The sequence below is a fragment of the Pseudorasbora parva genome, chromosome 2, assembly GCF_024679245.1.
Source record: "Pseudorasbora parva isolate DD20220531a chromosome 2, ASM2467924v1, whole genome shotgun sequence".
NCBI classification, from domain to species: domain Eukaryota; kingdom Metazoa; phylum Chordata; class Actinopteri; order Cypriniformes; family Gobionidae; genus Pseudorasbora; species Pseudorasbora parva.
This window is the reverse complement of record NC_090173.1, coordinates 42,554,912-42,618,480: the sequence shown is the minus strand read 5'-3', so window position 1 is coordinate 42,618,480 and position 63,569 is coordinate 42,554,912. Positions and strand designations below refer to the sequence as shown.

The 63,569-nt window shown below is 38.0% G+C and overlaps 3 protein-coding genes across 4 annotated transcripts in view; all 3 read left to right on the top strand.

Moving 5' to 3' along the window:
- The first annotated feature begins 10,399 nt into the window (after nucleotides 1-10,399).
- Nucleotides 10,400-18,405, top strand: pdpk1a (3-phosphoinositide dependent protein kinase 1a). The gene is given in 14 exon segments (XM_067420580.1): nucleotides 10,400-10,452; nucleotides 10,454-10,691; nucleotides 10,871-10,913; nucleotides 11,007-11,144; nucleotides 11,260-11,404; nucleotides 11,486-11,583; nucleotides 11,862-11,937; nucleotides 12,040-12,108; nucleotides 12,533-12,629; nucleotides 12,718-12,891; nucleotides 13,506-13,702; nucleotides 14,032-14,089; nucleotides 14,242-14,394; nucleotides 15,628-18,405. Coding segments are annotated over 14 exon segments (1,617 nt in total). The 5' UTR covers nucleotides 10,400-10,414; the 3' UTR covers nucleotides 15,721-18,405.
- Nucleotides 18,406-23,387: 4,982 nt separating this feature from the next.
- On the top strand, nucleotides 23,388-37,621 carry kctd5a (potassium channel tetramerization domain containing 5a). Its single transcript, XM_067420578.1, has 6 exons — nucleotides 23,388-23,746; nucleotides 26,738-26,846; nucleotides 27,021-27,112; nucleotides 27,896-27,991; nucleotides 32,899-33,024; nucleotides 37,215-37,621. Exons 1-6 carry the CDS (start codon nucleotides 23,525-23,527, stop codon nucleotides 37,242-37,244), a joined length of 675 nt encoding a protein of 224 aa, XP_067276679.1. The 5' UTR covers nucleotides 23,388-23,524; the 3' UTR covers nucleotides 37,245-37,621.
- An 8,836-nt stretch (nucleotides 37,622-46,457) lies between these two features.
- usp31 (ubiquitin specific peptidase 31) overlaps nucleotides 46,458-63,569 on the top strand; it is a 44,776-nt gene continuing 27,664 nt past the window's right edge. Inside the window, exons 1-2 of one of the 2 annotated variants that reach the window (XM_067420576.1) lie at nucleotides 46,458-48,050; nucleotides 58,447-58,584. In XM_067420576.1, coding sequence (XP_067276677.1) covers nucleotides 47,520-48,050; nucleotides 58,447-58,584 — 669 coding nt within the window. In that variant the 5' untranslated portion in view covers nucleotides 46,458-47,519. The remainder of the gene's footprint in view (nucleotides 48,051-58,446; nucleotides 58,585-63,569) is intronic. The other variant, XM_067420577.1, reaches the window with a different exon arrangement.

Here is a 63,569-nt window from a genome sequence, read left to right as displayed (position 1 = left end):
CAAACGGCCGGTCTGAGTATTTCACAATCTGCTCAGTTACTGGGATTTTCACGCACAACCATTTCTAGGGTTTATGGTGTGAAAAGGGAAAAACATCCAGTATGCAGCAGTCCTGTGGGCGAAAATGCCTTGTTGATGCTAGAGATCAGAGGAGAATGAGCCGACTGATTCAAGCTGATAGAAGAGCAACTTTGACTGAAATAACCACTCGTTACAACTGAGGTAATTTGGCTCACCTCTTTCGTTCGACATACATGTTATGCTGCGAGGTAACATTTAATTGCAGACTTATTTTTTAAAAAAAATTGTAAATAAAGTGATGTGCTTCACTCGTGTCATAATATCCACTTCTCATACAAAATTTGCAAAAAAAATTCTTGGCCGACCAACGATGGTGCTACTCAGCCACCGCGGTGGCACTCACTTTCACCGGCACAGCCCTAGACCTAGACGGTGGTAAAAAAACGGCGTCGATGTGCTTTTCAGGTGTCTCGATAAAGGAACAGATAGCTTCTCTCTCAGGACACCTGTTGAACCAGCTGTGCAAAAGTTACAACTAGCCTAGTTTTGGCGTTACAAAGTTAAGTTACAGCCTTGATACACTATGCACTCCTAAATATTTTTGTGTTGCACCATTAAACTTAGTTGAAGCCTAAATCTACTTTTGTTTAGTTTCAGTATTTATTTATTGATCCTTAGTTTATTATCAAACAGCCTTTCTTGATTAGCCTAGAAATCTAGACGCACCCTAGCGGCAGCAAATCTAATCTGCCGCGAATGTCGTCTAGCAACTCTCAATACACTTCTGAGATGTAAAAGCCTAACTCTGGTCGGGCCAATCACATCGTGTATAGAGTCGGTGGGCGGGGCTTAATATAATGACCGCCTGAGTTGCACTTGCGTGCATCTAGCAGACACAGAAACTGGCGAACGGCGGTCTTTCGAATCAGCTATGACCCTCATGATTTCGACTCGCGACTCTCGAAGACTTGGAGTTAAGCTTTTCTCTGAGAAAAGAACAAAGAACGGCACTGAAGTCATTCTTAAGAAGGGAAGATGTGTTCATAGTTTTGCCGACTGGATACGGCGAAAGTTTAATCTGTCAACGAGCTCTGTTTCACCTTTGTTGCTCTGGTTGGTTGTAGCGCTATCCAATTGCGTGCACGCCGGGGAGGGGGAGTTTGAAAGACAACCGTTTATCCCGCCCCTCGGATTGAGCCCTGTCAATGGTGAGTTTGCAGACCAAACATCTTGATGTGGGTCTGGCTTGTCAGGCTATTTCTTGATGTCATTAATACATAAAAGCACTTATGTTATTTACATATTGTGTTACGTATTTATATTAAGTATTGGGTTCTTTTTATCATTATTTACCATAGGCAAAAGTAGTTAAGAATGTAGAATAAAGTGAAATTCACGGCATTCAACAACTTACTACAATACATTTATTTTCCCATTTGCTATCTCCCACCTGTTCTGGCATCCTGGTGCACATAAGCTGTCCATCATGTTGAAAGAGTAAGGTTTAAACAGTCTGGTTTTAAATTATGTTATAGATACCAATGCTACAGTTGCTCTAGTGCTCCCCTGATTGCCTGCCAAAATGGTGGAGTTTAGGCTGTGTGAGCATCAGAACTGGACCAAAGAGCAGTGGAAGAAGGTGGCCTGGTCTGATGAATCATGATTCTTTTACACCTCTGGATGGCCGTGTGCTTGTGTGTCACTTACATGGGGAACACATGGCACCAAGATGCACTATGGGAAGAAGGCAAGCCAGTGGAGGCAGTGTGATGCTTTGGGCAATGTTCTGCTTGGAAACATTGGGTCCTGCCTTCCATGTGGATGTTACTTACACATACCACCAACTTAAGCATTGTTACAGACTGTGTACACCCTTTCATGGAAATGGTATTCCCTGGTGGCTGTGTCCTCTTTCAGCAGGATAATGTGCCCTGCTACAAAGCAAAAATGTTTGAGGAAGCACAGCAGTTTGAGGAGCACAACAATGAGTCTGAGATGTTGACTTGGCCTCCAAATTCCCCAGATCTCAGTCCAATCGAGCATCTGTGGGATGTGCTGAACAAACAAGTCTGATCCATGGAGGTCCCACCTCGCAGCTTACAGAACTTGAAGGATCGGCTGCTAACTTCTTGGTACCAGATACCAAGATACAAACCTTCAGGAGTCTAGTGGAGTCCATGTCTCAGCAGGTCAGCGCTGTTTTGGCAGCAAAAAAAGGATCAACACAATATTAGGGAGGTAGTCATAATGTCTGTCTGATTGGTGTATGTCCCTAAAGTAGTATTTTCTTCCCTATTTTAATATACACTCCTGAACAAAATCTTAAAGCAGCACTAGGTAACTTTTCAACCTTCATAATATATTTTTTAAGACTCTTGTGATGATAAATCGACTTACAATAGGTTAAATGACACGTCTGCCATAGCCTGATGGGGTCTGTATCGTTTTTAATCGTACTTTTAAACTTCGGGTTTCGGGTAGTAACCCGAGAACAAAAATATTTACAAAATTCGACTGCTTTACGGCATATATGTCACTTCCACCAACACCCACACTTCCTTAAATTCGGACGTGCGAGCCCAACTTTGTTCGTCGGATAATATAGTCATGTCTGAAGCAGCAGAGACAAATAAGAAAGAAAAGGTTTTGTTTGGAGGAAAGAAATAAGAGGAAACAAAAAAGTGATGGGATTAAAGGCAGGACGAGGATCAACATTGGACCAGCGTTTGCTCGTTGGCGTGAGCTGAAGGAGGCGTGCCCGACCGATGCTGTCCTGCTTGTTATGGTGATTACCTACCACTCAAACATTGAATTGAAGTATCATATAGATTCTGTAAAACGGTAACCAATAGACTACTATAATGACGCTGGCTTGTAAACGTGAGCATCATGATTATTTGGCGTTTGAAAAAAATAAAACCCATGAAATTATATTCATATGACATGCTGAAACAATGCCACTGACTGTAACGTTACCTGGGATGAAGACATTTCACAAGCCCCGCCAGAAGAACACCTGCAATGTGAACTCCTCCTGCAGTGTTCAGGTTAACTGTTAGTGCTGCACCAACCCGCGGGGCTAGCCTGATGTGGTCATACTCAATTCTAGTCAGAATATGAGTCTGAAACCGCTCCATTGGGCTGTGATTATGAGGCGTGTTTCAACCGAACTAGGAAAGACATCAATTGGACAGACCTACAACCAATCAGAGCAACGAAGGGACGCATAACGTTACTTGTCAAATGTCAACAGAGCTTAACTGCACTGTGATGCCAAGTCCGCGTTTTTTCCGCGGGTTCTTTTCTATAGCCCCTTTCACACTGCGATTCCGGCAAATACACGGATAATGCGACCCGGCATTTGTTCCCGGGCCGCTAGATTTGGTCCATTCACACTGCCAGCGAAATACCGTAATATTTGCGCTTTCACACACAACCCGTAACGGTCCCGGGTCGAGTTGACACGTGACATCCGGATGTGACGTATAACGGCGAGCGATCTCCGCTTCAGCGCGGATAGTAAGGAGCTCCGTGGTCTCGACTTGTGTCCAGTTTGCACACATTTCTGCTTGTTTAATTTTTGTTTCTTTTGTATACGAACACTCTCTGCGTTTAAAACACAGACTAGCTCTTCTGGCACTGCAGGGTTTTATTATTGAAAAAACAAGCTCTAGGAGTCGCACGATAACTACGCACACGTTGCGGCATTAGTTTCGGCTTTTGTTCACACAGCGCTCGTCCCGGGTCGAATACTGCAATATTACTAGGTACCCGACCCAGGTCGAATTCGGTAATCAATCCCGGGACGTGGTTGCTTTCACACAGAAGGCGACCCAGCAATGTTCCGGGAATATTGCGGGTCCGACGTGCAGTGTGAAAGGGGCTTTAGTCTGCGGGTTGAAGCGACTATTATGTGATAGACCCTGAAGTGTGAATTTTAGCAGGCAACCTTGCCACAATAACACACGTTTTACCCCCCAAACGCCATTTTTTTACCGGAGAACCCCCCTAGTAGTTGCCGCATTTTGTTGTAAAAACTTGGCAACCCTGTCTGCACGCGTGCTGAAATCAGGCTGGAATACACAATCTTTGCCAGAGTTGTAAAATAATGTAATGATACACAGAGTACTTACCCAACATGATCATCATTTCTGAGAGAAATTGTGAAGGTGAATGCAGATACAAACAAGCTCTCCGTTTAGGATTTAAACAAATATAATTCAAGCCCCTTTGATGATGGCATGATTACGTTACTGTTGATCATCTGTCCGTCATCGTCTAAAGCCCGCCCTTGATGATTTCATTGGTCCGAACAGTTTCTGTTCGGGGATAATCACTCCTCTATGGAGCAAGGCCAGACCGAATTGCCCGACCAAAAATTTTTGTGGGCAGGGCTAAGTTCGGCTGGCATCCAGGCCGCGGCACCACTTTTATGAAGTTGTTTGGCCCGCACCGCACCACTGTATATATTTTTACAACCCGCCCCGCACCCGCTACCATTAAATAGACATACGGGGTCCGCGGGTTATGAGACGACGCGCTCATCACTAGTTCAGGGCTATCAGGGTTGTCATGTCAACAAATGCACGCGCGATGGCATCCCCTGTTGTAGGATGCCAGATCTTACGACAGTAGTTGTTGAGGACATTATTTTTTCCAAACTGTAGGGGACCCCTGAGAGCAAAAGTTGCCAAGTGCTGCTTTAAGACCAGGGATTCATTGCAAGAAGTATAATAAAACTTTCTTCCACTTTTCAATGTCCCATGTTTGGTGCTCCTTTGCAAATTGTAAACGGGCAAGTTTGTGTCACGGGAGGAGACGTGGCCTTTGAAGACGTTTTTTGTTCTTGAAGCCCTTCTCTAACAGATGACGTCTTATGGTTATTGGGCTGCAGTCAGCATCGGTAAGGGCTTTAATTTGGGTTGAGGACCGACCTGTGTCTTAACGGACAACCCGTCGGATCCTGCGGCTCAGTGCAGGTGAAATCTTTTTGGGTCTACCACTTGACTTTTTTTTTGTCCCATAACTCTCAGGATTTTTTAAGAAATGTAAAATGACTGTCTTACTGCGTCCAACCTCAGCAGCGATGGTGCGTTGCGAAAGGCCTTGCTTGTGCAGCTCAACAATCCGGCCACGTTCAAAGAGAGAAAGCCTTTTTGCCTTTGCCATCAGGAGATCTTGACAGTATGACTGCTTGAAAGACAATGACATGAAAGCCAAATTTTTGTGCACATTTGACCTTTTTATGGCTATGGTCTTAAACTTTTGATCAGCTGATGAACGGCCTGTTTCAGTTTTCAATAAATTGCCTACTCTCTATTTTTTGTCTCTTGCTCCTGTTTCTTCTTTTGGCATTTTGAATCAGCACTTACAACCCGGTTATGATCCACAAGTGCGACATGTGTAAAACTTGCAATGAATCCCCTGGTCTTAAGATTTTGTTCAGGAGTGTATCTATATATCCGAGTGAACCGACTTCTCGAATGAGAAAAAAAAATATAGGGTGGGACTTGATTTTGTTCATGAGTCATCATTGTTCATTGGTTTGCCATTGCAGTCGTCATGTGAGTAACAGGTAGCCCCGCCCTCCCACCTATAAACACATCATCAGAGAATAGATATTGCTCTAAGAGGGAGGGGCAGTTATTTTGAATAAAGATAATGAGGACAGGTGAATAAAAAATAAATAATGATGTGGACCAGATGAAACATTCATAATATATAATACAATAGTCCACAGAAAATATAATTTACTGAACATGCTCTTAATTGGATGGCTGAATTATAATTTTTTGAAGTCACTTTGTGAAGTTATTAATATTAGCACACTAATAGTCTACCTAAGTGCCATATTGTCCCATATAATAAAATGGCATTTATAAGTGAATAAATAAAGAGATAGATTTGGCCTGCTGCATTTGGATGTTACTTAAAATGGCTAAATGATTGCAGTTTTCTTTCCTGTGTCCCTTTGAAAAAAATAATAATACCCAATTGGCTTTTGGTTACATCATTCACAGGTATGAATGAACCACAATTTGCCATAAGTTGCTGTTGCTCTTCAGTGGGGCAATTCTAATGGGGCAATTTTCTTATTCGAATAAACACTGAATTTGTCAAACCTATAAATGCAGTTTAGTCATCAGTATTTTGTTCATTTCAACAGTAAAAAGACACTACATTTTAACTGTGAATAAGTGTAAAAAGTTTACTTTGTCTTTGAAGTTGGCATGAAATGAGAATTCACAGTATTGATTATTTTAAAATGTTTTTCATCCATAGTTGCGTATTTAAAATGGGAATATTGCATAAAACATTTCTACGAATAAAGCACCATTTCCACACAGTGAGCCGAAGACAGCACAATCGTAACTTCCTGATAAACTGTTGCTTAAATATCAATAAGAAAAATTTAAGTTGCTGCAGTAGGAGAAGCCACTTTATATAATATTTTTTGTATATAATAGATTATTTGCCTTCAGTGTGTGCAGACGAAACAAAATAAACACAATTATGTTATCTTACTTTAGGATGCCTGATGTTTGTGAAGGCAGTTGTGTGAAGACGGTTCTGGCAGGTAGTTTTACTTAAACATTTTGATGAAAAACTTTGTTCAGACATTTCAGAATGACCTAAACTGCATTTCAGATGCTTTGCGACATGATTGCTCTGCTGGTCCCATCATGCAGTCACAGACTTTTTTGAATTCATTCCGTAAATGTGTTTCCATCGTAATTTATACACGTTTTCTTACCGGATACATTTTTGTATCCGACTCAACTGTTTATAATTTATGCGCATCTTGGCATTTCCATCCAGTGTTTAATGCGATATCCCAAAATGCGCATTAAAATAGGTGGATGGAAACATAGCTATAGATCTTATACAGCGTATGCACGTTACATCACCATCATCTGGACTGACTGCAGCTACACCCACTGTGGCAAAATTAAACTGAGATGGCAGCATTGGTTTTCAGCATGAATCCCAGCACTGCTGGTCTAGGATCTGTTTGCTTTATAATAATAGCATATCATTAGAAAAAAAAAAGAGTTGGCAAAAGATTCAGGGTGTATCTGTATTTGTGCTCGTCAAATCATTCAGTTACCAATGCATTTTCACTTCAGTAAGTAGTGTAGCCAATCACAGACATGTTTGTTGATTTCTTGAACGCAATAGCCAATCAATCACAGGTGTTGAAGTTAGAATCCAGATGTCCAGTGCTGAGTTCTGCACGTGTGCAAATCCTCTTTAACCAAGTGTTGACATCATGGCCCTCATTTATCAAAAGTGCGTACACCAAATTTCCAGCGTACACCCAAAACCACGGTGACTTTGAGATTTATCAATATGGACGTTGGCGTACGGCACGCTTAAATCCTACGCTCAGCTCAGTGGTGGTGTACGCACGTTTGAGTTAGTGGGAAAATGCGCAGAAAAACAATTCCTATCATCATAAAACGCACTGACATATGCTATATTATGACCCACTGCAAAAAACAACAACAACAACATAGTAATTATAAACTTAGGTGAAAATTTTTTTGTACAACGTAGACTTCAATGTTTAATTTGTGTGACTATAGGCTACCAAAGCATTTGAGGCATGTATTCCTCCAGTTGCGAGCCTGTGCGGCAGCTGCGCACGGACTGGGACTGAATAATTCAGACTGACAAAATAATAAAAATTACATTCTTCTTCTTTTAAATAATAATAATAATAAAATAATAACGGAATTCTTCTAAATAACAATAAGCGTCATTAATTATAAAATTCATAATAATAAAAAGAATCTTACAAATTGTCATGCAATTATTAATGTGAATGAATGGTACTCCACATCACATCACATCATCATATTGTACACCCCAATACATGTGCCGTGATATGAAATTAAATGCTAATTGTTTCAAAACGTGCTGTAAAATAATGCATTGTGATGGTAATTTATCATCCAAACAGCTTTAAACTGCTGGAGTGCGCTTCTCAACCTCCACACTATTAACAGTAGGCCTACTCGTAATTTGGGTCCATATTTATTTTATTTTTAACTCCCAAAATAAAACAATTTCGCTTTTTTCACTTCCCTGGTGATGATCTTGATGGGCGGGTCTCAATCATCTCACTAGTTCAGTAGTCAGAGCACTGATCAGGGAGTCAGCCCATTGACTTATGCCCTAATCAGTGCCCTGACTAGTGGACTAGTGAGATGATTGAGACGCACCCGATCTCCACGTCGGAGAAGTTTCGCTTCTTTGCCGTTTTCCGTGTGTCCATGGCGTAAAATGAGGGCGTGGGGGAGGCGGAGACTTGAATATATAGGGGCGTGTTATTCTAATGACGATCGTTTTCAGCCGCGGCATTTATCAAGGGCAGGTATGCGTACACCTGGATTGCAGAGGTACGCACAGGTTCATAAATCAGGCGATGAGAGGAGTGTAAGCATAATCTTACGCCAACATATACACCCGTTTCTACGCAAGATTGATAAATGAGGGCCAATGTGAATAAGAGATTTATTATGTAGTCAGCTTTACCGATTAATATGACGGGACTTTGAGGCTCATAAAAATGTCAGGAAAACACAATTCCTGGCTGCATGTCAATATCCATGGATCACTGGATCTTTAGTAAGTTGTAAGAAACATATTTAACTATATCGAGTCCAACCTTTAGCTTAAACTTATAAACGTTTACTCATCTCATTGTTTTTTTGTTTGTTCTTTGTTTGATGGTAAATGGTAAATGGACTGCATTTATAAAGCGCTTTTAACAGACCCTATGGCCATCCAAAGCGCTTTACATTTTTGCCTCACATTCACCCATTCATACACCGACGGCGGTGTCAGCCATGTAAGGCGCCATCCAGCTCGTCGGGAGCAGCTGGGGTTAGGTGTCTTGCTCATGGACACCTCGACACTTGGTCAGGTGGAACCGGGGATTGAACCGCCAACCTTTCGGTTTGTAGACAACCTACATGAGCCACTGCCGCTCCGTTTAACATATAATGATTTTTTTTCTAAATCAAATTAAGAAGAAACGATGCATAGAACCAAGTCCCCAACCCACCCTAAGTTGTTTTATTTTCTGATAATCGTTACACTCAGATGCACATCACAACATGAATCTAATACAGCAGTGGTCTTGGTCTTATACTGCCTCCTAGTGGTGTGGATGTATCATGTCGAATCGAAAGGTTGCCAATGCCATTCTATGACATAAAATACATCAGTATTCTTGAAAAAGTTGATTGACAAACATGTGGCTAAATGAAACTACAGAGGCTGTTGAGGAGACTAAAAGTCATTATAGAAGCGCTGTCCGTTTTATGCTTCTAATTGTGCTCTTATAAACTGTTCTAACTCCAACGTTCTGGGAAATGTTTTGAGATAACTGAAAGAGTTGTCGGTAGTTTAGGTGACAGTAAAGTTGATGGAAGTTTAGGTAAGATGGGGATGTTGAAGTCGAGCAACAGCGATGTAGTCTGTTTATAACCTACATTTAGCCTTTACTTCTAGCGACTGCATTTAGGTTTCAAAATTAATAAAAGTTGTGTTCATCACTGATAATTATTTTGATGGATAAAAGGTGAAAGTATCATAAACTTTTTTTGATCACAGAGCTTTTTTTTTTTTTGATAATCCAAAAGCCTATGGGAAAATTCTATTGGGTTTTTAAGGGAACCAGTGCGATGCTAACCGCCAGTTGGACTACAAAGGGACGTCATACTCGCACCACTCCAATTAAGTGCACTGTTATTATATGTAATTATTTTTCTTGTTGCCTGCTAAGCATTGTTCGGTATCTGCAACTATTATAATACTTTGCATATATGTGTGGGACACCTATACGGTGAGATATTCCTTGTATGTTTTGCATACTTGGCCAATAAAGTTCATTCAGATTTATTCAGATTAGTGTCCAATAGCAGGCATTATTCAGCTAGTCATGTGATCTCAACATGTCTGCCCCCATGAGGCGATCCACATGTAAAATAAAACTGGTTTTATTGGGCTACTAATTTGACTGAAGTCTTCATCTCATTGAATGAACATGATGATTTTAAACGTAATTTTCAAAAGTGCTATTTAACCAGTTAAAAAACAGTCCACCTTTAAACCATCAATCACCTCAAACGTTTAATTTAGCTACTATACATGTGGTTAGCACAGAAAGTGCGGTTAAACAGTGTTTTTGTAGCTTCAGCAGGGTAAATATTTTGCATTCTCTGCAGCGTAAACAAAGGCAGGTCTGAGTGAATGAATTTGAGTACTCGTAATCCTGGGTGAAAACAAACACAGCCCTCCCCTCTGCGGAAGCTCTACTGTACTTTATCAGCTGCTGGTTTACTGCCTCCAAGGTGGTTTTGTTCCTCATTGCACATGCACCCGCATGTCTGAGTCAGTGTCATGTTTGCTCTGTGTGTGTGTTTTTGCTCGTTCAGTACGATGCTGCTCCCATCCAGCCTAGCGTGGTGTTGCGTTCCTGTGCTTCTTCATCAATGGTAAGGACTCAGCTGAACTCCAACCTTCCTCACTGTCTCAGTATGGAGGTCCGCGGGGGTGAGGCAAGCGCCCAGCCAAAGACATCTACCCTCAAGCCTCCACAATCACGCAAGAAGGAGGATTTCAGCTTTGGCAAAATTTTAGGAGAGGGTTCCTTTTCAACGGTGGGTACATTTTTTTTTTGTTTAGCTTTTTTTGTGGTTGTATCCCTTATGCCTGAAGATTTTGCAATAAAAAGCAATTCAATAATTACGTTTGTGGTCCAAATAGCCAATTTAGTTTTTGGTCGTTTTACGATGGCTCCATTGATTTGTTGTAATAGCTCAACACATTTGAATTGCAGGTTGTGCTTGCAAAAGAACTCGCCACAGGAAAGGAATATGCAAGTAATGGGAAACGTATTATATGTATATACATTATAGTAGTAACGCAGTATATGAAATAAATGAAATTCATGTAATTTGACATTTGTTTTTCAGTGAAGATTCTAGAGAAGAATCACATCAGGAAAGAGAATAAAGCACACTATGTGTTCAGAGAGAAGGATATATTGTCAAGCATAGATCATCCCTTTTTTGTAAAGCTCTACTTCACGTTTCAAGATTCACATAAACTTTGTATCCTTTTCAAAGTAAAGCTGTTGCGTTGAGCTGTGAAACTGTGAAATCAAGGCTGTGTTTGTTAAATGTCATTATTTCTTTGTTAAAATGCTCTTAACTTCTAATCCATCAGATTTCGCCCTCAGTTATGCGAAGAATGGAGAACTGCTTAGATACATTCGCAAAATAGGCTCATTTGATGAGACTTGCACAAGATTCTACACTGCTGAGATAGTTTGTGCACTCGAGTATTTGCACGCACTGGGAATTATACACAGGTAATTTGACTAACAATATGACTTTGATCCAAATCATTCGTAATGCGTTTTTTGAATATGTATGTTTTTGTTTTTATTTAGGGACCTTAAGCCAGAGAACATCTTACTGAGCGAAGACATGCACATTCATATAACGGATTTCGGGACGGCAAAACAGTTGTCTTCGGACAGCGCTCAAAGTAAAGGCTGAATTTTCAGTGAAATTGCTTTGTTTTTTCATAAAGACTGTCGTTAACTTCCTACAACCCCCTTGTAAGTCAGGCGTGAAGTGTTTGTTATCTATAGATACACTCACAACAGTTCTCAAGGAGCATAAATATGGGACAGTCTATCATTTTTCTCCATGCACTTAAATGAGTTGTCGGCAGGGTTACGGACCCTGAAGGTATGCGATGCTGTAAGTCGCACTTGAATCTGCTTTCTGTGTTGGATAATGTCAAGATTTTTGTCTTTACAGCAAGAGCCAATTCTTTTGTTGGCACTGCACAGTATGTTTCTCCAGAGCTGCTGACTGAAAAATCAGCCTGCAAAAGGTTTTGGCATTTAGTGTGTAATATCAGTGCAATATTACCAGATTAAGATATCAATAAATTGCATCTAATTTGTTTTTATTTTCTGTGATACTTCTCTTTTAGCTCGGACCTCTGGGCACTGGGTTGCATAATTTATCAGCTGGTGGCCGGATTACCTCCGTTTAGAGCTGGGTGAGTTACTGATCAGTTTTAGATTTAGTAATTAAACATCTTTAATAATATGGTGATGGTGATTTGTACTTCAGCTGAAGTGCTGGTGGTTGATCACTGTTGTAATCGCAGTTTTAAAAACATGGTGTGAAATAACAGGAAGTGTTGCTTTGGTGTTTATAACTTGTTTGTGTAGACAGTACAGAGGCTTCTGAGGAAACCCCAACCACTGGATCACATGACCCGCTTGCCGTTTTGGTTACATTACAGCCAATAAAATGGCTCGGACAGCCGTTGAAAACAAAACATTGAGCCATGTGACTTTAAAATTAACCCTTCCCTTCTCTCAACTGATTAAGAGCTCCTCAGTTGTGAGACTACAAACAGTTGATATTCAGTTGATATTGATCTGGTTGAGTTAGTCATTTACTTTGTCTTTTAATAGGAACGAGTACTTGATTTTCCAAAAGATAATAAAACTGGAATATGAATTCCCAGAGAAGTTCTTCCCCAAAGCTAAAGATCTGGTGCAGCGACTTTTGGTAATAATAGTTTGTTTCCATTACATATAATCACTTTTAGTTGTATGACTATGTTGTGACAAATTCATTGTTTATCTGCTGGTTTCAGTCTTTGGACCCGAGAAAGCGGCTAGGATGTGAGGAAATGGGTGGGTTCAATCCACTGAAAGGCCACATGTTCTTTGAAACAATCTCATGGGAGAACTTGCCGGTTCAGACCCCACCCAAGCTGACCCCTTACCTACCAGCCATGGCTGAAGATGATCAAGACTACTATGGCAATGTTAGTTAAGCTTATCATTCACATTATCCACACAAAAAAAGTATTTTTGTTTTATTTAATTTTTGTTTGCCAGTTTTGTTGGTTTTTGCTTTGTTGTTTTTTTATTGTGTGGTTGTTGTTTTGGACATTTTGTTTTATTTTTTTTGTTTGGGAATTTTGTTTTGTTGTTTTTGTTTTGACCTTTTGTTTTGTTTTGTCTTTTAGTTTTATTTTGTTTTGCAGATTTTTTTGTTTCAGATTTTGTTTTGTTGTTTGATTTTTGTTTGGACCTTTTGCTTTGTTGCTTTTTTTTTGTTTGGTCTTTGATTGGTTTGGTCTGATTTTTGTTGTTGTTGTTGTTGTTGTTGTTATTGGTGTGCTGACTTTTGTTTAGATCTTTTGTTTTGTTTTTGAAACTTGCCTAATATAAAATGTTTTAACTTAAGACATCAGAATTGACCAGAATTTACTTTGTTAGGGCACGTTACTAGTATCTTGGGTCACAACTTCCGGTTAAATTAAGTTAAATATTTAAGTTTGTATGGTCAGGTAATGTTACAAATTGTGAGCTCTTAAGTGCAGGCTCGCTGGGTCTTGGCACTGTACTGATTTGCTGTTTGCTTTGGATCCCACAGTATGAAGATCTCCTCAGTCAGTTCAACAGCCTGCAGGTGGTACCATCCAGCTCATCACAGATCGTCCCACTGAGACCCTGCAGCAATATTGAGCAGTACATCCATGACCTGGACAGCAACTCCTTTGAGCTGGACCTGCAGTTCTCCAGTGAGGAGAAACGACTTCTGCTGCAGAAGCAAACAAGAGGCAACCCTTGGTATGTTATGACCTTTATTCAGAAATTTGTTTTCCTGCTTATAAACGTTCATTCTGGTTAAATATTAAATTGTCATCCTGCAATGATAGCACAGTTAAACACACATTCATTTTGTTATTATACGTACATAGTAATAGAGATTGTGTTGTTGTATGCACTAATAATGATTAGTTTTTATTGCATGCATTTCCTCTTGTTTTTTTAGTTTTTTTATAGCATGTTGTAAAAGGAACTCTTGATCATAATAGTTCTGTTTTCAATCGGTCAACAACAAGGGTAGCAATGCCAGCTTGTTATTCATTAACAAGTGTTTTTTCTGTCTTTCAAAGGCACCCGTTTGTTGAAAATAACTTGATATATAAAATGGGACCAGTTGATAAAAGAAAGGTATTATTTTCCTCCATGTTTCTTATATTATATGGTATGAAACAGGTGCATGTTTTTCATTTTCTAAGTGTTGAGTGAGAAAACAAATAGCGCCCTCTACTGGCTTCCTCTGGTAAGTGTTTTTGACCCTTCTTGTTTGTCATTTTGAACAGGGACTGTTTGCTCGACGCCGTCAGCTTTTACTGACTGAGGGACCACATCTTTATTATGTGGATCCTGTGAATAAAGTACTGAAGGGGGAAATTCCATGGTCTCCAGAGCTGCGTCCCGAAGCCAAGAATTTCAAGACGTTTTTTGTCCATACGGTAAAAATTATTGTTATAAGTGGTTAAATATATTGCTATTTCTATAGTTTTGTATACGTTGTAAACCCGAATAAATTGGCAAAAAAAAAAGTGAGGAGTTAGTTAATAAATTTTAAGTTTAAGTAAGCAGAACGTGTAGATTTGATTTTATTATCATGGTAACACTTTACCTTAAGGTTTTATTAGTTAGCATGAGCTAACCATGATCAGTACATTTGTTGCTGTTTTTCATCTTTGTTAACATTAGTTAATAAAAATCCAGCTGTTCAAGATTTGTCTGTGTTAGTTCACAGTGCATTAACTAATGTAAACAAAATTTTAATTATGCATTAGTAAATGTTGAAATTAACAAATATAAATAAATGCTTTGTAAGTGCAGTTCATTATTAGTTAACTAATGTAGTTAACTAATGAACCTTATTGTAAAATGTTACCGTTATCATTTTAATTGCTCTGAACTTGAAATATTTGAGTAAGCTAATTCAAACATTTAACTTAAAAATATCATGTTATGTCATTTTTTTGTTCAACTGTTTTTTGTTCATTTTTTTGTTCAACTGTTCAACCTAACGGTGGAAAAGCAGCTATATATCTGTTCTCAAACTAAACTCATGCTCGACTCGTCACCGTGATGGTAACCCTACAAAAAACAACAACATAATGAAACTCTTTTAAACTTGCATCACTCAACATTAAACACTACTAAATCTCCCAATTAACATTAATCTTGCACACAAAAAAACATAATATAACACTGGCATGTACTGTCCCTTTTGAGTGTCCTGGCAAAGCTTGCTGGGAAACAGAAATCCCAGCCCAGTTTCAGATAAATTTAAGTTTAAGCTTATCTAAAACAATGAAATAATTCAGGTTACTTAAAATGTCAGTGTTGAGAACTCAGGAAAAAAAGAAAGTTCTAAATACTCAGAAAAGTTTATTTGTTTGAACTAATTTGTTTGATTTGAGTTGGCTCTACTTAAACCAATTAGTTAGTTTGAGCATTAGGTCTACATTACAATGTGGGATATTTTGTATAGACATTTGCCTAGGCAGTGCTTCTCTAGTAGCTATGGATGTAGTATTATGGTACTTTTATAAACGCATCATAATGAATGATTACTAAGTATAATTTATAAGCCAAAGTACACATGGTGAAAACATGGTAATATCCTGGAATTTCTTGGGACTTTGTGAAATGTGGCTAAATCTTTGCATTGTTTTCCTCATATGCAGCCAAACAGGACATATTATTTAATGGATCCCAGTGGAAATGCAGACAAATGGTGTAAGAAGATTCAAGAAGTCTGGGGAACAGTTTATCACTAACATCAGACTACTGGCATGATGGGGCATCAGAGGACCACTGGACTCAAGGCAAGTCTGAGAGATCTGAGCCCCCCACTATTCAACTACCAAACAGGACGTTTTGGTAATTAATGGGACTAGTGCATCAATATTCCTTCTTGGAGGAAAAATATGTTTTGATTGCAGTGTTTTTCTTATGTTCAACAGAGGTAACATAATATCTAAGATCAGTAAAACAGCAAATCCGCAACTTGTGCACGTGTATATACATAGGAAAATATCGACAAGAGCTTGAAAAAACACTCAATATAATTATTTTGCCTTTTGAAATAATAAGAGCGCTTTATGATAGGACACTGAAATGATCCTACAGGTCAAGTAAATATTAAATTGAGACACGAATCGTTAATATATTTATATTTATTCTCTGTCATCTTGTTCACATGTGTATCTCATTTCATGAAATTATTATCATCAGAAGAAGAATCACTGTTGAGCTGTTATATTTAGTATATGAACTGGCTATGGTTATTTGTGGGTTCACGTGTGAAACTCGCACTTGGTTCCTTAAATCTGCTGTTTATATTTGTTTTTATATTATTTTATTTATAAGCATTGGTTTAGATTAAAAACAAGAACTTGATACGGTACGTTACACAGTATACACTGTAAGCAAGCGGCACAGTGTATTGCAACTAAAGTGGATGGCTGTCGACAGTCACATTGTGTCGTACCATGTCAGTCTCTTGCAATGTAGATATGGTGTAATGCCTACGGGAATTGAGCTGTGAATAGAATGGCAACTGTAAATAAGGGCTGTGTTCGGAGATGTAGGTTTTTTTGGAACGCTTTATTGTACATTGAAAAGGATGTTGATCCAGCACAGGCAAACGAAAATGCTGTAACCAAGTGAGAATCAAGCACAGAAGTGTGTTTTCCCTCTTCTGTTGCGTTTCCTCCTTGCATTTTTTTGAGGAATTGTTCTACTGTGTATTTATAATTCGACTGGTTTGTCACCGAATATAACTGTGATGTACAGATGATGTATTATTCAGAAAGTAACACTAAAGTGTTACTGGATTTGCACCTTGTATAATTTTATTCTTATAAAAGATTATTTGCTGGCAGTGGCTAAGCATGTAGAACCTTGTATTATTTAAATTCTAATATTCAGGGGCCATGTGTTGTAAATATTGAATTATATTGCCTTTGAATGTGAATGATCGCTGTAAAACTTTAGCAAGATTTTTATGTGTCCTAAATCAGGTCACTTAAATTGTATCAGATTTAATGTTCATGCCCTTTGGTTTGCATACGTTTATGGAAGCTTGATTCTGCAAGGGGAAAAGAAAATAAGAAAGTGAATTGCTTTATCTCACAAAATGTTGGCTTTTTTTATAAGGTTATAAAGTCAGAATTGGGATATTAAATGGTCAATTTACTCAAAAATGAAAATGATCCCATGATTTACTCATCCTCAAGACATCCTTCTTTCAGACGAATACAAACGGAGTTATATTAAAAATGTTTTAAATATGGATATTTTTCTTACACAAACGCATCAATTTCGATTGACAAGAAGAATGTGGGTGAGTAAATCATGGGATAATTTTCATTTTGGGGTGAACTATCCCTTTAACTCAAGTTAAATCTCAAAATGTTTCACTCAGAATTGATAGACATAAACTCACAATTGTGACTTTAAAATTCGCAAATGCACGTTTGTGTCTTGCAATTTTTCAGACTTGTAATTGTGAGTTTATATCTCAGTTGTGGGAAGAAAAAAAAAACGATAACTCGCAAATGCAAGTTTATATCTGGTTATTCTGGCTTAACTCATAATTGCATGTTTATATCTCAAAATTCTGACATTATAATTTGCAAATGCTAGTTTATATCTCGCTATTCTGACTTAAAGGTGGGATAGGTAGGACTGATCTAAAACACTTGTCTAAATTTGTTTAAACTTTCTTTATATGTCAATATAAAGATCTTTATATGTCAATACATAATTAAAATGTAAGTAATCTGAAAAGGAGAGTATAAAAATCGAGTGACTCTAGACTTTTTAATCTGCAATAAACACCGCTTTTATTTTCGTTCGGGACAAAACAAATGATTGGCTTGAGCGACTGTCACTCTCTCGCTACCATGGCGACCACCGCTTTCGCTATTCTAGCTTGATAGTGAGTACTAAAAGACATCTTATTTGTTTATATTCATACTGATAAAGTTCGATTTTTTTTATTATTTTTTTATTACATGTGATTCTGACATGATGTCACTACATGCACTCTGCTCGTCTGAGGTAAATAATGCGTCTTCCAGCTGAGCGGCGGGTGTAGCGCGTTCATGTATTTTGGGGGCGTGGCTTTGGAAAGAGCCCAGAAGGGAGAAAGTGGAGTGAATGGAAATAATGAGCTGTCTTTAAAACAGTCGTGAGAGGTCTACAGACACTCATTTTTTATACTTTCTTTTTCAGAGTACTTACATTTTAATTATGAATTGATATATAAAGAAAGTTTAAACAAATTTAGGAAAAAAGTTTTTTCAACCAATTCCTACCTATCCTACCTTTAACTCGTAATTTGTATCTCGTTTTTCTTACTTCACTTTCACAATTCTTATTATTTCGTGACAGAAACAAGCTTCCATAAACCTTTAATGATACTGAAGAACATCGAGGAGGATAATAAAACTATATATATATATATATATATATATATATATATATATATATATATATATATAAATATATATATATATATATATATATATATATATATATATATATATATATATATATATATATATATATATATATATATATATATATATATATGAAGAGTAACATCTTTCTGCTTCTGTTTGACAGACTGTCGGTAGCATGTGTAAGGCAGCAGTACTAAGACAACAGCTCCCAGTAGACTTTCCCTGTCTTTTACAGTTGGGTCACTCATGCATGCTGGGTGTTTACATTTCTCAACATCTTGCAGCGCTGAAATGAGGTCACACTAAATGAACTCGTTATTCGGCTTTCCAGGTCCTAGGTAAACATATGCAGTGAGAGAATGCCCACAGGCTTTTCCTACACAGAAAAACATCATCCATGAGAGCCACATCTCACTTAGCAATAGCAGGACCATCAAGTGATGATAAATGTCTGCTATTCACTGTACTGTCTTCTGTATTATCAATCGTTAACATGTCTCGTCATATTATACTCGTTGCACTTGAGAACACAATCGCGTAGCACTGAGGCAGATCAATGATAATCTGATTAAACCATAGAAATATGAACTGAATCACTACTTAACTAAGCCATTGAGATATAAACTTTATTTTTTGTTTGTCTGACTGAACCATTCAAATATGAACTGTTTTATCTGTTTATGTGATTAAACTATTGAAATATTATCTGTTTTACCTGTGTTTATCAAACTAGACTCTGGAAATCTATTTAACTAATTCCTGATTAGACCATATTAATATCACTGTGGATGAACATTTCCATCACATAATAAAAAATAAAAAAACATGCTTTTGTCATTTATAATTATGACATAAGGTTACTGATATGAAATGCCTTAAATATAAGTCAAAAAGGCAACAATCAATTATGGCAACAGTTCTGACTTTCGTTGTGATATATCCAAAAGTTTACTTGGTTTATCAAAATGTTAGTGTTTTATTAAGACTGTATTTCATAATTTTTGTTTTGTTTTTTCATGACTTTTTATCTCACAATTTCAAAATATTTTTTTAATTGACTACATTTTTATTGACTTTTTTGTGATCATTATTTATTTTATCTCAGTTTTGACTTGTCATGTTTGATTTAGCAAGTAATAATTTCATTTTTTATCGGATAATTATTACTTTGCTGACTTTTTATCTTACAAATTCAACTTATGTCATAATTATGATTTACCAAAGAATAATTTTTTTTCATGTGACAGAAATTAGCTTTCATACTTAACTGTCTTCTAAAATTATTAAAACATCAGCTGCATTCCAGTTCAGAGGCTGCATCCTTCGAAGGCTGACTGCGTCACAACGGCCCGACGAAGGCTGTCCCAATTCAAAGTTTCCTTCAAATGTGGCCTCTAAATGCTTCCTTCATTTCCAGTGACATCATACCTGCACCACTCAAGGATACAACAGATAGATCCTTCGCGGCCTTGGCTACACCAGAGTTTATTGTGTGCCAGTGACAACAGGACTTTTTTGAAAGAGAAATTAGCAAATTACACTTAAATGCAAGTGTTGGGTTTCAGCTTGCTCAAATATCAAATTATACAAATGTGAAAATAAAAACATTTTAACTGCTTTAAAGGCTGACATATCTTCTCTATTATATATAGAAATGAACCATGTTATCATATTTAGATAGTTTGTGAAATGTTTTGTTTTCGGACAGTTAAATATAACTTTTCAAAAGTCCAGTACAAATGTTACTGCCAATCATCGACAGCAGCGGCCACAGTTGCTAGTATGGCAAGCCGTTTTAGCATTTTATGGCCTTGACTAATAGTCATAATTTAGTTTTGACTAGTCAACATTTCAGTTTTGGAACAATGTGATCATGACTAGTTGAGTGCATCGATAATGTTTTGGGACCTTTCTTTGGAGGAATTTAAATTAAGATATATGGAATTCATATTACCGGTCAAAATTACTTTATAGATATCCAAAACATGTGTGTGAATACACCTTTGCTAAGCCCTAACTTAAACATGTTATTAAACAATCCTACCTTGTAAACATACTCGGTTACTGACATAAACTTGCTTCCCTGAGATAAGGGAATGAGTATTGGGTCTATTGCTAGATGCTTTGGGTAAACTCCTTTTCTCAAAATACTGAAGCCTTTTATAAAATAACGCAGTGCTTACTGCACAGCCATAAAAGTGCTGAGGTTCATTTGCACGCTATTGGCTGCTCAGTGGGAACCGCATGAACCAATGGCAGAGCGGCGTAACTCTAATCGAACCAATCAGTGCAAAGCACGGCAAGTTGACTATGCTAGAATGTGCGGGGCATCTGCCTATAAAAGACGCCCAAATTGCCATGGAACCTATTCAGTCTCGCCATGCTATTGGTGCGTTCAAGTCATGTCGTAAAGATTTAGTCAAAGTCGGAAAAAGAGTATTTACGAGTTAAACACACATGAACGCAACCACAAACATGTAAATACCAGTGGGAAGTTCGTGATTTTCTTTAAGCCCCGATCTGTATGAGTTGGGGGCATGTCTGTGAGAAATATGGCGGAATCAATGGATGCAATGTCTGTAGTTGAATATAACGGGTATTTATATTATATATTCATTTATAACAAAGTAAGCTAGCATTATAACAATTAGCCTATAATCTGTAACAATACCATTTACTGTGGCTTCATAGATTAATTAAAAATGTAAAAGATTAATACTCACCTGATGTGCATTCTTTGTTTTTTAATTTTCAATAAGCAGAGTTAACAAACCTTTCCGTACTTTCGTGAAATTCATTAAAAGAAGGTACACCGCCATCTTGCTCTGACCAAAGAGACTTGAACGCACATGATATCGTAAAACACGACTTCTTATCTCGTAAATACGAACATCCCAGGAGGACGTGAACGCACCATCTGATCAGCCCAACAACATGCACCTACCCAAGCTAGGACACTAGTATAAGGGTCCCAAGCCAGAGTTTATCGACATATCGTATTAAAGGGGCAAAGACCCTTAATGTGAAGGCCGGGCTCACTGAGGCTGGACAATCATAATGAAGAGACTTATCAAAGAGACCTTTGAGTTATAGACCGCAAATGCTAACTGCGAAGGGCCGGGCTTGTCGAGACCTTTTTTTTAATCATACAGAAAGGATACGTGCCTGGACTTCCAAACTGTAAAATCCGGCATTTTGTCTTAAGAATTGTATAATAAAGGTCCTGTATGTTAAGGTCATTATAAACACCTTTTATACAGAAATAATTAGAAAAAAATTAGCGCTCTAACTGAATTCTTGCTAGTTTTAAACAATCTGCACTGTAAAAAGCGCTATATAAATGAAGGATACTTGATATGACTTGACTAGTAACAATTGAATTAGAGAGCTTTCTAATTGTATTTGTTACTAGTAAGAATTGAATTTTAGAGGTTTCAAATTTAATTCTTACTAGTAAAAATGCAATTAAGCTAAAAGGCTTGCCTTATCCTCCTGGGACCCAGGAATAGACTTTTGCCCACTGTAGCAGACATTATGTTTTGGCTCACTGCCCACAACCAAAAACATCACCTTGTTCAATGTCAACCTCATCCCCGTTTAGTCCTGGAAACCGGATTTGTCGTACGCAGGTTTTTGTTTGAAAAGGTTTTAGCTGTAAGGTTTTGAGTGGGTTCAGGTGTAGTTTAGTTGAGTTTCACTGAACTGGTTTGACGTCACACTTGGATGTGGGCCGCTTTGGATGTTCACCGTAGGCTGCAGCGAGACGCTTCTGTACATTTTTGTGCATTTCTCATGTCAGTTTTAAAGGGTTAGTTCAATCAAAAATTTAAATTCTGTCATTAATTAATCACCCTTTTGTCGTTCCCGTAAAAGACCTTCAGTCACCTTCGGAACACAAATAACAATTTTTTTTTATGAAATCCGAGAGCTCTCGGACCCCTCCATAGACAGCAATATAATTAACACTTTCAAGGTCCAGAAAGGTAGAAAAAATAGGTAAAATAGTAAAATAGTCAATGTGACTCCAGTGGTTCAACCTTAATGCTACAAAGTGACAAGAATACTTTTTGTGTGCAAAAACAAATGAAAATAATGATTTTATTCAACAATTTAGTTCTAGCCTGTGTCGGTCCTATGCAGTTTATGCTGTAAAAACACACAAAGAGTATTCTTGCCGCTTGATCAAATTAAGGTTGATATTACAAAATGTGACATAAAAATGTGTACAAGTCACTAGTTTTTTAAAAGTACAATGTCCAGCGACACCTGCAGGCCGCAGGTGAAGTTTTAGCGCTGCCTTTGTCCCATTGACTTGTGGGTTCATCTCAGTCAGCTCCCAGTTCATTAGTCAGTCACTGATTTTGCCCTGAGGCAGGTGATTTATTTTTATTTTTATAACTCCTTCGTTAGGGACGTGGCCACACAGCAAGGTGGTAACTAAGCCACACACAGACATGCATCTTGCATTCTGACTAGTCAAATTAATGACTCATAAAAAATACAATTGTAACTATCTAAAATCTATTATAGTCAAACCATAGATTAATTTGTCAATTTCGCCTGTCGTGCTAGGCGACAGGAACATTCCTCTGTAAACCGACCCATTTAACAACGCTATTTTCCATGACCTTTGTGGCCTTTGAAGGATGCAGCCACTTGGACACAGCTATTATTAACAATTTGACCCCAAAAAATATAGCCTATATCATAATTCCTACGGAAGTAGACTACCAAGTTAGATGCACACTTTGACAGACAATATTATGTCTATAATTATGCAGCTGTTTTAAACTCCTAAATAACAGTGACATTATCTGTCCACTTCTGCTTTGTATTATAATTTCATAGAAGGATGTAGCCAGGCAAAGTCTTAACAGTTTCAGTAAAAATGCATGTGTGTCAAAACGTATTGAGCTGCCTAGCTAAGTAGAACTATGCATCACGGACCGTTGGGGGGCAAAAGTGCTGTCTAGATAGGAAGTTATGTGTGTCTAGAGACGCAGCTTGGTTAGGGAGGGCTCAGGGCGCTCTCAAACTCCGCACACTTCCTGCTCTCGCTCAGTTCCATCAGTCAGTCAGTCAGTTAGTCTGGCAGCGGGAGCGCAGAGGAGGGATGGCGGAGAAGAGCCCTGACCCGAGCGGCTCGAATGGTCGGAGGTGTCCCGCTCTTTCTCCCGGAGAGAGACTGCAGCCGCCCGGGAGCGGCTTATCCAAATGGGTTCGTCTGAACGTCGGCGGCACGTACTTTCTCACGACGAGACAAACGCTGTGCAGAGACCCGAAATCTTTCCTGTACCGCCTGTGCCAGGCCGACCCCGACCTCGATTCTGACAAGGTATTTATACCGCGAGCTCTTTACTAGCACGACAGTGAACAACATTGTCCGTGACTTCACGTATCTGGGCTTTAAGAAATTCAGTTCAACTGGATGAACGCAAATGATAGATTTGTAGTTTTACATCTCGCTCTTTTGATGTATTTTATAATTTTAGCTAAACGGCTAGCTGTTAAAGTTACAGTCAACGGAGCTCCGTTTACTACGTTAGCTTAGCTTAACGTAACTGATAAGACTTGATGTAACGTTAGCTTATACATCTATTGAAGTTAGGCCTAGCTCTCAACTGTCAGATATGGTTAAAGAGGCTGTTTGTGGTTTATTTTGTGTAGCATCAGCTCGTTCAAACGTTTAATATTAAAATACTATAGTTATAGGTAAAATACCTATAGTTCTTGCATGCTACATGTCAAGTGCTAATTGCTGAACTTTCATTAGCGTTGATCTCTAACATTAAACATTAAATAATAATAGAAGAATGAAAATATTACTTGCTTTTGCCTGTTTAACAGTTTCACTTTTTATCTGACTGGATACCTAGAAGTAGGTAACTTAGTTTCTAGCAATAATAAACCAATGGAAATATTGGTACGTTAACTGTTTACAGACTACTATTAATGAAAAGCATTGGTTAACATGAATTAACAACGATCAATATTCTTACAATATTTATTTATCTTGGTTAATATCTACAAATAGCAACACTAATGTATCATGAACTAAACAGTTCGTGATAATATTAACATTGTATGGTTATTATTTGCTGATTTTTGCTGGAAAGCTTGCTCGTTGGTTCGTAATATCTAATGCATCAACACATCTAATGCAATATCGAATGTAATTTCTAAATCAAATATTATCAATATATTTAATGTTAACTATGTCACTGTTTATGCTGTAAATATTTTTTCTAGTGCTTATCTAAATGTATTAATTTGTTAAACTAGTGTTATCCATTCCAATTAAACCATTTCAGTAATGTTTATCTGGTTAAATTATATTAATGTTGTTTAGTAGACAAACAGTTTTTAAATGTTTTTACAAGTGTTTGTAGTAAAATGAAAACTGTTAATCAGTTTACTTGGTAAATTATAAATTAATGTTAGAGAAATCAACTAGGCTTTTTATTTAGTAGTAAATGTATTATTTTCTATCTTTGAGTTATTGGTTGGTAATATACTGTTTTCTTTAAGCTATCAGCAAAATGGTTAACTTTTTTTAAAACTCACAACAAATTATAATTGTCAGTAATTGATCCTGAATAGAATTAGCAACCAATTAAATTGTCAGCAAGGCAAGTTTATTTATATAGCACATTTCATACACAGTGGTAATTTAGTGCATACGTACATAAAATGCATTAAAACAGCTCAAAATAAAAAGAGTAGCTGCATATTCAAGAGCAATCAGTTGGGACATAGACAGAGCTCATTCAGTTATCACAAAGCTAAACAGAAGTTTTGAGTCTGGTTTTCAAAATGGTACAATTAGTGAATGTGTCATACAATAAGTATAACTGGTCTTTTTCATAAATCATTTTGAGAGCTTTAGATAGTTTCTTCTATGCAATACAAGAAGAAATAGAGTTGCCTGTGTGCTTTTAAAGGTCTCATGCATCATTTATTAGGGCAATGGCAGTTGAAAGCTGCTAAAAAGACAAAGAATATCTTATGTTCCTCTGCTTAGTCAAATATTTCTTATAAAGAGACCATTTTTAGAATAAGTTTTCATTACAAAATAAGAACTTACATGGTTTAACTGTGAAGTTGCTCTTGTCAATTTCTTTCTTTTAAGTGTAAATGTTGTGGAATAAAGCATACTTTTCTGACCTCAATATTGATCCATGGTAATCATGTTGTGCTGGAGATGGATCCGTGTCCCTATGGGGATCTGCAGCATTTATGTTAAATGTCACTCACACCTCGTCTTAACAGATACCCTTAAGATAAAACATTGTTTATTATTTATTTTAAAATGTTCTATAATTTGAACAACTGATAAGGTGGTGAGTCATTATAGCCAGACTGAATAATCTGTATAATGTTTATTATTAGTGGTTGACCCGATACAGGTTTTTGTTGTTGGGTGATGCTGATATAGCTTAAAGAGCAGGGTGACCAATATATATTATGCATCTTTTATATTTATTTTAATTCAGATTTAATGCATTAGCGATATGACAATAAACAAAAATCTTTAAAATAAACATGCTTATACTTTATATGGCAACCTCTTGATTATGCAATAATATTAAAGTTTTAGTTTCATAAATAAATTAATACAAAATTATGAATAAAAAGAAAATAATCAAACACTGTAGGCTAACAGGGCACTCAGTAATTGTGTAATCTAGTAAATTTGTATTTACTAAATGAAGGATGGAATGTTTGTGGAGTCTCCAATGAAGCTGAACTCTCCTGTCCGCATTCATGTCGCACGGATCGACCGTCACACACAGACACACATTCATGCAGTCTACAAATGCACACTTCAGAAGATCTTGTGGCTCTATTTGATTAAATATGTAAGGATTGTTAAATTTAAATGTTTATTAGATATTCAGATATTTGTTTTTAACGGTATGCATATTAGCTGAATGTTGACAATAAATTAGACGTATTATAGCCTATTGTTTGCCTTTCCGTTGCGCAACCGCTATACTTTTCCGCAATCCATTTACTTTTTTAAAAAGGTCTATATAATAATGTATTAGATATAACTATTTAACAGAGGCCATAAGCTAATGAAGACAGAAGAATGTGAGCATTGTATGTTTAGGCGCTGCTTTTCTCATGCACTCAGTGACACCCATCATAAAATAAAAGTCCCGCTTCTAACATTTCTTACAGAAAAAGCATCGCCCGATGCTGATATTGAAAAAAAATGTGGCCTGGGCCATATATTGATCCACCACTATTTATTATGCTGAAATCCCTTTGGAGAAAAGCATCATAACATCAAGCATACTGACAACGCTTTTTCCTCATACAGGATGACACAGGTGCTTATTTGATAGACCGCGATCCCACTTATTTTGGTCCAGTGCTCAACTATCTGAGGCATGGGAAGCTGGTGCTGAACAGAGGCCTTGCAGAGGAAGGTATGATGGGAATGTGGTCAAGAACTTTAAGATATGTCTGGACATGCTGTTAGATTTTTGTTTTTCTCACTGGCAGCAAAATTCACTTGTAACTTGTTTTTAAGCTCTGCATGTTCTTGACATCAATTATGTGTGGTTTTTGATTAAACATTTCATCTGTAAAATGTTTCTTAGGTGTGCTGGAAGAGGCTGAATTCTACAATATCACTTCATTGATCAAACTCGTCAAAGACAAAATCAGGGAGCGGGATTGTAAGACGGCTCAGGTAAGTCAAGTTAATACTGTGCTACTTCACTTATCTAATTAACTAAAAGTGTTTTCAATTTTATGTCTTGAGTTTATCTCACAATTCTGAGAAAAAATATTCATAATCACAGCCTATAAACTAAAATAAATAGTCAGAATTAAGTGATATAAACTTGCATTTTGAGGGAAAAAGTCAGATTTGAGAGATATAAACCCAAAGTTCGAAAAAAATAGTCCGAATTGTGGGATAGAACCTTGCAGTTTTGAAAAAAAAATGGTCAGAATTGCTGAATAGAAATTTGTAGTTCTGAAAATAGTCAGAATCACAGGATATAAACTTGCAGTTTTGAATTATTTTTTTGAATTGCGGCATAGAATCTCGCAGTTCTCAAAAATTCTTTGAATTGTGGGATTAAAACTCAAAGATCTCAAAAATTGTTGGATTAAATTGAAACTCGCAGTTTTCAAAAACGGTCAGAATTGCGGGATAGAAAATTTGTAGTTCTCAAAAATTGTTTGAATTGTGGGATTGAAATTCGCAGTTCTCAAAAATTGCCGGATATAAACTTGCAGTTCTGAAAACATATTTTGAATTGCGTGATTGAAATAATAAAAATAAAAAAATCAAATTGTGGGATTGAAATAATTGTCCCTTATCTGATGATATTTTTGGGTATGCAGGAATGACAGAATCATTTAGCAATTAAATCAGAGTACCAGCACAAAGAAAAAGTGTACCGTGACTTTTTTTATAACATGACAGGTTTTTTTTGCATTCTCAAAGACTTTCCTCTGCCCTCAGCTCCCTGTGAAGCACGTCTACAGAGTCCTACAGTGTCAGGAGGAGGAACTGACACAGATGGTCTCCACCATGTCAGATGGCTGGAAGTTTGAACAGGTGATTAGAAGCACAATAAATAGAGCATTGGGATTACTCTCGTTTCAACTTTTTAGCATACTGTAGAATTTTCATTGTGATGCTTAAATTTAAATATACTTCACTGTTCAAAAGTTAAAGACATTCAAGTTTAATTTCACAATAGTAGTGTTTTACTGAAATTGTTATCGAGTAATAGATAGATAACAGCTAATTGGTCTGTGTTAGTGAGTGTTGTACGATGACATGCAACTTTCAGCGTGGACTGACTAAAGCTGTTGTGGTCATCAGTTGTGTCTGTTGTAAACAGGGTGTAACAACTTTGATTAATGCGCTTTTCTTTAAGCGTGATGGTTTGTACATCTGTGATCTAAAGCCTGTGGTTAGATGCTACTTACTGATTCAAATTTTGGGATGGCAATTTCATTTTGCTTATGCCAGTTTGCTAAACACTCTATTTTCGCCTTACATTTGAATCATCAGTATGCTTTTTCTTTCTCTATTTCTCACCTCAGGTTTGTTTGAACTGACATCCATGCATTGAAAATTCAAAACCAAACCTGTAGTCAATGGGGATGTTTTTCTCTCAATATGTGGTGTAGAGGTGGCATTGGCCAATGAATGAACCATGCATGCGGTATAGTAGGGTTTTCCCCAGCACAGTGAGTGAGGTGTGTGGGCTCTCCTGACCTGCTATTGGCTCGTCCGGAAGTGTGGCCTTTTATGGGCAGCAGTAAGGTGACCAGAATGCCAGGCATTCCCTGTAATTCACCTTTGAAAATGATGTGGATAGGACCAGATACAAGATAGATACAATGTTTAGGTTGTTGTTTCCATCAGTGTTAGATGGGGGTGTACCGGTATACAAAACGGACAATTTGGTATGTACCTTAGTTTTGAGGTAACAGTTCAGTACAGCAGGGGAGAGAAAACGAAATAGAAAATTGCTTCCTTAAATTAATTAAATTATAACTAAAAGTTTCTTAAAGATAAAAAAGTAGTGTAAACTATATAGGGTAAACCTTAATATAACAACAGATACCAAATTAGCCTACATTCAGCTGCTTTTATTTATTTTTTAGCTATAATAATCAACACTCAATTGACACATTGTATGTAAACTTCACATAAGACAGTTTTACAACTATCTAAGACAACTTCTAAATATAAAATTATATTTTACTCCAATTTGTTGTTGAAATATAATAATTTATACACAGTGGCTGTAATTTTCATTTTAAACACATTAAATAATCCAGACATCACTAACAGGTTAAGTATTATTATTATTTTATTATGAACTTTTTGATTGAATTTCTATTTTCCAGCAAAAAGTAAGTTATATTTGCAATATATTTACAGACAATGTGTGCTGTGTTAATAAAATTAATTTGCATTAATTTTTTGACAGGCCTTTATATATATATATATATATATATATATATATATATATATATATATATATATATATATATATATATATATAACACAGCACACATTTTCTGTTTGATCCATGGCATAGCCTGCAGTTGGAGAAATTGAGAGCAGACATGAATGTAAAGGATGCTGCAGCAAACAGAAATGGAAAAAGAAAAGTGCTTACATTAACATTACTATTTCTAAAACAATCAATGTTGTAAGGCCTACATAAGCTACCATTTTTTTCTTTTTAACTTTTATTAGACTCCAGGTGGAAATAAAAGAAAGGGGCGTTTTTACACGTTTGCTGCAGTCCAAGTCTGAGTGCAATAGTTCTTGGTTTCCCCCACAGAAGCTGGCCCACTTGATTCTGTTGAACCCTGGTGCATTTGCGTGCATCTTACATAATCACAAACATCTACAGGGTATGATAGAAAACAGATCGTGGGTCAATATACACAGAACTTGGAGCACCTCCTTCAGTTAGTCTCGGGTTTGGTGCCCTGGTGTGCTCCCAGGTCTGCATGACAGCTTTCACATGACCAATTTTTCATGTGAACTGTGCCCTGTTCTGAACTAAACTGCCAGTGTAAAAACTCCCTTTATTTATATCCTTAAAATGAGAGAAATCACTGCTTATTCAGAATTTTTAAGTTTGAGCTTAAGAGACATGAACACATTCTTTGAAAACATCTATGACCTTTGATACATGTCTTCATGCTCTGTCGAGTATGGTTTCACTAATAATAAACGTACATTGGCATAAAGCATGCATATTTGTCCATACCCATGTTGATTAGAGTTTTAAAAACTTGAAAAATATTAATTTAAAGTACATTTAGAACTGGTACAAATGTGCAATTAAGTTGCGATTAATCAAGAACTCAATTTGCATGAGCTCACCAAAATTGGACAGTTGAAACTGGAAAAATGTTGCCTAGTCTGATGAGTCTCGATATCTATTAAGAAATTCAGATGGTAGAGTTGTAATTTGGTGTAAACAGAATGAGAACATGGATACATCATGCCTTGTTACCACTGCGCAGGCTGGTGGTGGTGTAATGGTGTGGGGGATGTTTTCTTGGCACACTTTAGGCCCCTTAGTGCCAATTGGGCATTGTTTAAATGCCACGGCCTACCTGAGCATTGTTTCTGACCATGTCCATCCCTTTATGACCACCATGTACCCATCCTCTGATGGCTACTTCCAGCAGGATAATGCAAAATGTCACAAAGCTCAAATCATTTCAACATCATTCAACTCATGACACTGAGTTCACTGTACTAAAATGGCCCCCACAGTCACCAGATCTCAACCCAATAGAGCATCTTTGGGATGTGGTGGAACGGGAGCTTGGTGCCCTGGATGTGTTGCCTGGAATCTCCATCAACTGCAGGATGCTATCCTATCAATATGGGCCAACATTTCTAAAGAATGCTTTCAGCACCTTGTTGAATCAATGCCACGTAGAATTAAGGAAGTTCTTAAGGTGAAAGGGGGTCAAACACAGTATTAGTATGGTGTTCCTAATAATCCTAATATAATATAAGAAATTCCAAGACATTATATGTATACAATATTATATAAAACATTTCTTGGAATTTCTACCCCTAGTGTATGTTTTTCTTTTTTTGTGTGATGCATGAGATGCTTCATTTGAGGGTGGAATTTTAGAGGGTTTAGTGTTGAGATCAGTATCATCCGTGCATCTAGTGGAAGCAGTATTTATTTGACTAGCATGCTAAACGTTGTTTGCTTTTATTTTTGCATATGCAAGCTCTTGTGGTGGAAGGGTAACACACACAAACAAAGTGGAGGCTTTATGCTTGGGGTGTTTGAGCAGGATGTAATTTGTTGGTGTTCGATGCTCGAGTGTGTTCATCTCTAGCCAGTAGCAGGTGTGAGAGAGGGTCGTTCAACAACCTGTGCTGAGTGGATTATCTAAGGCAGTGGTTCTTAATCAGGGGCTCTCAAGATGGTTTAAAGCCACGGGGTCCTATTATGCTCCTTTACTGGTTCATTATTTAGTTTATGGGGTCTGCCCCTTTGAAAGTGAAAGTGCCGTATTTGATCGCATTTCCTACGCAAACGTGATTTCTACCGAGGGGTAGACACTACATCAAAAGTTTTACAAGTGGCACTTTTTGCACTTTTTTTTTGTCATTACTGTAATTCAGCATAAATTAAATCAACATAACTTCATTCAGTAAAACCAGCATCATAAATATCACCAAACAAATACATGCAATTCAATTACTTTTTTGGGGGGGGGGGGGGGGGGGGTTGCCGCTCTACTGACGATAGATAGCTCAATATCATGCATAGTCTACAGTAAAGGTTCTGTGGTGAAACTAGCTGAACCAGACTGAATAGCTCCGACCATGTAAACTATAGGCTGCCTACATGACTGTAAATTTGACCGTAGCAGCTATGAGGTCTCCCTGTGGTCCAGAAAGATATTTAATGAATAGAAAATTCAAAAGAACAGCATTTATTTGAAATATAAAGCTTTTGCAAAATTATAAATGTCTATACTGTCACGTGATCAATTTAATGTATCCCTGCTAAATAAATGTATTCATTTCTTTAAGCCCCCCCCCCAAAAAAACAACAACAACAACAACAATAACTGACCGACCCAAAATACAATGTTACAGAGTACGTTACAAAAGCTTTCTATTTCAGATAAATACTGTTCTTTTGAACTTTCTATTCTTCAAAGTATCCTAAAAAATGTTTTACACAACTGTTTTCAACATTGATAATAATCATAAATGTTTCTTGAGCATCAAATCATAATATCAGATTGATTTCTGAAGGATCATGTGACACTGAAGACTGGAGTAATGATGCTCAAAATTCAGCTTTGACATCACATAAATAAATGACATTTTAAAATGTATTTAAGTAGAAAACCGTTTTGTTTTACTTTTTAATAATATTTCACTATTACAGTTGTTGTTTTTTTGAATAACAAATGCAGCCTTGGAGAGCAGAAGAGACTTTTGAAAGTCTTACCGTTCTCAAACCTCTCTGTGTATGTATGAATGAATAAATTAATGATATAAAAATGGCTGTTTTATGGATTTAGTTAATTAATTAGGTAGTTACCTACTTTATCCTGGTAAATATTACAGTAAACAAACATCACAGACAATGGCAGACGAAGGCAACTCTGGCATAATGTCAATAACACTTCAAGTATACAATTTCATATAATTATTACAGCTAGTGGTTAATATGCTAACAGGTACCCAACTATCAGGATGTGAAGAGAGTTTCAACTAGTATTACAAAAAGTGTTTATAAAACCAATTGCCTACCCTACCTTTTTTATGAACAAAAAAAAAATCTTATTTTCTTTTGTTTTTGCAGTTTTACACATTTATTACCAGCAACAACTGTTGCGTGGATTTACCATTGAGTGTGAATTTTTATGAGCAAATTGTAGACAAATCAGTTCACTGGAAATACCGTCGTCATGTTTTCCTTTCCTCTCTCCTTCCAGTTGGTTAGTATCGGCTCTTCATACAACTACGGAAATGAAGATCAAGCAGAGTTCCTCTGCGTGGTCTCCAAGGAGCTGCACAATCAGTCGTACGGCACAAACAGCGAGCCCAGTGAAAAGGCCAAGGTGAGGATGACAGAAGCCTTTTACAGTCTCCCATGCACTCTTCCCTCGTGCACAGACGGAAATAGTCACTTACGCACAGATCGTAAGAAAATATCCCACAGTTCTGCTCGTCAGATGGTCACTCAAAGAGTTGATTAACCAGATCAAATGTGTTCATGCCTGAGTGTTTTGTTTCCCTGCATGCTGTGCACATTGAGGATGTGGAAATACTTTTTTTTTCCTCCAGTATTTCTTGGTGAGGCATCGTTTACATATCACTTAAGCTGATAATTAGGTCTCTGCTGAATGCTGAAGGCAGTGCCACCTGCTCTCTCCCTCCCTCTGAATCTGTTACTAATGCTCAATATGACCCATGCTGTCTTGCTCTACTCGTGCCTGTTATAGCGCTTGTCCACTGCATGGTAACGCTTGGTACGGCTCGACTCAGCTCGCTTTGCTTTTCCACTGCGTGCTACGACTCGTTTCGGCACGGCTCGGTTTGGTTTTCCACTGCAGTTAGCACCGCTTTTAAAGTGGCTGGGATTATAGAATGATTGTTGTAATTGTGCCTGTGGATGTTTTTAACTACAAGACGAATAAGTTTGTTTCAAGGAGGCTGATAGCAGCAAGACAAAATACGCTAAAAACAAGAGTAGGCACTCGTACAACTAAGCACAGGTGGCAACATCACTTATTTGCTCGACGGCGCACAACTAATCTTTTAGCAATGCGTTAAGGGTCTCAACCACTAGATCACTGTCACAAAAGCATATAACGTAGTGATGTTAATGAAGGTTCTCTCTGACCAATCAGTGATCTGCAGTGTTTACACGTCACTTTTTAGTATCGGTACAGCACAACCTCAACCAAGGTGGTACTATTTAAGCGAACCGCACCAAACCGCACCATGCAGTGGAAAAGCACCAAAAAGTGAGCCATAACCGAACTGTACCATGCACTGCAAAAGCGCCATTTGAAAGCCCTAGAATTATATCTTCAGCCCATCTAGTCTGCTTTTCTCTCCCAGATAATGATGGAAAATCTGCTCAATAGTTAATGTCCCCCCTCTCCAGGTCAACAGAGGTCATGCACCGTAATAAACACTTTGGAGTGAGATCACCAAGACATTGTTGTACTCTTCCTGTTAGACCGCACAATCACTTGAACAAATAAGCAAAGACCTCATGTTTAAGGCCAATTGATATAGAAAAACACACACAGGTTAGTTTTTTTGAATTGTGGAGACATTCCATAGGCACAAAAGGGATTTTCTATCCCCCTATACTGATATGTTTTGTGATGTCACAGAAACGTGTAAAAACAAAATTATTTTCATCTTTTGGCTTAAACTTATTTGTTTATTGCTAAGGCAGCATTTCTAAAGAGAAATGAAGTAAATGTTCATTTCATATAAAAACTAGGGCTGGGCAAGTTAACACGTTATCGCGTAATGCATTAATTAATTAACGCCGACAATTATTTATCGCGCATTAATGTATCTATTATTATATTGAAAACCGTTGCTCACTGCCTCTGAATACACATACAGACAAAACATTGGTCACAGGAGAATACAGTGCTGTCTGTAAGCCAAGGGCTTGACATTTTTTTGTCTGGGACAAATAAAATAAAATAACCAGAAACGCGAGAATTAATCAGATTTTTTTTTTTGTTGTTATTATTATATTCCATGTAAACAGCGATTGATAATGGAGTGTATCTCTGTCTCTGGTCGCGTTGAGGCTCGTGCTGCCTGTCTCTTCGTGGAGAAATCAAAACAATTGAGCAGCAATATAAACTCACAGAAGAAACCTACTGGGGTAAAACTGAGTTTTTTGTAGTTGTTGATATTTATGATTTATGATATTGTTAATAACACAAGTCGACTTTGTAATCGTGAATTGTGTAGCATGAATGGTGTAGCCTAGTTCAATAAACAAGTAGCCTAATTAATATTAAGTTACTTACATTTTTAGATCCAAACAACCTTTTTTGTTCCATTTCACCCATGATTTCACGACGAAAATAGTTCCAATAGAAAGCAACACTCAACGCGGTGTTTTGTTACTAAATGATTCAGTGTTTTGAATGAATAATTTAAATGAACGACTCAATGACTAACTTATGAAGACGATCACTTGCTGCCCCTATTGGTGGTTATGTTTAAAAGTATGATTGCATGTTTTATTTACAACATCAATCTTATAACATTATTTATTGCAGCTGTATTTTTTGCACTTTAAATTATTTAATTTGATTAGTTACAGCCTATAGTGTTTTTACTATTATAACTGAATTTATTAATCAAATGTAAGAATTGAACATGAAAGATGATGCATACATTTAATAAGATTTTTAAAAATGGCCTTTATTAAATTAAATAACGCCCTGGGGGGAATATCACAAATATGCAGATTTAAGTAGGCCTATGTAAAAGCTGACAGAACACTGATGAGAATATTACTACAGAATCAATATATGTATACCATAGGGCTGTGCATTGCCAAGAATCTGGCGATACGATACGTATCACGATACAGGGTTACGATACAATATATTGCGTTATTGTAAGAACTTTTTTTTAAAAAAAAATTTTTCAGAAAGATTAACTTAAAAGAATAAAGAATACAACCACATGCATAAAAATGGCATGTGACTGTTTTATGTAATTGATACAGTTTCATTTATATCACTAATCACTATTTTGTGCAATCTAAGTAAAGGGAAATGTAAAGTGACTGCAGGATTCTTTATGTGTACATGTTTTAAAGGTTCACAGTATAGCAGTTTTTAATTTCTAAACTATTTAGCAACAGAAAGTGCATAGTTCATTCATTCCATGACTGAATGACTGTTTTATATTTAATACTGTAGAGCTGTTTTCTTTAACGCAGTCTCTTGTATAAAGTGCCATTTCAAGTAGGCTGAACTATAGAGCTGGTGCTTCCATATCCACATCAATATGATTAGATGATTTCGTTCTGCTGTCACTTTTGGAGTGTGTTTATTTTGTTACTGAGAGGAAAATATGCTATATTCTATCTAAACGCTTCTCAGCAACGCGGATGACGTCTGGATGTTAATCGAGCTCTCCGATTCAATGTTTCCCGAGTACTGGATTTTAACTTGGCCTATTTTGCAAACTAAATGACTCTTGTCGATTTCCTTAGTGGCTCTTTGTAGCTGAAGCCAAAATGACTCACTTCAGCTCTGTAAACCGCGGGAGCAGAATAATTCTATCGTCTTGTGAGGTTTACTAATGCTAAATGCACACACACACACACACACACACACACACACACACACACACACACACACACACACACACACACACACACACACACACACACACACATTCACCTTGCGCTTCTCTGGCTCAGCGTGTCAGTTACATTCTGAAATAACACACTGCCATCTGGCGGTTGGGTTGTATACAGTCTGTGGTTTAATTTGAACACAAAGCCACGAATCTCTGATGTAAATAATTAAATATCGATACAGTGTTTTTGAGAATCGATACAGTATCGCCAAACAAAATATCGCGATACTCACATGTATCGATATTTTCTTACACCCCTAGTATACCACCAATTTAATTTAATTTGATTAAATTAATGTTTAAGTTTATATTTACAAGAAATATTGTAACTGTTACTAACTTTTAACTGCTGTAAAAAGCACCTTATTTGTTTAAAGTGTTTGCAAACCATATGGTATTGCACTTTTGTTCATTTAGCAGCACTTTTGTATTTTTTATACATTTTTGTGCATACTGAGATTAATCACGATAATCACAGAAAATCGTGCGATTAATTAAACATTTTAATCGTTGCCCAGCACTAATAAAAACACATTTGTTTTAATTGAAATAAAGCCACACACACACACACACACGCACGCACGCACGCACGCACGCACGCACGCACGCACGCACGCACGCACGCACGCACGCACACACACTTAGAGATAAGAGTTTCATTATGCATAATTTTCATGTTATATGTACTATGTAGATACTTTTAATATTTCAGAGTTATCTGAATCGATTCGGTGTTGAAGCTATTCACAGAAATGAACCAAGCTAAATCTCTTTTTTTGGAGATGTAATGTTAAATCTTATTTTGATTTGCCCTTCCCCTGTTTTATCTAGGCATGTGGAATTTCATCATCCATTCCAACTCCATCTATTAACAGTTGCTCCTCTCTTACAGATTCTTCAAGAACAAGGCTCTCGAATGTGAAAACTTTTTTTTATTTCCTCCGGTTCTGCAGTTGCCGGGCAAAACAACATGAACCATATCACATGGAGAGAGAAATGTGTCAAGCGGGATGACGACCTATTTAAAGTGGATGTTCTGTTTTGGTTTAGAATAATTGACACTTTTTCGTGCCTGCACAGTTATACTGTCGGTTCTTGACATTGACGGATCTATCTGAATCGTTTTGTTTGACAGGTAGGAATATGCATGTCATTAGTAAGCTGAGCAAAAAGGACCTCAATCACGTCTGGTCCAATCATGTTTACTCAGGGTCTCTAATCGACTTTCACTAAATATTGTTTATCATGTAATTTGTGGTCCAGTAAGTAGTTTTGTCAAAAAAAGAAAGTGTGTATATATGTATATATATATATATATATATATATATATATATATATATATATATATATATATATATATATATATATATATATATATATATATATATATATATATATATATATATAAACTGTATATTATGCCAGGAAGTTAAAACTCATCATTTGAAATTATAATTAAGTGGAAAAAGTATTTTTATTTTATTGAGATTACAATGTTCAGGTGGCTTATGCGTAAACTTGACTGGTAATGGATGGTGGATTTTTATATATATATATATATATATATATATATATATATATATATATATAGCAAGGCTTTTAGTTTTAGATTTATTGTAGAAACTTATGAGATTATGATTTTATTGATATTTTTTGACTTGCATAGTGTTAGTTTTTATACCTGAAGGGTGAAAGAACATCCGTAACAGTTTGCCTCAAAGTTGCCTCACGTTTTGTGAGGTTTTACTGTTGCTGCCTTGAGTTGGTTAAAAACAGAACAGAAAAATGTTTGTCTTCCATCCCCACATTCATTCCACGTGGATTTTGGTTAAACTGGAACTTTTTTAAATGTTTTTTGGAGGTGCAAAAAAAAAAAGAAAGAGAGAAAGAAAGAAAGAAAAAAAACACATGACAAATGACTTTGTGACAGAGATGTTGCTTGCTAGATTTGGTTTAATTGGAGAATTAAGGCAATGCCACAAGCATTGAGCCTGATTTGTTTTGGCAATACCGTTTCGAACAACGCTTTACTTACATGACAGTGACTGTTAATTAGTGGTGTTGTAGGGCTTATTTTGTTCACACTTTGGTAAGTGATGAAGACAGAAAGGGCACTTCTAGATGAGTGAAAAAAAAAAAAACATTCACATAGTTTAACACTGCAGTTTTTGATTTGCTTTGCTTCAACTTGTTCAAGTTGAATTTAGATTCCAAATATACATAATCCTGTAGTTTATTTAAAAACATATTTTGACAATGTTGCCTTTAACGAACCTACACAAGATCTGAATTTCATTTGGAATTGTGGTCAGGGAAATAATTCATCACTTTTGCTAGGCTACAAGCATATCTTTGACAGTGTATATAGAATAAAGAGTATAATATTCAGTGCATGTTATTTTTCCTAATCTCCTAATTTCTCTCTCTCTCTCTCTCTCTCTCTCTCTCTCTCTCTCTCTCTCTCTCTCTCTCTCTCTCTCTCTCTCTCTCTCTGTCTCTCTGTCTCTCTGTCTCTCTCTCTCTCTCTCTCTCTCTCTCTCTCTCTCTCTCTCTCTCTCTCTCTCTCTCTCTCTCTCACAGACACACACACACACACAAAGGGCTTTCACTAGTGGAATACAAGCTATAATTTTTTTGCAGAGATTCATCCGATCTCGTAATATTGCCTGATCAAGGCAAAGTTTACATGGCTAGTGTTTTATAAACCGTAATACTACACGTTTACTTACCTTGACTATGTGACACCACATTCTAGTTTGGTTTCAAGAGCTGTATGTTTACATATCCTCTCAATTACCTAGTTAGTTACTGTCAACCTTGTGTCTTAGCAGCTAGAGAGGAGGTCTTTATCAGTGGAGTGTTAAGTTGCTTGCTCACTGAGTCAGTGTCTCGTGGTGAAATGTGCCTCTGTTATAGCCTCCGAGGCTCCACAGTGCATGGCATCCAGACAGCGCACTGAAAATGCCCATCGCTCACTGCTGACGTCCAGGCCGAGACACTGGAGAGTGATGGTTATCATCACTGTGTAGGGCACTGCAGCCCTTAAACTCGTTTTTTTTTTTTACGTCCTGCCTTTCAGATCTTGGTGGAGAAAGTAGGATGTGCACACTGATGCACTGATCACACGTCTCTATTATGCCTGCTGGACCTTGTCAGCCACGGTCGACATTTCAGTTCCCCGTTTACATAAACTCGTTTCTGATAGGCACCAGTTTCCTGGGGCGGGTGTAGGTGTCTGATGTCCTGCCTCTGAATTTTTTATTTTTTTTCTCCATTTAAAGCGTGCAATCTGAAAAATGTTTTTTGAAAATGGGCAGAAGTAGACTGAAATGACTTTTGCTCCACTTTGTCACTGCTGTTCCTATACTTATTATCCTATAACATGTTTTTGTATTTGTATTTTTTTTATGCTTACAATTTGTGTATTCACATAGTATATTATATATGTATTTGCAAGTTACGACTGGGGAAAATGTATATGATGGTAATGCTAGAGCCTGGTCAAACTAAATAAACACTTTTGAATTCTGAACTGGTTTTATGTTATTTTCCTTTAAAATGTTTCTGCAAACCTGGACTTAAAACGTGGTACATATATACAGGTCCTTCTCAAAAAATTAGCATATGTGATAAAAGTTTATTATTTTCCTTAATGTAATGACACAAATTAAACTTTCATATATTTTAGATTCATTGCACACCAACTGAAATATTTCAGGTCTTTTATTGTTTTAATACTGATGATTTTGGCATACAGCTCATGAAAACCCAAAAATCCTATCTAAAAAAATTAGCATATTTCATCCAACCAATAAAAGAAAAGTGTTTTTAATACAAAAAAAGTCAACCTTCAAATAATTATGTTCAGTTATGCACTCAATACTTGGTCGGGAATCCTTTTGCAGAAATGACTGCTTCAATGCGGCGTGGCATGGAGGCGATCAGCCTGTGGCACTGCTGAGGTGTTATGGAGGCCCAGGATGCTTCGATAGCGGCCTTAAGCTCATCCAGAGTGTTGGGTCTTGAGTCTCTCAACTTTCTCTTCACAATATCCCACAGATTCTCTATGGGGTTCAGGTCAGGAGAGTTGGCAGGCCAATTGAGCACAGTAATACCATGGTCAGTAAACCATTTACCAGTGGTTTTGGCACTATGAGCAGGTGCCAGGTCGTGCTGAAAAACCAAATCTTCATCTCCATAAAGCTTTTCAGCAGATGGAAGCATGAAGTGCTCCAAAATCTCCTGATAGCTAGCTGCATTGATCCTGCCCTTGATAAAACACAGTGGATCAACCCCAGCAGCTGACATGGCACCCCAGACCATCACTGACTGTGGGTACTTGACACTGGACTTCAGGCATTTTGGGATTTCCTTCTCCCCAGTCTTCCTCCAGACTCCGGCACCTTGATTTCCGAACGACATGCAAAATTTGCTTTTATCCGAAAAAAGTACTTTGGACCACTGAGCAACAGTCCAGTGCTGCTTCTCTAGCCCAAAAGTGTCTTGACCTGGGGAATGCGGCACCTGTAGACCATTTCCTGCACACGCCTGTGCACGGTGGCTCTGGATGTTTCTACTCCAGACTCAGTCCACTGCTTCCGCAGGTCCCCCAAGGTCTGGAATCGGTCCTTCTCCACAATCTTCCTCAGGGTCCGGTCACCTCTTTTCGTTGTGCAGCGTTTTTTGCCACACTTTTTCCTTCCCACAGACTTCCCACTGAGGTGCCTTGATACAGCACTCTGGAAACAGCCTATTTGTTCAGAAATTTCTTTCTGTGTCTTAACCTCTCGCTTGAGGGTGTCAATGATGGCCTTCTGGACAGCAGTCAGGTCGGCAGTCTTACCCATGATTGCGGTTTTGAGTAATGAACGAGGCTGGGGCTGAGGCTGAGGTTTAGTCAGATGATTAGGTTAATAGCTCGTTTAGAGAAACTTTTCATGATATGCTAATTTTTTGAGATGGGAAGGTTGGGTTTTCATGAGCTGTATGCCAAAATCATCAGTATTAAAACAATAAAACCCCTGAAATATTTCAGTTGGTGTGCAATCAATCTAATATATATATATATATATATATATATATATATATATATATATATATATATATATATATATATATATATATATATATATATATATATATATATAAACTTAAAAGTTTTGAGCTGAGATTTAAAGTGCAGGATATATTTTAAAGTATTACATTTATGAATTTATGATGACTACAGGGCGTTGGTGGGAAGGGTATGAATTGAGCCTGTTCTCTGAGTAGTTGTAGTGACACAACTGGCACAGTAGAGGGCACTTTTATGTGTTTTTAGTTGAAACATGAGAGGTAATGTAAATCCTAAACCAGGTGTTCTCTGTCCCAAAATGATTGCAAAAGATAATGATGATCCAAAAATAAAAATAAATAGGCAACTGTATCTTAATGTATAAAAGCATAAATAAATTAAAATGAGGTTAAACCAATTGTACTAGAGTCTAATATATTGCCAAAAGCATTGAGACTGACTTCATTGAATTCAGAGGTTCCAATCACTTTCATGGCCACAGGTCTAAAATCAAGCACATAGGCATGCAGATGCTTCTACAAACATTTGTGAAAGAATCTGTCGCTCTCAGGAGCTCAGTGAATTCAGGTGTGATACTGTGATTTCCATGTTTCTCTGCAACAAGTCAATTTGTGAAATTTCCTCACTACTAAACATTCTACTGTCAACTGTTAGGGGTTTTATAACAAAGTGGAAGCAATTGGGAACAACAGCAACTCATCCACAAAGTGACAGGCCATGTGGAATCACAGAGTGGGGTCAGCGCATGCTGAGGCGCACAGCACGTAAGTAAGCTGCCACTGGACTCTAGAGCAGACATGTTCTTGACAAATCACGCTTCTTTGTCTGGGAATCCGATGGACGAGTCTGGGTTTGGCGGTTGCCAGGAGAATGATACTTGTCTGACTGCATTGTGCCAAGTGTGAAGTTTGGTGTCTGTTTTTCAGAGACACCCCTCGCTGCAGCCTGCAGCACAATGACATTGCTGGATCATTTCCAATACGTACTGGATGGTGGATCGTTATGGCGACGTCATACCGATCTCTGGGTTAACTTATAATGCGTATGCGCTGGTCTTAAGTGACATGATCAATGTTGTATATAGATGATCTAACCTGTGTAGTTGTATTACTGATAAATAGTATTAAGTAGCCTAATTATAGATGAATAAATCATCTTTTCATAAATGTGATGCTTAAATTATCATAGTTTCGCTGTAAATGCATGCAAAACAGTTAAAATTTTAATATATTCTGGTCATATTTGCTGTTGAGTGGAAGGAAAAATTATTCAAGTAATAGTCTCTGTAATGTTTATCCTCAAGGTACAATGCAACACGATCTGTAAAGAACTTAAAATATCAGTAGCCTACACATTCAAGGGAAAATGCAAAATGTGTCCTGATGGCGTGAGCATGTTATTAATCATTATTTTTGCGTGAGCGGTTTGAGTATTTATCTATCCAGCAAAACTCTTAACTGTGCATTCAAACTCTACTGCCCATGCGTATATGACGTCGTCGAATTGTGAATGAAACCGCCGCGCATGCACGTCCAGTATGTGTTGGATCTATGTATATACATATACATATACATACACACATATACTTTTTTTTATGACCAGTTTTGCCAGAAAAAAACCTATTCCTTGTCTGGGATAGTGCAGAGCCCCTGAAGCCCTTCAAAATGCTTTGATACTGCATTGCTTTGGACCTTCAACATTTTGGTTGCAATTGAAAACCTTTATTTGAAGAAAATGCTGGAATGTTTTTCTCAAGAAAATTACTTTATTTTTGGCTTATGAAAGGAAGACATAAACAATTTGGATAAGATGGGGGTGAGTACAATATCAGGACATTTAGAATCTATTTAGAAGTGAACTAAGAAAGAATTACCTAGTTGCTAACTTTTCATACATGTATCTTTGTTTTGCTCACATTCATGTTGTAATGTTGTATATGATGTTTTGTCTGGCGGAATGGCTAAAGTTTTTTTTGTTTTTTGTTTTTTCCTTTCTCCTCCTCTCTTTAAATGTATGTATTTATACTGCAATATTATAACTGTTATAATCATACTATTATTATTATCTTCATTATTTAGATATTTATATGCAGGGGTCCATGCTTGTAAAAGGTGTATTGACATAATTGTTTTATTTTGCCTTTGTAACCAGATGGTATTTTGTTATACCTACGCTGCCTGGGGGTGGGGGGTGGGATGGGGGGTGTTATTACAGTAAAAGTAAAAATAGAAGGAAGAAAAAATGTAACTTTCAGTGTTTTACTGTATGTTGATTTACTCCTTCAATTAAAAAAAAAAAATATATATTATTCCTAATATGATGAAAACAGCATTGTTAATGTTTCATGTCTTTCACACTGCAAGTTACTATTTACATGAAAGATGTAAATGATAAAGGCCTGTTCGAAATTAAAAAAAAAAAAAAAAAAAAAGAAGTGAACTAATCCTTTAAGATCCTAGGAGTTCCTCAGCAACAGATCCAAAATTTAAATATAATGATCTTGGAGCCACTACATTGTCACTCTTGTTACCAAATTGCACCTGTGTCGTTGAGAGAATTTGCTATCTGATCAATTTTGAAAATATGTAAATCAACGCTGCGATTTAAATTTAGATTTTTAGGTTTATTTTGTATATCACCATCATGTGGTTTATTTCCAGTCTTTATAAAGCAGAATAAAACAACAACAAGGCTAAATGTAACTTTTTTTTTCTCTAAAAGTTTCTACAGACCTGCTTACCATCCCCCTTGTGGCCCTTTGGGGGTCCCGGACACTATTTTGAAAAATAATAATTGCACCACCCACTACAATGTCCTAAGTTAAATCATAGATACATGGGCATTCATACATACTCTCATTGCCTTTTAACAAACATGTCCTTTTCTGTGTTTTTGATTTGCACAAAACATAGGGTGCATTCACTCATGCATATCCAGGGAGCTTGGTACAGGTGCAATTTCCCATGATATTTCAACAAGCTGGGACACGCTTTGCTGCCTTGTGTATCTCTGTCTCTGCTTAACAGGGTGCGTGCTCTATTCAGCAGTGTGGGAATGCCCTGTCCCTCCGATGAGTTACTGCACTTTGACTCTTAGCAACAAGCCAGCCAATCCCTCCATACAACCTGCACCGAGCTCAGATTTCTATTGGCCAAAATGTCAGAAGTCACAGATTTCTTGGGGAGCAACACAAGAGTTAAGCATTATTATAGAGAATTTGCCCAAACAGGTGCTGCATCTTAGCCTGATTCAATGCTAGTAAGGAAAACTGTGATTTTGTTGCCAAAGAAAGCTTATTGAGGTATTGTTTCCCTCATACTTATAACATGTTTTGTTTTTGTTTTGTTTTTTTTGAATGAAGACTGTAGTCATTTATCTTGTAATTTACATGAAAAGGTGAAAAATGACTTGCCTTTAAAATAAATGAGTCATTTTCTGCTTCTGATCTTGGATGACATACATCATGCAGTGCTCTGAGAATCCACAGAATTATCAGAATCCACGGGGGGGGGGGGGGGGGGGGCAATAAAGATATAAATGAACAGTCATTAAAGGTCATACATTTTTAATACGTGTCCTATATTGAGCATACCAGCTAGTCTTTATTGCCATGCAGACGAGAAGAGTTTTGTATGTAGATCAAGTGTTCTGCAGAATGGGCTACAGGGGGCGAGTAGAGAGGCTCAGTGAGGAGAGAGGTGCTAGGTTCATGTTTCACCAGACCTCAGGCAAATGACCTTGAATATGTGACAACTGGATCATCGGGGCAGCAGGCCAAAGCTCACCTCAGTTCTCTTGTACATGTATTTGTACTATACATACCATATTTAAATTCATCTAAATGTCAACATTAATAAATACCTTTTTATACCTCTGATTGATTGATTGATTGATTGATTGATTGATTGATTGATTGATTGATTGATTGATTGATTGATTGATTGATTGATTAAATAAATAGACTGATGGATGAATGGACATAAATCCAGCTAGATAGCTATATAGATATGGACAGACATAGATAGATAGATAGATAGATAGATAGATAGATAGACAGACAGACAGACAGACAGACAGACGAAGAACAATAATGTTTCAGTATTTAGTATATAGGGTGACCAAATGTCCCGTTTTCCTAGGACATGTCCTGTTTTCAAGTCCTAGCCCTAATATAAAAATGTTCTATCCATACTTTAAATGTATTGAAATTAATAAGGGATCTTTGAGTAAACTTTGAATATCATTTGATTATCTCATTGCCAAGCTGAGTGTCCTGGTTTTCGGTAATCTAAATATTAAGTAAAATATCAAAATTTTCGGTAATCAAAATAAGTAAATAAATTGTGAAGATTTTTCTAAAAATACTCCAGTCCATGGCCATGCCGTTCCATAAAGTAGCCTAGACTAGGCTGCATCCCAAAGCATAAAATTCAGTTGGGCTGAAATCCTGTTTGACAAGCTTTTCAAATGAATCTACAACAGGTTTCTCTTTGTGGCTGTAACCGACAGAGCCTTAGAAACGTGCATCTACACTCTCAGTTTTCTACTCCACTCTTTGCTCTTCACAAAGTTTAACATTAAATCTTTCACAAAGTTTCTTTATGATTGTCCTCTGAATGGGCGTAAGTTGTGGTGTAAAGATGTTTTAATAGCCTAGTCAAAATCAATTTTCTATTTGCTAGTCAGAACAGTTTGTTTTACAATCACGTCACTGATTGTGGTTGTTGTTGTAAAAGTCAATTTAATATTATTCAAAATAGCCTAATGCTACATAATATCCAGTGGCAGTGGCCTTCTACAATAGGCCTATAGGCTAATATGAGTAAGGATCACAATTTGGGTTTGTTGAAGGGTTTTATGGGTGGCATTGGTGGGGGTATAAAATTGTATATGTTATTGTCGTGCTGCCCAGTATGTCAGAGTATTCTCAAAATCAAAGTAGTACTATGACTCGTTAGAGGCTGAGGACACCCCAATCCATGAACACCAACACAGAACAGAAACTACCTGAACGAACGAGAGACTGCTGCTGGGCCGTGACGTCACGGCGCACCGCCGCCCTCACTGCAGTGTCAATGATTTTAGAAAATCTCTCGAGGACGAGACGGGCGGCCCACCAACACACACACCACTAGTATCACTATAGGAGTCCACTAGACATCTTCAATCTGCACGGGCTTAAAGAAAAAAAAAAAACGCCGAGTCAACGAGAACGCGCGAAAACGCTACGGACTTGCGGTCTGGCTCGGTCGCGCGCATCTGCTGCTGTGCTGTAGCATCGGGCTCGCGCTGGAAAGTGGTCGGTGCGACTGTTGGCGTTCAAATCGGAACAGACAAACAAGCTAAAGTGTCTCGCCATCGCATATTTGGCTATCGGAGCAGAGCGTCATCGTTGCCTGGGTGGAGTTGCAGTGCATCGCTCAATTATGCATGAAGAAACGGCAGCGGTTAGCGCACTAGCTGCGCGAGCTAACCACTGTCCCGTGTTATGACAGTGATCTGCATGCCTACAGCGTTTGATCACGCGCGGCAGTCAAGCGCGTTTGACTTTGACGCTGGTGCTGGACAGGATCTCCGGTAGAACATAACTTTTTGCCCGGCATTTCATTGGCATGGCAAACGGTTAGCCTGGGCAGGCCTAGCTAGCCAGCCACTGTGTTTGCTAGTGGAAATCACTTCACTGGATTATGGGCAGCATGCAAACCAAACTGGTTGTTGTAGCGAGTAACGTTAATACCGGGGAGCCAGTGAACGTAACGTTACAATATAGTATGTTATAGAGATGCGGGGGGAGTAACAGTTAGATGGCTGACAACCAGCTGCAAGTTAATAACCGGCTGCTAGATGACGGCCAACTTGACATAACAGGTTTTTAATATCTGGAAAAAGTGCCAGGCGTGAGCGTTTCACAATGCATCTTCTCAAGGCAAATTCGGGTTGTGTCACTGAAGCAAACACTTGGATAATAGAGGCACTGCCTCCAGCTAGCTAGCTCTTTGAGAAATAACATGCCAGATCTTGAGTCGATTTTATGCTCTAAATAAGCAGCAGCACTCGCTTAGCCTCAGCTGGCAATTGTAGCTCGATTATCAGTGAGTGGGGAATGCCCTAAACACTTCAAGCATGTCCAGCAAAGCGTCAGGTAAAGAGAAGAAGTCCGGCTTCAGCAAAAAGCTGTTCCGCCGGGGCTCGGTGCGCTCCGTGGGGAGTTTCATGAGCAGGGTCCTGAAGACTCTGTCCACGCTCTCGCATTTCAGCTCGGAGCTGCACGCGCCGGTGGGCGACAAGGACGACGGGGGATTCACAGCCTTCAAGAAAGAAGGCAAGGGATCCGTCGCGTCGGACGAGAGCGACTGCGGGGGGTTTCTGTCCGGGGACAAAATCCCCGGGGTGGCCGGTTTGAAAAACCACGGCAATACGTGTTTCATGAACGCTATTCTGCAGTGCCTGAGCAACACGGAGCTGTTCGCCGAGTATTTGGCTCTGGAGCAGTATCGAGGTGACCAAACGGATGATGACGAGAAACCCAAGACCAACGGGGTTGTGCAGAGGAAGGGCGGTCAGGACAAAGGAGAGGTGACAGAGCAGCTTTCGGGATTGGTCCGAGCCCTGTGGACTTTTGAGTACACGCCGCAGCACAGCCGAGACTTCAAAGTAAGTTCACACACACCTGGGAATAATTGACACATCTGCCTTGACGACCCATGCAATATTCTAACTGAAAGTTTGCACTCGTCTATGTGATACTTCTAAGTCGGATCTTTTTAATAAATCAGAACTTAAAGTCATCATGAAATCAAAATTGCTGCTTTTTTGCATTATTATAATAAATTATTTATCCTCGCACATCATTATTATTATGTTTAATCAATGTGCACTGTAATGTTTAATCAAAATATGTCCATGACTGTCCTTAATCCCAGAGTAGGCCTAGCTCACATATGGCTCAGAGTACCAATAATCATATGCGGATTAAGGTGGCCAGGGCAGGGCCCCATGGCTGCTCATTGTGTAAGCATTATGCTTTACTGATTTATTTAGTGCCAAACATCCTCCACATGGAAATATGGTGAACTGGCACACACACACCGAGACAGCCAATACTACAGTGTTTCCTCTACATTTCTTTAAGTGGCGAATCACAACAATATGGAAATTACCACCCCAGACCACACCACATAGGTAACACGAGAAATTGAACCTTACAAACAAAACACAAATACAAACAAGCACAAGGCCCAGTGAAGCAGCCCTTTCCTAATCCTTGAAGGATTAGTTCACTTAAAAATGAAGATTTTCTAATATGTTGGATGTTGGACGTTTGATGGAGTATTTCTGTGTTAATACTCCTTCCGGTTTCTCACAAGTTTCGGAGAGTTTTTTTCAAGTATGGCTCGGCTTGACGTGAACAGAGCGGAAGGTCCTTGTATGGGCCGTAATGCTCTTCTCCCGGTAGGGCGCGCGAAATGCAGGTGCAGATCAGGTGCAGATCCAGTCATCCGTGAACACTTCTGACGCGCCCTATGGTTGCGCCGCGCTCCACTTTATTCCTATGGTTGACGTCGAGCGACTTCAACGGTTCAGCACAGCATTCCGGGAAGGCAGCGCTGCATTTGAACCGATTTGAACGCAGAAATGACGGGAAGCTTCACAACATCTCTGTAGTCGCGTTGCAAAAGTGGATCTCCACCGTTCACTGCTGTCAGGACTTTACCAAATCATACCAAAGAAATGTGTTTTTGACGGAGCGGTCCCAGCAATAAAGGTTCGGTCCTGCTTTGGAAGCAGCCGGTGAGTAAAACTGCTTCAAATGTCTATGCTGTTGTCGCGTGAGTAAACATCAGTAAACGACACGATCGCGTGCTTCGTCATTTAAATGCGCTAACGGTTACTCCATTGTTGTATAACGTTACACTAGTCTTACTCTGACGTGCAAAACCGTTTTGCTTGCTACTGCTAAGGTTTAGTCGCATACAATAGTCCATAAACCGAATCATGTCCTTATAAACTGCGAGTAAAGACACACAAATGTTGACAGGCCACTAAATACAGTACACAGAGACTAGGGCTGAACGATATTCTGTTTTAACATCGAAATCGCGATGTGCGCATGAGCGATAGTCACATCGCCGGAACATGCGATGTGAAGGGTAGTAGACCATGGTGTATTAAGAGAACAGAAGCACACAGTAAACACAAGTTTGTTGCTGGAGTGACACGCACGTTCCTCATGCCTGCACAGTGATTGGTTCGCTGTGCCGCTGCTCAACGCTCACGGCCAAACATTCACTGCTAAAATGCGCAACGAAGAGGATCCGCCACAACAACAAAAAAAGGTTTCTTACCAGAAATAATTTTTTTGGGACTATTTCAGCTACAAAAAGGAGGATGTTGACCAAAAAGAGGTAATTGCATGCAGTGCCGTTTCTAGGCATAGGCAAACTAGGCGGTCGCCTAGGGCGCCAACAGCTGGGGGGCGCCAATGAGCCCCCGCCCCAACAAGATTTTTTAGTTATTTCATATATATTTTATTATTAATATTTCGTACTTTTGCTATTTCAAGGCATTATGATTAGTTGCGATTTTTGGAGTGAAGTCGCCATGGTGATAGTGGCGCTGCTGTAATGAAATGAGATCATGTGTAGAGGGCGGCAGGGAACGTCGTCATCCTTGTCGTTGTAACGCTTGTGTCCGAGTGAAAAATGCGGATAGCTCACTTAATGTAACTGGAGTGGATGCAAACACGGAGGCGATTAACATCAAACAGATCGCACTTTATTCCCCGCTGAACTCTCATCACAAACTCCCTTTCCGTCCACAGCATAATAAAACAAAATAACTGACTGTTAGCAACAGAAAACAGAAAATAATCCCCACACATGGGAGCTCAAGACTCAGTGCGCACATACACAAAATGCAGACTTAACATGCCCCCGAACCCCCCCCCCCAACATCTGTGATCTAAGTGATAATAAACCTAGCTACATTATTCGATTAATGCATGTACAGTATGCCCATGAAATAAGGAAGTCATATTTACTTAATAAGTTGTAGTTTAAAAAAAAAAGGGGGGGGGGGGGGGGGGGGGGTGCAACATATGAGTCTCGCCTAGGGTGCCAGAAAGGCTAGAAACGGCCCTGATTGCATGGAGTGTCAGAAAGTTGTGGCCACAAAACAAGAAAACACCACCAATTTGTCTGATCACTTAAAACTTTACACGGCACCACAAAGCTCTTTAGGACGAATACAAAGCAGGGCTCGACATTAACGCTTGTCCGGGACATGTGGGTGTTTTGAAGGGACAAGTGAAAGAGAATTTGACTTGCCTGACAGACAAGAGCCTGATTAAAACAAAAAATAACTAGTGAATCACCAAAATGCAAGAATGTTTGCGCATTTGTGTAAGTGGCGAACGATAATGGATAATAATGAACTGACGATAATAAGGTCGCGCTGTTGACGCTCGTGCAGCCTCTCGAGGAGAAATTACAACACGAGTGTTTTCCTGAAAATCATCATGACTGTAAATGACACTGATTTCATATGACAGTTCCATAAACAACTAATTAACATTAACTTAAAGTCACTTACATTTTAGATGCAATATTAAGTGTTTTTGTTCTATTTCAGCAGATAATCGTTCACAGCAGATCCGTAACGCGTCTCACTCACAGCAACAAGTGTTACTGAATCGAATCGTTTGAATGAATCGTTTGAATGAGAGTGACTCACTCATTAAAACGGTCACCTGCTGGCACCTACTGGAGGTTTAGTTTCATGTTTACACATACTTTCCAACGTTTATTTTTGTCACTTGTAATGAAGCTTGCTTATTAGTGAAATTATTAATATCATGAAATGGTAATTATTGACTTTAGCCTGGATTGATGGCTCTCAATATCGCAATATATATCGTTGGGGGAAAAAAATATCGCAATGTAATTTTTTTCCAATATCGTGCAGCCCTAACAGAGACGGACGTCCTGCTGTTGCTGTTTCTCCTGATCAATTTATTTCAGCCTCCGGATCTGATTCTGGATCATATCTATTAGCTGAGATCGATAGCGATGGGCTTCTCCACGCTTGAGGACGTCATTTTGCTCTCGTCATTATTTAGCTCCGCCCACAGGATACGCCTCCAGGCGCTCGTTTTTTTCCGGAAAGACTCGGTACAGCCTATATTTCTTTTATAAATATAATGAAACTAAAGACATTTTCGGAGATATGAAGGATGCAATACTACTCTATAGGTACTCAAGATTGACATGAGATTGACTGAAACTGAGTGTTTCACCCCCCTTTTAAAAACAACAACAACAAAAACCAGATATGATTAATATGAAAACATAACTTATTATTCATTGTTTTATTTTTTTAACTAAACATTCACTTAGTCAGCATGTTGCTGCCCTGGTTTTTGACCATTCCCTCCTCTTATTGCTATAATAACTACATGCCAGTGGGAACATCCTTATAGAGATCACATTATCAATCATGTTATCATTTACTAACCTTTCACTCCTCAACAGGTTGGGATGACCAAAATCTAATTTCATGATACGAGTAATTTAATTTTTTTTTTTAATGTAATTTTATAATTATATAGATTTTAATTGTATCTTTGTTTTTAAAAATAAGCAAACATTAATCACACAGAATATTAGGTCTGTCTTTAGACCTGCACGGCTCTCTTTACCTCAGCTGTACACGCTCAATAAAAACATATCCGACTGTGTTTACCTGAATACTCGCCAGACCGTGCTTTTTACATATTTTTAACCATTCAAACCCAAACAATATTCTGCTAAAGAACTGAATGGCGATTGCATGTTGTCTGAAAGGTGTGCGACGCGGAGGGGGCGGTCGTGTGCGTTGGGTCCGCAAGACCCCATTTCTCCTGGCGGTGTGCAGCGGATTTTTTGTAATTCCGCGCGCAGCTCCGCATCCGAAGATGAACAAGTTCTCGGCGAATCTAGCCGAGCATGACGTCTCATCATACCGGCACCCAGTTTGCACATACAAATTAGGTGCTTATATTTACAAAATTAGCCTAAAAAGCAGAAATATGCAATTTTAAAGGGATCCCCTGGTGTTGAGACTTGTATGGCTTAATATAACATAAATTATGTCTCTTACTGAAATATGTAGTAGAAAATCCATGAAAGTGGATTATTTATTATCTACGTTATTTAAAAAAAACGATTTTATATTTGGCCCATGGGCGGCGCCATTTTGTTTGCGTTCTAGGTTGATGACGTAGAATGGTTGAACTCCTCAATCAGCTGGCGTTACCCGTAGCTATTTTTACCACAACGCAACTCGAAAATTGTTTCAGAGTTAAACAAAACCAAATAATTGCTTTGTAATTATACTTAAAGGCACAATATGTAATGTTTCAGCATTAAAAATATAAAAGATCACTATATCTATGTTATATATTTTTTAAAGTTGTGTGTTTACATTATCCCGACAGTTCCAATTAACTTCTAAATCCAGAGAAATTAATATTTTAATTCGAAGACACGGACCGTGTCTTTATTTCCGTTATGTCGCCAGTCTTTCACGTCATATCCACGTTTGCGTCTTGCTTCCTGCGAACTCGGCGGAACCGTCAAACTCAAAGAGGAACACTGACAGACAGTATAAGGGGAACCCCCGTATAAAAAAGTCTGTATGATAATGGATCATGACTACTCTTTGCCTGTACGTTTTGCCAGCTCAACAAAGCGCAAATGTACGGGTGAAAAAAATGACCCGAGAAGATTTTGGGACAGTAGAAGAAGCAAGAGACGTGTAAACCTTGGAGAAGCCTTTGAAAGATGGCGAAATCTTCGTGACAAGCTCGGACTGCAGAGAGATGCTGATCTCGCTTGCGTTTTAATAAACAGGTCATTTAAGTAACCATTCAGCTAACATAATAATCATATAATCATAACATGCTGTATGTTTGCATATTGCATAGCGATCTTGACCACATTGAGACGCGTTTAGCTGAATACGTATACATTTTGTATTGTATCGGCTTTTCAAACAGGCGGATTCTCTGTTTTTGGAGACTGAAAGAGCTATTTTTTAAAAAACTGATTCAAAAGTATATTTCTATCCGTATATTTGGTGACACGATGATGTCATGTGTAAAACGCAGATGGACGAGCTATTATTGGTTTTATATGTAGCTGGAGAAAGTAACGTTAACTTCATAAGGTAATATGCCACTATCTTGGTCAATTAATATAAGGTGACCGTCACTTTTATCATATGTTAATACTAGCTACATATAATATTGATTTAATAATGATCTACTTATTCATATATCTCTGAGTTCCAAAATAAATGTTTATTAGAATGATTGATGAACGTGGGGAGCGACACAGCGCGTGTTCCAATGAACAACGTATTGCTGGTGCTGGTTCTCTCATTTACTATGTTTTATGTTGGTAATGATAAACTAAATTGAAATTTATTTCCTTATTGAACAGTTGATATACAGAATGTTCGACAATCGCGGATGCCATGTCAACATATCTATAATTTGAGTAACTCAAATTATGATGCACGGTTAATATGTCAACATAGCCTACCAACTTATAGGTGTGTTGACATAGCGACCGCCCACACAACATTCTGTCTCGCACATTATCTAACGTTACTGATAAGTTTGTTAAGTAACGGTAGCTCGCTGCTATTTCATTAGATTGACATTACATAAAGTGAAAAGCCGTAACTAAACTTAACAATAATAGAGATGTAATGTAACAATTACCTTGTCAGTGAACATGTTTTCTGCTGGAGATGCCAGATTCGCTGGTTGACAGTGGCAATAATGACAACAACTCCCATGAGCACACGCACTTTCCCGACGTCATCAAAGTACGTCTGTTGTTATTATTTTGAATGAGTGACCCCTAGTGGCCAAAAGTTGCATACTGCACGTTTAAAACACACTCAAACATACATGTGCACACGACTGTACTCTCTTTACAGACTCACAAACACACACACCAACAAATCGGCGCAAATTCACACATACGCACTGCGTGCACGCATACATCATCCTCATTCACTATTCCCTGTGTTGATATCATAGATAGACAGTTGATATGCAGTAGATTAAAGGTAATGCCTAATGTGACCAGCAGAGGGAACTATCTAGGTAGGACGATGGGATAGGGGAACGTGAGGAAGAGAGGCAGGATGTTTTGGTTATGATGTTGGTTCGTGCATTAAAGTTTGAGCACACATTCAGTAATTTAAAACCTCAATCTTTAAACTTTCATCTTTAAGACACGAATAATATTCCCTACTTTTGTTCACTAATACAACTCGGAGTGAATGAAGATGAGTGCGTGAAGTCGGACAGCTGTTGTGTGTAAATTGCGGCGCAACGTGAGACTGAATGAATGCACTCGAACATGTCCACTATGGTTTCGGACACCACTACAAATGGCCGTCCCTTCAAATAATGCCCTATTTCAGGGTATAGGGGGTCAATTTCAGATTCAGCCCCTGTCGTGGAGACTGAGCAGCCCAACATCTCGATTGAGACAGCTGTCAGTGTGTGCGCGCCTGCCACACACAAATCATCATGTTTGTGACTTTGTGTAGGTGAGGTTGTGTGCACATGTATGTTTGAGTGTGTTTTAAGTACAAATACAAAGCAATTCATTGGTTTTGACCAATAACTCTGAAACAATTTTCGAGTTGCGTTGTGGTGAAAATAGCTACGGGTAACACCAGCTGATTGAGGAGTGCAACCATTCTACGTCATCAACCTAGAACGCAAACAAAATGGCGCCGCCCATGGTCCAAATATAAAATCGATTTTTTTAAAATAACGTAGATCTTTCATGGGTTTTCTACTACATATTTCAGTAAGATACATCATTTATGTTATATTAAGCCATACAAGTCTCAACACCAGGGGATCCCTTTAAATAAAGATCCATGTTTAACCAAATAAATAAATAAATCACGACACTTAAGTTTAGTGAAATTAGGAAATATTTAAGAGATCGTTAATTTAGTGCATATTTTGTTCTCATGTCACAAGTAATCATATCAAGCAAAGGTTTACTGAGTTTTACACGATTATTTTGTGGTGTGGTTTTTGGTGAAATGTACTAAAATAAATCTCATCACCTGTGTACATTAGCCCACTTCTTCTCGACGCTTTTTCCTGTTGGTTATAGAACAATTACTCCAAGTCGCCCTCAGTCGTTTCAAAGAATAGCACAACGGCGAGCGCGTCAAGTATAAACGCCTCGTCCGTTTGGGGAGGAGCGCGCGCAGTCAGCAGAGGCTCGTGCAGCGGAGCTAGGCGAAAGCGTAAACAAGCCTTCGTGCGCGAATATTTATTTTTCTTTCTCTGTCATGCGCTGCCAGAAGTAGGACATTGGAAGTAGAAGAGTTAAATATATATGTGCGTATATATTTAACTCTTCTACTTCCAATGTTTAGTGAATGGAGAAAGCAGAGCTCTGCACACGTCACCTGCTGTCAAACATCCACGCAAATGAAGAAATACAGCTCATATTAGCGCTGTCCTCCTTAAAGTACCGGTACTAATAAATTTCCATATCGTACCGTTTGTAATAGGAGGATATCGCAATACTTTTCTAGTACTGTTCTGGTATATAGTGCAACCCTACAGTGAACTGAAGTGAACAGGTCTTCCCCTTGTGAGCTGGAACTTCATTAAAAATAAAGTTCAACCACTCATGCCTAATATTAGGATCTGAAGGAAGCTTATGCAGCAACTGTGTTCTTCCACAACCAGGAATAGTGCAATATCTTTCTTGATGTATTGTTGTTGACCCGCTGCTAGCACAAGCCCGCCATAGTCGGTGGACGGAGCTACTGAACTACATGTGCTCATTATTCTGTAGAGGCAGTGTTTCGTCACGCACTGACATCGGTAGAAGCACAGGACCGTTTGCTGAGCCTGGTGTCTATAAAAGCTTTTCCTTGACAAGGAAGTTTTCAGCTCTGAAACTTACAGGATAATCTTATATTATCATGACCTTTTATATATCAAAAGTTCAAGAGAAAGTTGATTTCTCAATCCATCACTTCCTTAAAGGGTCATGAAACCCCCCTGCTGCAGCGGTGTTTTTTCACACCTTCAATTTGAAAAGTCTTGTTAAAAGGGGAGTGGTCGACTGTGAAAAGGTGGGATGGTATTGTGTGGAAAGAGGGAATGGTTTGCATAAATAGGGGAGTGTCAGTAGGTTGATTAGCGATACCAACAGCAGCAGTTACAGCGGATCTGAGACATGTTCTTGGTTCACGTTGGCATTGTTTACAACAGTGAGATTAAATGAGGGAGGAGTACAGCGAATGAGAGAGCTATGAGTGCCGTGCAGCAGAGATCGCAAATCATTCAGCAGTTCATCTTACATTCAGTTTGGCAAGATGAACAACGCGCCGACGTGATAAGAGAACGTGAACCCCAACATGCGATGTGATAGATATGTGTAATTCTAGATCGGGGTAAAAGCGAAGGGGTTTGAGGCTAGTCTCAACCGCGCATCTGAAGCACAGAGCGACGCGCGCTGGGTTGCCGTGACGATCCGCGCTGTCTATCACTCGGCAGCTAAATCTATATTTGTCCAAATATGCACGTTTCACTAAGAGCCCGAACACATGCGGTTTAGTGCATGGCTGTAACGACTAATAAAACGGAGAGGACGTGGCTTTTGTTCATTATCCTACAGATTACAGATTGGTTATTTTGTACTCCTGACATAAATTAGATAGTCAACGCTTGCAGTTTCGGCGTGCGATTGCTCAAGTTAATTTTACTTTACCGAGCCTTTGTAGCAAAGGCTTCCACAGACGGCGCCGGTTACAGTTCGCTCGGCGCCCTTACGTTACTTCATATCAGCACAACGCCTAGCTTTCCTCTGTGACTTTTCCGCACGCTGCTTCCAAAACTTCCCCACCATATCTCTACAATAATGATGTAAGACGAGCCTGACAGAAGTGACTGTCTCATGCATATTAAATAAATTATCTTGCATGCATACTACAGCGCAGGGATTGGACTGAATGAGCTTCATGTCATGAATATATATCGAGAATCGCTCGGAGCGGTCGACGTCAGCATGTGCCCAGCAGCCCATACTTGGGCCGAAATGGGCCGAAACCATTTGTGACGTTGCTCCGACTAAGCTTTTCAAACCGGAAGACAGAAATCGCTCTGAAAAATGCAAAAATAACTCTTTTCACATATGAATACCATTAATGAGTACCCTTAGTGTTTCCAATGATGTGCAGCCTATACATATCTGTTTACATCTCAAAAAAAGTGTTTTGGGGTTTCATGACCCTTTAAGTGTCTATAGCCTATTTACTGGTAAATATTACAGTGAACAAACATCACCGACAATGGCAGACCAAGGTAGCTCTGGCATAATATCAATAACACTTCTATAAATAAGTTAAAGTTTTTTTTACAGTTATCGATTTATCTCTTAACTACCGAAAAAAGGTACCGTTGGGTATCGGTACACTGTAAAAATAATTTGTTGGTTTTTGTTGGTTTAACTTAAAGTTAGTAATCTGGTTGCCTTAAAATTTTGAGTTTATTGAAATTAAAAATTTGAGTTGATACAATGAAGGAAATTTGTTTAATAAATAGAAACTCAAAATATTTTTGTATCTGCTGAACCACATAAAAAAATTGATAAATCATGAAAATAGCACTATTTGGCATGTTTCACTGTGTGATCAGAAATCAAACACACAATTACCCAATATGCTTACAAAATCTTTTAATAATATTTTAATAAAGGTTGTCAAATCTCAAAAAAATTTCATTGTATTAACTCAATTTTAATTTCAATTAACTCAATTTTAAGGCAATGCAACCAGGTAACTTATTTTTTACATTTTTTTTTTTTTTACAATGTAGGGTTTAAAACATAAAGTTAACCCCTAAAAAGCTAAATTTTAAACACTGACTAGTAGCTTTCTATATCTGATCTCACATCTGAAACATTTGTGCCTTCTTGTTCCAAGCTTGACTAATATTCTGTGTGTGTTTTGGTAGAATGCTGTGGCCAAGAGTGCCATGCAGTACCGGGGAAATGCACAGCACGACGCACAGGAGTTCCTTCTCTGGCTACTGGACCGTGTCCATGAAGACCTCAACCATCTTGTACACCCTAACATAAGAGCCACTATAAAGGTATGGCTGATATCATAGTGCAGTGACCCAACGTTCTGCTGGTTCATAGCTACTTGGTCTAAAGCCCTATTCGGACGGGATTAGATTAACATGGGGACATGGGGGTAAAGTCATTTTACCTCATGACGTCTGTAATATTAATGGCCAATTCGCACGGGATAAGACATCTCAGTAAAACTAGCAGAAGTGGGAGGAGTAACTCGCTTTACGCACCTCCTTGACGTCATGTGCGTATGACGTTACCGTTATAACGTGAGCAAACACACAACCTGAGCGCCAGTCTGAACTCCGTCTCCAATATATATGTGTGTTTTAATAAACAGTTAGGTCCAGTCTAACGATTCTGATTGGATTATGTTGGTAATAGACACTTTCCTACAGCTAAAATGTGTTGTGCCTCTAATAAGTGCTTTTGATCTTCTTTTTGCTTTAAATGATATGGGGAAAATACCGGACATTTTCTACAGATCTGTCCCACCACCTACAACGCAACCGAATACTTCAAGCGCCTCCAAGGTCGCAAAATGCGCTTTTTTAAAAACTTTTAAACAGGAAATGACGGAATTTTACCATACATTTTTACAGCAGGTCTATTCGAACGGGATTAGTATTACCCGGGGTCATTTTTCCAGACCTTTTTCCAGAAGGTAAAAGTCTCGGTAATCTTTACTGACATTGTCCGTAATGATTACCGAGATGGCACATTCGGACAGGACTAAAGTCACCAAGAACCTCTTGTTATAATTACTTTACCCCCACGTCCCCATGTTAAACTAATCCAGTCCGAATAGGGCTAAAGGATGTTATACGTTCTCCTCTTGAAGTCAGCTGAATTTGGAGACTGTTAACCACTCTTGCTGTTTACAAAGGTTGCACAGAATGGGTTTTTTGTATTGACAGGCCCATAAAAGCTTGAGCTTTCAATCGTTTAAATACCAGAATAGGAGAAGAGCCAAACGTGGCTGGATTTATAGAGCCATTCTGCCCTGGAATGACAGCTAGGAGTCTCGCATCAGACATCAGTCTGACAGGGCAAAAGAGTTTAGGGAACTTAAATTCTGCATTATATATCAAATACATAGGACATTAAGTCACATCCTATGGCATGTTTGGAGGAGGGCTCATTTGGTTTCTTTTTGCAGTCTGTGGTGTCCTGGTCAGGGTCAGCCACTTGCATCCTCGCATGAGGTCATTCAGCTTGTCTGACTGATTTAGATGTACGTTGTGGTTTCCTAGAGATTGTGCCAAGGAGCACAAGGCTGACAGTTTCCTGGCTGACTGACTGCTCTGCCCCGGAGAGCCAGATGCTTTGCTGGAATCTTAAACATATAAAATAATGTCAGTCTCTCAGATTATTAATCACTTACACTGTCTTGGGGGTTTATTTATTTACTCAAGCGCTTCCTTAATGGTAAAGCATAATCAGATTCACCTTTACTCAACAGTTCTCCTGTGCGCTTTTGTAGGTATCAAGTTGCAGATGTTTTCTGGTCTAAATGCTGGATTTTTAAAGGGTTAGTTGACCCAAAACTGAAATTTCTTTCATTAATGACTCTCCCTAATGTCGTTCCACACCCGTAAGACCTCCGTTCATCTTCACATACAGTTTAAGATATTTTAGATTTAGTCCGAGGGCTTTCTGTCCTTTGAATGTAAGTGTATGCTCACTTGCTGTCCACGTCCAGAAGGTAATGAAAACATCATCAAAGTAGTCCATATGGGACATCAGTTGGTTAGTTAGACTCTTTTGAAGCATCAACAATACATTTTGGTCAAAAAAAAAAAAAAGACTTCATTCAGCATTGTCTTCTCTTCTGTGTTCCTCAAATAAAGAATCAAATGGTCATGATTCAAGATTCGAATCGCGTGTCAAACTGGCAAACTGCTGAAATCATGTGAAATTGGAGATATGAATCACGAATCAATCTGCTGATTCATAACCGTTTGAATCTTTATTTGAGGTTTGAAAACAAACGCGGAAGAGAAGACAATGCTGAATAAAGTCGTATTTTTTGTGATTTTTGGACCAAAATGTATTTTCAACGCTTCAAAAGAGACTAACTAACCAACTGATGTCTCTTAAACTGTGTGTGAAGATAAACAGAGGTTTTACGGGTGTGGAATGACATTAGGGTGAGGAGTTAATGAAAGAAATTTCATTTTTGGGTGAAGTAACCCTTTAAGGAATGGTCTTGGGTCAATACTAGGGATGCATCGATACCGTTTTTTCAGAACTAATCTGATATAAAAAATTCTGAGTATTGGTCAATACCGATACTAATCCGATACCAATGTTGTTTTGTTTAAAAATTATATGTAAAATTTCTATACCTCATTTTGTTGAACTGATAATCACTCTTTTGTGAGTTAAACCCATTCTACTAAATACAGAGAACTTCATTATAAAGAAAAACAACAAATAAAAAAAAATATATATAATCACAATGACAAAAATACTAATATACACTAGATAATAATAATAAATAATTCAGCAAAAGTTACAAAATCACAAGTGCACAATAATTGTATAAAATCTAAACATTTAGTAGGGAAAAAATAAAGAAAACCACAAAAAGTGAATAAGTGTAGCTCTAAATCTGGTAAAATATTACACAAAATACATTCATGAAAAACAGATTATTTATAGAAATAGGGCCTATATACTAAGAAAATAAATTTATTTAAAATGTATAGCACATCTTTTTAATGAGGCAGAAACATATTATAGATCAAGAAATAGAACAACAGGGTATCCGGGGGGTCTTGAAAAGTCTTAAAAGGTGATAAATCAATTTTGGGAAAATTAAGACCCTTATAAAGTATTAAAAAGTCTTATCACGGCTTTATAAAATCTTAAATTTTGAAAGTATTTTGTTCAAGCTTTGTCAAAAGAGTTTGACTCCATAAAGTATTTATGAATATATTTATTTTCATCCCCATAAGTATTAAAAAACAACGGGGCGCTCAGTCTGAGATCGGCTCGGAGCGCGCGCGCCACGGATGGAAATTAGCACCGCCACCAGCCAAATGCGGCTGATTTAGAGTTGTGGAGGGTAAAATCGCTTCACCTACCGAGCTGTTTCACCTCTTTGTAAACTTTGTTCAATGCATCCGAGTGCTGCCGTATGTGCGCATATGACCAGCCGTTTTCTCCGTCATCACTCGCGTGAAGACGCGCGAGTCTCACAGCGCGCAAATATTGAGTTTTCTTTCAAATCTTGCGCTTAAACGGACAAACTCACACAAGAAGTATGTCAACATGTCCATCTTGATGAGTATCCTAACAGACATAGTCTGAATATGCCTTGAGTGAACTGTATAGTATGCACAGTCGAGAAAGACGAGCATATCCCTGCCTCAGGTCTTAAAGGTGCAGTAGCCTTTACTGCTGCCTGAGTGATGTCCTTATATTTAGTTTGACATTAAACAATGCTATTGATTGAATAGCTTTTGTAAGTTTAATAAGGATTAATCTTTCATTTAAACAGTTAAATATGCAGTTATTTTACATTTGATTACTTTATTAAATTTCTGTACCTTTCTGCAGGCCAGTAGGCCTGTACATTATTATTTAATGTACACATGAGTGAGGTCGAGTTAAACATTTTAGTTTGAATTTTATTTTTCGGTTTTCGGCTTTTGTTTCTTCTTTTTTTGTTTCGGCCAAGAATTTTGATTTCGGTGCTTCCCAATCCCTACTGACAATGCTCAGTATGTTGTCAACACGCTTCAAAGATGCCAGAACGAATAGTTTCATTCTTGGGACTAAAAACCATAAAACTGGTCAGTATGTCAGTATTTCATTGAGACTTGAGATTAAATAAACTGTCCAAGTATTGTAGAGCTTGTAGTATTAATTTGTTAAAAACAAAAAAGTGGCTGGTAAAAACATTGAGTGGTAGACTTTGAAAAAAGTTAATTTCCATCCCTGGCGAGCGCTGTCTAAGGGTGACATCACGTATTTTGCGTAATGCACAGTTAGGTGATGTGTCGCCCTCCATACGTTGTAAAACAGATATGCAAACAATACAAAATTGACCTACGATAGAGATTTTAAGTTTACATTCGACTACAACTGTTTATTAAAGGTTTGTTGCCGATTAGAACTTGAAGTGCGATGAGGTCTTAAAATATTTTGAGAAGGACTTTAAAAAGTCTTAAAAAGGTATTGAAATTAACTTCAGGATTCCTGCATATACCCTGAACAAGAAAGGCTATTACCGTAATAATCTTTCTAGTGCAAAGTATTATAATACAGAGTGGCTCAAAGCGTATGTGCATCCCGTGCGCAAGATGATGCTCTTGAAGCAACACGGCGTCACAGCGCGCGGCAGCCGTCCACATTGAGAAGATCAAAACACAAAGGGTTATCTATCTAGATAGATTATCAACGCGTAGTCTATCTATGCAATGTTTTATTGAGACGCTTCTTTTAACAGTATAACATTTCAGTTACTGTGTGTGAAGAACAATACAATCTCTAGTTGTTTTGATCTAACTGACAAAAAAACCAAAGAAACACGATTCACAGCTATAAATGCCAGCAGACAGTAATTTTTTGAGAAACCATAGTGTGTTATCCACAGATCAAGCATAATAACAGAAACAATGAATAATCTTAGAGAGTTTCATCGTGTTGACCTTTCGTAACCGAACACAGTTTAAAGGGGTCATATAATGCCATTTTTATACAAGTAAGTATGATTCTTTAGTGTCTAAATGAAAACTTTGAAATATACTTTAATTAAAAATTTGTATTAATATTGTAAGAAAACACTCATTTTACCTGGTCAAAAACACCAAGCCATTTCAGTGCATACAGCTTTAAATGATCAATGACCCCATCCCTCTGTTCTGTGGGTCAGCATGTGGAGCTGTTGCCCTTGACAACAGTAGAGGCGAAAGAGAGTCTCTCAGGACAGATCGGTGCAACTTTATCAATATGAACCGGAGTCTGACTCGGGACAAGATGACAGCTCCAGAAA

What these genes read in the sequence shown, in the direction of transcription:
- kctd5a (XM_067420578.1), top strand. Translation starts at nt 23,525, where the DNA reads ATGGCGGAGAAGAGCCCTGACCCGAGCGGCTCGAATGGTCGGAGGTGT. An exon ending in CCGACCTCGATTCTGACAAG is followed by an intron (nt 23,747 to 26,737) that starts GTATTTATACCG and finishes TTCCTCATACAG; the next exon opens with GATGACACAGGTGCTTATTT. An exon ending in GGGATTGTAAGACGGCTCAG is followed by an intron (nt 27,113 to 27,895) that starts GTAAGTCAAGTT and finishes CTCTGCCCTCAG; the next exon opens with CTCCCTGTGAAGCACGTCTA.